We start from the raw sequence: 72,089 nt of genomic DNA, 5'->3' as shown, positions 1-72,089 counted from the left end.
TTGGTGAGGGTAGGATGATATTCAAGGTCATCAAGTTTGCATATACTACATGGTGGTAAATGCTGTTTAGCACTACCTTACATTGTTTAACACATGGCAATCATGCCTCAGGTGGTGCTGCAGGGCTGCCTATGTCAGATGCACATACTGCACTCCCTATACATGTTTGGAAACAGGTAGTGTCAAGTTAGGCATCCCTTTTACTATATGTGCGAGTCAGAGAGAGGTATCATTTCCAGGGTCCCTACTGAGCCAGTGTATGTGCTATGCGTTGCCTCTTTGCCAAGGCCAAGGCATACTGGGCATGCCTCCTTCTGCCTACTGGGGCAAGCTCAGGTTGTTCCTCCTCCGAGTCACGCTCTGCCTGTGATGGCCTTGGCACTGGTGGGGGGCTGTTTGGCCCAGGCCTATGCTGGTCCTGCTGCAGCTGTTTTCACAGAATCATATTATGTAGCATAGCACATACCATGACAATTTGGGTACATATAGTTGGTGAGTATTGCAAGGCTCCACCAGATGTGTCCAGGCACCAGAACCGTGACTTGAGCAACCCAAACACACGCTTGATTACATTTTGTGTTTGTGTGTGTGCCTCATTATGGCGTTCCTGTTCAGGTGTGTGTGCATTTCTGATGGGTGTCATCAGCCACGGCTCCAGTGCATAGCCAGCATCCCCCATTAAGTGACCATGTGGGATGTCCCCATTGGCAAATGTCTGGTACAGCTGCCTCAGATGCCAGATATGGGAATCATGGTAGCTTCCAGGGCAGCCAGCACACACATTCATTATTGTGCCCTGGGCATCACACACGACCTGGCAGTTGATGGAGGGGAAGCCCTTGCAGTTAATGTAGGCCCTACCCCGCTCACCGGCTGGTGCTTTGATGCGTATATGCATGCAGTCTATTGCACCCACTACCTCAGGGTATTCTGCTATTTGCTGGAAGAGATGCATATTGCTGGCCAATACCTCAAGGGAATTAGAGAAATATACATGATCACCGACATGTGCTGACGTGGCATCCAGGAACTGGTGCAGTACCCTGGATGCTGATGCCTGTGATATCCCCATCATATCACCAGTTGGTCTCTGAAAGGTACCTGTTGCTAGTATTCTTAGGCCAACACATACCTTGGTTTCCACTGGGATGGGTTCCCCTCTGTTGGTTCTGTGTGTGAGGCATGGCCTGCACAGCTCAACAATTTGCTGCAGGAGGTCTCTGTCCACTCTATAGTGCTCCACTATCTCCAGCTCATGTAATCCCTGGTAGGTGACCCTGGGCCTGTACACTCTTCTCTGTCTCCTCACTGTGGGTTGTCCGGCAGCATTTGCATTGTCACCACCCTCAGCATGTTGCATATGTCACCTTATAACAGCAATGGCAGCCCCTAGCATTTTTTGTCTGAGTGTAGCTTTTTCAGTTTTCACTTCTAGTAGCTTACTCCAGTGTTGCAGTGTCTCTTGAGAGAAACAAACTGCACTGTTGTTTGCAGAGTTTTAAGTGCTGGGCTGGGCTAGTGTTCTGCCTGTGTAATTGCCTGATTCTGATTGTTTGCACCTGCTAGCTCTACTAGTATTCCCTGGTAGCTTCCTACTATTTGTTGTGCTTCCTTTTTCCGTTCTGTTTCCTCGGGGGAGCGACGCGCATACAAGCGAAAACACACTCACAGCAGCTCACACGCGCGCACACATGCTTAGATGGACTAAAACTTTTATTTGGGTTAAAACGCACGCACACCAGTGCAAACACGCTTACAGGTCTTCCAACAGCCTTATACATGCTTACTCCAGCTTAAACGCGTGCACTCACGCTTCCAATCTCGCACTCTGTATTACTCGAGTTTACAGGCGCTCACACACGCGTATACCCGCTCAGAAAGAAACTTTGGTGTTATCCACAGTATACACCTTCCATTTCTTGGCTTTCCCTGGCTTGCCTGTTGACACACCTCTTTCCATGATGTCTAACTGACAGCTAACACATGCCACTGTGCTCCAATGAGCTTCACTACTTTTATACATACCCCCCTTGTGATGTCACCTATCTCCTACTCTGTTCCTCCCCATATCCTACTCCTACACTCCACTGACTGTGCTCATTTGCTATGTAGAAGTGCGATTCAGTATCCTAACACTCATTTACATAGGATTGCCTACTAATGCTTGGTTACATGTCTTAGACTGGGCTTCTCCCCTTAGCAACCCCTACTCGGTGGCCATGTTGTCTTCAGCCTGCTATTCCCTTACATTGTCATTTAACAATTTTCATAAATTCCATGTTTGTGGCTTTTATTGTCTTATTTTATGATTTTTATAGTGCACCCCATTTGTGCAGCACTGCGCTATGCTTAAACATCGGAAATCGCAGAAAAAAAAAATTTTTATTTTAATTTTGCATCTGGGAAACTTTCCAATGGCCGTATATTTGGCCATTGGCATGCTTCCTCAACCATATGCAACCTTTATTTGGAGCTGACAAGGCTCCATTGTGCTATTTGCAGAACGGTACTCAGTTGACAACTGAGTACATTTCTGCAGCTAACACGTCTCCTACTCGGACAGGTTTGTGCTTCCTGGATCACAAATTTACCTCATTTGCATGCCTTTTGGCCGATGCCGATGAATCCACACTTATATGTTCTGCTAACTCCACATCTGAACTACTCTATCTAACTCAAAAAGTATTTAACTTAGTAGAAGACTGGTTCCTAAAACGCTGCCTTCTTTTGAACGCCAAAAAAACCAAGCTTCTACTCTTTGCACCCACCAGTAGGTCCTCTCCTATTGATTTCTCTATTATATCTAACAATGGTACCCTTATCTCTCCCGAACAAACTACCAAACTATTAGGAGTCACAATTGATAACAACCTTAACTTTGATATGCATATAAATAACACCATTCAAGCAGTGAACAGAAAAATTGGCTCCTTATACAGAATCAAACCCTTCCTAACTCCTCTAGCTAGAACCACCATTGCCCTCTCTCACTTAATCTCAACTCTTCTCTATGCTTCTCCTATTTATACTAATCTAAAAAAAATAATCTTCTCAAACTATCAAACTCCTATAACAATATTACCAGGTTTGCCACTGGCAATGCATTTCAAACACACCACTGTCTGAATCTTAAGCAGCTTGACTGGCTTGAACTCCCTAACATGCTAACTTTTTCCCAACTCACCATTGCTCACAAAATCGTTTACCAACCTAATAATACTCCAATTCTCGCTAACCTCATTACCCCTTATAACAATCTGATTTCTCTACGCTCTTCAAGTAAATTACTTGCTAGTATAAGTAAGTCCAATAACTTGTCAGGCGACAGCATTTTCTCCAATACTGTTGGGAAACACTGGAACCTTCTACCTACTAATCTAACTCTACTTCCATCACTGTCACTCTTTAAGCAAAAACTCAAAATTCACCTAAAATCACACTGGTTATGTCCCTGCACTAACCCTGATTAATTGATTAATTAATTAATTAATTAATTAATTAATTAATTAATTAACCACCTTTCCTTTTTTCTTTTTACTGCCTATGGTTCTACATCTCACTCTGTATACCCCTCTGTATGCTAATATCTGGTCTCCGAAAACTTATAACCACAAGTGTTTATGTTAACCAACAATGAACTATAGTGTATCTCGCTTATCAAACAATCTCACAACTGTTATATTATTGACCTGCTTGTATATTTACTTTGAGTATGCCTTCTTTTGATTGTATATACCTCTTATTTTTTTTGTACTTGTTTTTGTACTTGTTTTTGTTATATAATTGCATAATACTGTTTATACTATGTTGGAGCTTTTCTCCCCGGGCCTCTACTGAAAATGGAAATATATCCAGTTAGACTAGCCCGGTCAACAAATGTAAAATAAATAAATAAAAAATAAAAATTTGCATATCCCAGCCCTGTCCGTATAGGAGACATTTTAGGAGCTCTTTTACACGCCCCTACAGGCTGTTCCTGGATCGCTCGTCGGACATGATGGCTGCATGGAGTCTTACTCTACTCGTAGACTCCGTGCAAGCCATCGTGAATCCGGCCCATAGTTTTATCATATAATTACCTGAATTTCAACAATAGAATTTACCTACAGAAAATTGGTGTGGCCATGGGCTCCCCCTGTGGGGGGAGCTTTGCAAACTTAGTCATGGCCTATTGGGAACAGGAAGTGATAGGGAAGAATGACCAAGTGATGAACAATGTTAAATTTTATACACATTTCCTTGATGATATTTTTATTTTAATAGAAGGAGACAAGAGAGCAGCTACTGATTTGGTTTCATTCTTCCATTCTATTTCCAGCTTCCTGTCTTTCACTTACACATATAGCAGTAATAGAATTGCATATTTAGATGTGGATCTATGGAAAGATTATGGGAATAAATCATTTTGTGCAAAAATTCACAGGAAAGAAACATATTCCAACAGTTTTCTACACTACAGTAGCAACCACCCTGGTATCAAAAGAGATCGGTAGTAAAGGGGCAGTTGGTCAGAGCTGCACGTATGGTATCAAGAGACATTGATTTCTTGGAGGAGTGCCAATTGCTGAAGGGTATGTTTATGAGACGTGGATTCCTTAGACAGCTTATTGACAACTTAGTCAAGGAGGTTAGAGCAAAAAGAGAGTCAGGTATATATCAAGCTATCCTTGGAAGTACAACACATGTAGTAGTCACGACCCAACATAGTGACACTACACTATTAAGGTTGGCATTTATTACACCTTTCCGTATTGATAGTGAGGTTATCTCACTAATTATTCATAACAATTGGCCCCTGATAAATAGCGACAAGGAATTAAGAGGTAAATTGCCAGAAAAAAACAAAAATAGTCTGGAAAAAAGGTAGGAATTTAAAACAGATTATGGAGAGTAATACATGAGGACTACCATGGAGGAAGGGTATGTTCCAATGTAACATGTGCAATTTTTGTTCTTATATGGCCACAGGAGAAACCTTTTGTATTAGAATTTCCACATACCAAGTGAAATACAAATTTAATTGTCAGTCAAAAGGTGTTGTTTACCTGGCTCAGTGTCAGCAGTGTGTAGCATTTTATTTTGGAAAAACAGACAGGAAGCTTTGTGAACGTGTATACGAACACCTGTACTCCATTAAGAAAGGTAAATTAGAAAATGCACTAGCAAAACACATATTGGAACATCCAAACCACAGATTTCTTTTTAGAGCTGTAGACTGTGTTCAGTCAGATGGTAGGGGGGGCCCAAACTGTACACAGTTAGAGGTCTTAGAACTATGCTGGCAGATACGTAGTAATGCATGTACTTTTCCAGGACTTAATGAAACATGCTCCCTGTACCCTATTTTGAAACTAAAAAGTCTAATTAGGTAGGTAAATACTGTAATACACATACTGTCTAATGTATTTTATATATTTTTAATTTTTTACTGATCATGATAAATTAACATTGTGGAATATTTGATGGAGTGTATGGGCATTAAAAATTGATTTGAGTTTGGTTAACATATTAGTAAATTTTAGTTAAATGTGTATATCTATATATATATATATATATATATATTCATATATATTTACATATATATATATATATATATATATATATATATATATATATATATATATATATATATATATATATATATATATATATTATTCAGATTTATTGAATGGTTTGCAGGTTTTTGAAGTGTACAATAACCATTTGCATAAACCAGTTAGTTTAAAAATGTATTCTTTTGTGTTCATGATTGAGAGCACAGATATACTTAGGACAGTTGGAGTTTTATTTTACATGACTTAAAGATTTTAAATTGTTTTTTAATGTTTTTAATGGTCTAAACTGCTTTTAAATGACCCAGTGGTATACATGTTGTTTATCAGCTGAGGTGTCTATAATCTCGTCACCACGGCTCCAGGATATTTATTGCAGTTGTTGTGAGTATGTTTTTTTGTCTGAAGAAGTCCCACAACTAGGTGGGAGGAAAATCACTTAACCTGTACTCAAATCTGTATTAAAAACTGTTTTTTATTTAAATTTACTTGTATCATTTTGTGCTTTCAGTAGGTGGTACATTGCAAGCCTCAGCTGTTCGTTCGAGTGGCTTTCTTTTGGAAACTGACTGAGATTTAATTTTGACAAGTTTTGCTGACTATGATGGTTACTACATTTGTTCTGCAAGATTCTTGTCCACAGTGGAAAATCTGATGATTATTTTAAATTTATCAATTTCAGTCCATTTTAGTTCACTGATTGCCAAGGAGTAAATTATAATTTTTGTCATGTAATCTTTAAACATATCAAGTTTACCTTGATTCACAGTTCTTACATTCCAGCATAGTTTTTTACAGCACCAAACTTTCCCTTCATCTCCAAGCACGACAGAAGAGATTAATCCATTCATGCTATTATCTCTGGCTCTTCTAATGCTTGTCATCTCTACTTCCTCAGTATATACTGGGTAAATTGTGTCCTTAAAAATGTCTTATTTTCCATTTTGTTCTGCATATCTGTGATTGTTTTTCCCCATAGATTTTTTTTTTTTGTAATTAATACAGATACTGCTATTACTTTCCACAATGGACTATTTTAAGCTTGAGTTTTCTGCCATGATCTGCTTCTGTTGAAATAAACAAGACCCTTTCTCACAAAAAGACAATGGTGCAGATAGAATGCTTAAAGGATAAAGCCAAAAATCAGAGATAAATGTCCCCAAACCAGATGCTATTTTAAAATATTAACTCTGTTTATAAAGAAAGTTGTTAGACTAAAAAGGTTTAGCACTAAAATGCGTTGTTAATCATTTAAATTAATAACATTCTGGCAAACACGCATTTTATTCTGTAAAAAGCAAACTTTTGAGATAAACAACTTGGTGGCCATGATGGTGCAGCAGTAAGTGTGGTGACCTCACAGCAAAAGGTTCTCTGGTTTGATACTTGGCTGTGGTGCCTTCTGTGTGGAGTCTGCATGTCCTCCCTGTGGTCACGTGGCTTTCCTCTGGGTACTCTGGTTTTCTCCCACATTCTATACAGCCACAGCTATAGTCCCTCAGAATTAAACTGGAAGGTCTAAACTGTAATTGCATCAGTCTTTTTAAGCTTTATTAAGTGATGAGGAAGAATAGCTGACAAGGTTGCACTTTCCATCTTCATAACTTTATATTAATTTATAGAGGAACTAAGACTGTGTATATTCTTCAAATAATTTTGATTGACCCAGTAAGTATTTCTTCCTCAGTACTCTTCTTCATGCATTAAGATGATGCCTGAATAATGTCCAGTCCTATTCACCCAGGTAATACACCACAATTAGCATGTGCCAAGATTTAAGAGTGTGGAGACTGATGTTATAGCAGAGAAGGTGCACAGGAAAAAACTTACCCCAAAACACACTACACCTGACCACTCCTGCACTGCAGCACAGGTGGTGAAATATAACTATCAAAATGAGAAACAAACAAAGAAGCTAAAAGAAATAATAGTTCACAAAACAAACTTCCTGGAACTGTCGATGATGAACCCCAGCAATTATTTTATATCCTTTATTTATTTAACATTTGTTAACCAGGAAAGTCTGACTTGGAACGGAGCCAATTTTCAGCAGAGGCCCAGGGAGAAACACTCGAGATGCATGTCTTTGTAATGTGGGAGGAAACCCACATGAATGCAGGGAGGACATGCAGACTCCTTACAGAAGGCACCTCAGCCAAGAATCAAACGAGAGAACTTCTTGCTGTGAGGTGACAATGCTACTGCCGCACCACTGCGCCATCCTTTGCAATATTCAATTGCTAAATTATAGTTGGTTTAGGTTTTAATTTCCATTTTCTAGTATGTGTTTTTTTGGTAGCCTGTAGCACTAAACTTGGTAATAACTTACATTGTTTAGGCAATTCAGAACCTGTGTTCCAGTCAAAAGAATAATTTCCTTAGTTATATGATTTGCTCCCCCAACATTTCTGACAATACACTCAGTAGAGAAATTTTTAAATCTGACAACTTATTACATTCTCAAAATACATTTTCCAGATTACCTCTCTCTTTCCCATCACATTTCTAGCATTTTCTAGCTGCCTAAGGAAAAATTCTCAAAAGCCAGCTTGAGGTATATACAAACATCTATATAAACACATGAAAATACTAGACCTTCTGGACTTTGTTATATATTTGGGAACCATACAGAAGTCTCTGCATTGTTCCTTTGTAAATTATCTTTTCAGTGTCACTTCCCCAAGCTGGCAGCTATCTAAGTAAGCTGCCTAGGGCCCCAAGCTGACAGGGGGCCTAACCACAACATTAAATTAAAAAAAAAAAAGAAAGTTTTTCTTACTTTACTTAGTGACTACATACTGCCACTTTAGGAATTAAAAAAAAAGCAAGAAAGTTTCCTGCTTTTCTCGCATCCTACATCCTTCTGCTTCCTGCTCTCAGTGAATGAAACAGGAGCAACTGTGAGCAGAAATGGTTCAAAAACTCAAAGAAACAGCAGGTGTTTGGAGTTACAAAATAAGAGTGCAGCAAAACTAATGGCAGCTGTTCACTGTTATATGCTCACCACTGGAAGAAAATCCATTTGGCATCAGGCACTCTGTGAAAGTCCTCTTTGTGTGTGTGTGTGTGTGTGTGTGTGTGTGTGTGTGTGTGTGTGTGTGTGTGTGTGTGTGTGTGTGTAAAATGCACCATTTAGTTATGGGGCTTGTAAGTTACAGGGGATAGATGCAATTGCAAAGCCTGCTGTTCTGTTATCTTTTTAAGTGATTTATAGTAGTCTGACAGAAAAGGCATAGGGAGGTCAAAAATGAGACCTAGATGTCCTGCAAGCATGTACCACCCCCCTGAAAAATAAACTAGTATGCTGTATGCAGTAATATTTCTCATTTGCGAGTGACTTGTGATTTGTTGAACAACAACTACTGCTACAGCATTTATATAGACTGTAATCATTTTGCTTTATTCATTGCACTAAAGAATGAATTAATTCATTAATAGGTGCGGATTGTGAAATATAGTCTAAACATGTTGCATTTTAATAACATATTTTTCAGTATGTATCTTCTTTAGAGCATCCAGCAAAAGCAAAGGGTTCTGCCTTTATCAGTTCATATAGTCAGCATTGTTTATGATGTGATGATCAGAACCATCTGTCTTCTCTACAAGATTGGTTTGGAAAGGATTTCAGAATTTAGTTAAACACTATGACACTGGTTGTTAGCGCAGAGGTTTAAAGCTATTACTTGTTAATGGGCTGTGTCCTATGGAAAGGGTGCATGGTTTGAATCTTTCCACCTTCATTTACCTCCAGTGTGATAATGAGCAAGTCATTTAACCAAAAAATGGTTTGGAACAATTGGGAATTTTTTACTTGGTTCCTTAGTGATATCCAGGATTGCATGCCTCATAACTTTTTATTTATTTTTATTTATTTTATTTTACATTTGTTGGCTGGGCTAGTCTAGCTGGATACATGTCCATTTTCAGTAGAGGCCCAGGGAGATAAGCTCCAAGCGTTAGTAAATTACAAAAAAAGATTACAATCGTTAAAAAATGACTAAATTCAAGTACAAAGAAATCAAAAAAGATTTAAGAGAATCAAAAGTTGTTTCTGTGAATAATAGCTCGCAGGCTGTGCAAGGTTTAAAATACAGTTGAGTACAAGGACATTCAGTATTCTGAAAATAATGATTAGCAGGTCTGAGAAAGAGAAAGAGAGAGAGCAGAAGAAGGCAAGAATCACAAGGGCTAGAATAAGGTTAGATTCTATTGATTAAAGCTGTAGAGGGGACAAAGGTTGGAAGGTAGGGGTATAGAAAAAAGAGCATTAAGGGGGAAAAGGTAGGGTTTAGTCTGGTTTAGAACAGGGACAAAGCCAATGAAATTTCAGATGTTCTATAAACTGTTGTCATTGTTTGCCAGACATTTCATATTGCATAGTTGATCTACCTCAGGAAATGTTATGGCAATATCACCAGCATATGCAACACAAGCAATTTATTCTTCTAGGGCAACAGGTACCTCATTTGTAGACAAAGCACTTAAAAGCAAAGGTATTCACCAGCAGTAACTGCTGCATTAGTAATAGTTCTTCATGTGGAATTTTTCTTATAACTTACTTCTGCAGGGATTTTACATATTGATATAGCATACATTATCAGGTGATTAATATTTCTTATGTTCTTCTAAATGCTCTTCTATTTAAACTGTGTTGCACTTGGCTGGGTCTTATGATTTGATGCTAGTGATTTATTTTTACAGTTTGATGACATTTATCCAAAGCTACCAATAAAGTACATGTAATTTTTTTCTTCATAACAATAACAGGTGAACACAAACATGAAAGTGTTTATAACCTGTAGTTATAATGCTGGTGGGAGTGGGGGAGTCTCTGTGGATGAAAGTACCTTATGCTCTTATCATCAGGTTATTTTTAAACAGTCAATAACCTGGCCTTGCAGAACTAGTGCAGTGTGTGTGTGTGTGTGTGTGTGTGTGTGTGTGTGTGTGTGTGTGTGTGTGTGTGTGTGTGTGTGTGTGTGTGTGTGTGTGTGTGTGCGTGTGTGTGTGTGTATGCATGTGTGTGAAATTTAAGCTGGAATACTTTGGCAACTGTGTGTTTGTGTGAAATATGTGACTTTGTTCATTACTACTGTTATTAATTTTTTGACACCAACATCTGAGAAGGATATAGTCAGCAATGTAGGGCCTCAGGGATGTCTGTGGATATAAATGTGCATATTATCTGCCACTGACCAGATACATTTTCAGTGACTGTCAGTTTCAAGGAAAGAGAAGTTTACTGTTGTTTATGCTGTCTGTTTTTAGTGGGAGACTATTTTGTTTTGTTTTCTTTAGCTAACAGCAATCAGTGTTTGTGCTATAAAATTTGAAATAAATGCTTTAAATCAAATCTTTTTAAGCATTGTAAAAGTAAAATAGAAAATAGTATTCAGACTGACAAATATGAACAGCATTTATGTCACTCAGAAAAACACAGTTAAGTAAAGGGACACTGGAATGATTGGGGGGGGGTTGTCCATCACGCTGCCTAGGATCCTATTTGACCATGATTGGCCCTCTGCTCTCTTCCCAGTCTTATACTGAGAATATTTAATCAAATTATTCCCTTAATATTAACCAATTTCTTGAGCTAATTATCAACAGCAAAGAGATGAAAGTCAAAAGTATGAGAAACAATACCATATCTATGAGATGGCCCACATTTCTATTGTATAATTTTTATATTTGTAGAGCCAGTCATTACTCAGTGGAAGCTTTTAATATCCAGCCCAATTATTAAACATTCTGTATGAGCTTGGAAACTGGATAGATGCATTAGCCTGTCCCTACAAAAATATCAGTGCATTGGACTCAGATACCTGAAGAGCTAAATAGGAGAAGAATGAAACATTTATTTATATCCCTATAATAATAGGTTCATAGGTAGGTACTAGGCTATTGGCCCTAGGGCCTACGTAAGCCTAGCCAACAAGGTTCCCTGGCTTACGCCACCCAAGAAAGTTATTTTCCTGTGCCACTGTCAAGCAGAGAAACAGAAATGATTCCCGGGGTGTATTTCCTATTTCCCATCCACTCATCAAGATTTTTCTTGAAGAGTGCTAATGAAGAACTTTGCTTGATATAGATGGGTAGCCTGTTCCAGAGTATGGGAAGTCTCTGGGACAGGAATCTATCCCTCCAGCATGTCCTGTTTATTGTGGTGACAAGGTTTAGTTCCCTAGAGCGTGTAGCTTGGAGGGATTGGGATTTCTTTAGGTGTAGCATGTCCAACAGCTCTGGGTTTGACATAGCTTTATATGTTAGGCAGAGATCACCTCGGAGAAGGCGATATGCTATGGAGTAAAGCTGGAGTTTTTTGAGGCGGTTAGTGTAGGGCATTTGTATGAGGCCTGTAATCCTCTTTGTGAGGTACTTCTGTGGCCTTTCCAGCTGCTGCAGATGTCTTGTGAGGTACATTCCAAAAGGGGCATTGTACTCTGTAATGGGTCTAATGAGTGTCGAGTAGAGGGGAACAATGACCTCTTTTTTCCTGGATGAGAACCCTTTTATGATGAGGTGTGCCATGTAGAAGGACTTCCTGATTACTGTGGCGATGTGACTATCAAAGGAAAGACTACTGTCCACCTGGGTCCCAAGGTCTCTTATAACGCATTTGATGTTAAGTAGATTGCTGCCTATGTGGTAGTTCATGGGTACAGAGTTTTTACCAAAGGGGACGACACTGCACTTTTTTGCATTGAGCTTGAGACCATGGCTCTGACACCAGGCATCTGCGTCAGCAAGGCCCTTCTGTAGGATGTCCACATCATTTGGGGACTTGATTATGGCTCCTAGTTTGCAGTCATCTGCGAACTTCATTAGCCAGAGGTCTTCTGTGTTAGCCTCTACTTCAGAGAAGTAGATACCAAACAGGAGAGGTCCCAGGACAGAACCCTGTGGTACTCCACTTGTCACTGCTTTGAGGTCAGATTTGGAGTCTGCAACTTTTACAGTGTGGGTTCTGTCAGTGAGCCAGTTGGCAACCCATCCTGTGACGTAGGGATTTATACCTAGTTTAGTGAATTTAGCTATAATTCCAGAATGGGGGATGGTGTCGAAAGCCTTGGCGAGGTCAAGATAGGCTGTGTGAACCACCTTACCCTCATCTGCGGCTTTGGTGACTGCCTCAAAGAAGTCAATCAGATTCAGGAGGCATGATCTGCCTTTCATGAACCAGAACTGGGTGGGATCCAGAGTTTGGAGGTTATCAATGTCTTTGTTTATGAGTTCCATGATAATACGTTCCATGGCCTTGCAGACCAGGCTCATCCGGCTAATAGGTCGATAGTTCCCGGGATCAGTGATGGCTCCCCCTTTGTGGAGTGGGATAGCTGTTGCTGTGCGTCATTCAGTGGGCACAAAGCCTGATGTGAGGCTATTATTGAACATGGTGCTTAAGTGGGGAGCCAGTTCGTTCTGAAGTTCGTGTAAAATGCAGCCTGGGATGTTGTCCAGTCCCATGGATGCTGTGTTTTTGGCTTTAGAGAATGCAGCTTTTACCTGCGTAGTTGTGATTACATGGACTCTGCATTCTTCCTGTATAGATATGGGCCCTTTAAGGGGTGAGAGGGGGTAAAGTTAGCACTGAACATATCTGCCAGGATGTTAGCAATATCAGTTGGTTCTGTAATTTTCTTGCCTTTGTGCTGTAACGCAGAGCAAATCTGGGTATTGCCATCTAGATTCTTGACATAGCTATAGAATGCTTTGTGGTTGTCCTTGGAATAATGCACTCAATCATCAAAAGGTAGCGCCACTGAACCAACAGGAACCTTTAGTCTCATTTGTGATGCCATATAATAATGGCAGGAGTGATGTAATGATGCAAGCCATATAATAATGACAGGAGTGATGTAATGATGCAAGCCATATAATAATGGCAGGAGTGATGTATGATGCAAGCCATATAATAAAAGCAGGAGTGATGTAATGATGCAAGCCATATAATAATGGCAGGAGTGATGTAATGATGCAAGCCATATAATAATAGCAGGAGTGATGTAATGATGCAAGCCATATAATAATAGCAGGAGTGATGTAATGATGCAAGCCATATAATAATAGCAGGAGTGATGTAATGATGCAAGACTGAGAATGAAAAGAAGCCACTAGTGATATCTAGAATTCATAATTGTAACCAATCCTATACTATATTGGAGCAAATATTCCATTGTTGTCCCTGAGGTTGAAAATAATTAGTCATGGCCACCGGTCAAAGGCATAAAACTGCAAATCTGTCTGCCTGAATGAGTCCTTTACCTGATGTAGAGTATGATACAGTCACACAGACATTAAAATAAGTAAGTATTTATGTTAGGATACCAACTTCATAACCCTCAGCAATTGCTGATTAATTCCAAACCAAATCCAACATTTAATCATAGTATGACAGACTGTTTAATCCCAGGATGCACAGTAGTGGTGTCAGTTACCCCAACAACAGCACCAGTTAATATTTGGATTACTATGGTCAAGGAAATGACTCTGGTCAATAGAGAGATGCCCACAGAATCACCATGGCACTGAGCCAATTAACATTTCAGGCTGTCTCCAAAGGTAAGCCCAGCATAGTACTGGTGGATGCATTTTACCAGAATCAACAAACCTAAATGTCAGAAAGCCACTGAACCCTGTTGTAAGGGGTTGGTGTGGGGTGAATTCACATCTTTTGTTTAGGTTATTACGCAAAGGCATCTATGGGTTTAGGAATACAAAGAGAAGATTTCCCTTAAGAAAAACAGTGCCTATTTATATTACAAAGAAATTCCTACTGATGATTCGGTGATAGGAACTGCATTCTTATGCGCTGCTAGTGCTTGGTATCATCTCCTGAAAATAGAGAATGCCCAAATGACCTACAGGGAAAATTAACTTTGCACAAGGGGTAGTGATTTCTGAAGCCAGACTCACTGTGTTAACTCATATGCATAAGCACTATCAAACACAAGGCTGAATAGAAATATGCAGTTGTCATGTTCCACTAATATGCCTTTTACTACTCTGAGCAAGTACCAAACTCAGGGTGCTGAGAGCTTTTTCTGTAAAGGAGCTGTCCAGAGGTTCTGTTAAAATTTACACTTCCACTAGGGCTTTCTCCTCCAAAACCTCATAACTGGAATCCACTACTGTTGGGAAAGTTAGCTGAGAAAGGTTCACTGGCTCATGTTTTAGAAGAAAGCTTTCTCTGACTTTTATTTAGTGGTAAGTTTCTGGAGTCATTCTGCTGTACCTAATCTTCCTATTGGTGTTTCCAACTTCTTAAGATTCATGTCTGCTAATGGTAGAACATGAAGCTTGTTCTGAGTCTTGTTACAGGCAGCTCAAGGCTGCAGCCATCTGGGCCTGAGCAAGCAGTCTATTAGTGTGCATAAAAATCAAAGTCTGAAATACCATGTGACTGAAGCTGGAAGTCAGTACAGGATGCACTGAATGGATGACTTGATTCATTCTGCACTTGTGTGTGTGTGTGTGTGTGTGTGTGTGTGTGTGTGTGTGTGTGTGAGAGAGACACACACAAATACACATGTGCATGTGTGCTCATACTCATGAGCAAAACTATAGGTTTTGTTTTGAAGTTATTTCAGAGTGATTGGTAACACACAAAGCTCTAGTACAGAACTTGTATCTCCATCTCATATGTCCTTCTTAAAGAGTGGATTGCGTTTGATTTCAATTTCTGTGTCCTCTTGAGCAAGTAGTTTTAGTGAATATAACCATCCAAGAATCAAGTCCAAGGTAGTGTATTTTTTGTTTTTTACCAATTTGCCTCTTTAGACTTGGCTTGAATATTTCAGACATATATCTTTTTACTTATTGTTTTGTTGAGTTGGTAGGCTAAAATCAAGTTAGAGGTGAGCCATCCAAATTGATAGATGCCATGTACCACGCCAAGAGTCATCAAGATCAGTTTTGTTTGACATATTTTTGATCTGCAAGCTAAAATGTACAGTACAAATTCTGAAAAGGCAACTACTGTAGTCAGTTTCTTTTTCATTTCTTTACTCACTGTCTGTTCAAGAGTAAAGTATTACCATGGCAATAAATAATGGTAAAAATGACAAAAAAGACAATTATGGTTTACAGCATGTCAAAAAAGACATATATTTTTACTTTTGTACTACAGCCCTGAGTTGGGAAGGAGTAATTTACACATGCTTTCTTCCTTGGATTTGACTGCCATTCCTCAGGATCCCTTTCTGGAATTCTATTCTAGCTCACCAGAAACATGTATTCACCACTGTCAACACAGAAACACCTATGGAGAACTTGGCAGGTAGACACTGGAAGGAAATGTTGCAGCCATGAGGGCATACAATTGATAAGTATTTATCTAGAGTCACAAGACTCTTTTTGATGTCCTGTAAACTCTAATTGTTTTATAAATAAAGCATTATGCTGGGTTTTTGGCCTGTGTACGCTGCTGATTTTTTTCAGAAACAATGACCATTAAAATACCATATGTTAATAGCACAGAAATATTAATGGACTTAATGAAAATGCAGCGGTGTAAATACTGTGAGGTTAATACAAATATTCTCTCTTTGCAGGCACTAACTCCTGGTCGCACTATAGCACTGGGCAAACATGCTTGCATGTGAATATAAACTACGATCCTGATACAACACAGTGTAAGCACTGAATTAGGGGAAGGTCCTACATCAGAGACAGTAAAGAATGGGTCTATATTAGAACACTGAACTTTCAAAGTTTTGAGTGTTCTAATATCGACCCGTTTTCAGCGAATGCTGAAAATATCGAAGAAAGAGAAAACCAAATGTTTTCTTCGGGAAAGAATTTGGTTGTCCGTTTCTGTTGCTTCGGTATTTTCAGCGCTGTGGTGGAAAGTTATGATTTGGGTTCAGGTAAGTGTACGATTGTGTGGACATGAGGGTTAGGGCAGGTTAGGTGAGTTGGGGTTAGGGCACGGGTCAGGTAAGTGTGTGACTGTGTGGACATGAGGGTTAGGGCAGGGTAGGTGAGTTAGGGTTAAGGCGCGGGTGAGGTGACTGTGCTATAGTGATGGACCTTAGGGTTAGGGTTTGGGTTAAGGTAAGTAGATAGTTAGTGGTGTATGTATAGTTTAGTGTAGGGTTAGGTGTAAGAGTTTAGGTGTATGTGTGTGGATTGCTGTTTGTTTGGTGTGCTTATGTTGTGTGTATGTGTTTTGGAACAGAAAATGTTTTCCCTAGGAAAAAATTCGCTGTTCTGTATGTTTGATGTTTTAAATTTTTGATTAATAGGGTTCAATATTAGAACACTCAAAATTCTGAATGTTCGGTATTCTAATATAGACACGAATGAATCACCAAATGCAGATGCTGTATGAGATGAACTGTGACAAAATTTATAAATGGTAATATAAATAATAATGTAAATAGTGCCTTGTTAGCATCAAAGAAAAAAAGCATCATGGTAGAGCCCTGATTATTTGTAGAATAATAATACTGATTTTACATTTTTCCAGAGACTCAAGCATCTTTCACCATTTCATGATCTACTGTGAAAAAAGATAGTGTCCTGAATTCGGGTTTGCAACCACATTGTGTTGATCATTCTTAATATAAAGGCATTGTACAAAACCTATTTCAAACTAAGGACTAATGCTCAAGCTGCCTGCACAGAAACATTGGCAGGCGTCTTATCAAAAGGTTTTGAAGGTCAACAAACATTGTATGCTGCTTTAATATTAACAGTTGCTTAAAGGTTATCCATCATATAATTCAAGACATCCTTAAGATAAAGAAACAGAAAATTACTGGTCAGTACTGCAGTACAGATATATAAATAGGATACAATTTCCGTGTTTTTCAGACAGTCACAATGATCAGCCTGCTTTTAACAAGTCTTCTGGTAGCTAGCGGTGAGTATGACTAACCGCATTTTAAGAAATAAAGCCTTTTAAGGATTTTGTTAGTTTCATCTAGTTAATTATCATTTTTCTTCAGCCTACAGCTGTGGCGTACCTTCAAACAAACCAAATTTGTCTGGTAAAGTCGTTGGAGGTGTTGAAGCAATTCCAAACAGCTGGCCATGGCAGGTAGGATTTTAAGTTTCTGTGGATCATAATTTTCCAAGTGAGCAGAGCTTATATGGTTTTACCTAGTGAGTATGAAAGTGATGCAAGATAAAGGCTGAAATGGGTAGACTGTCGAACAGAAACATGCTACCTAACCCTGTCCTCAGTGGTGAATTTCAATATTTAAATGTTAACATGGTTTTCAATTCATAAAATGTCATTAACAGGGATTAAATTTGAGAAGGTTATTAAAATAGTAAAATCAATGAATACAGCACATAGAGTATCTGTCTGAGGTATATTTTACTCATGTAAACTACCTGCTAAATGCCTGATTTGCGAGGAGTCTTTGTAATTTATCATGTGGATATCAAATTACATTAAGCTGAATCAGCTTTTATTTCTATCTCACAGCAAACCAAAACTAATGTTGTTGCATTTTTAAACACTAATAACTGTAACCCAGTATTTAATTATTTATGTATTCTTTGTTGATAGGTTAGACTCATTAGGCCAGTGTCTTGTTTTCAGGAGATCCAAGTTGACACTTATACTGATGAGGAAAAATTTGGCCAGGGCACTTCCCCTGCTCCTTTTTCAATGATTGCCATACGATCTTTTATATCCACCTGAACTACCACCAGTTCAGTCAGATGGGAAAAGACAGATGCAAGAAAACTGGATATAGCTGTCCATGAAAATAAGACAGAAGTAGCATCGATCATTGAAATCACCACACCTAGTGACTACAGTGTCTTGTGTACAGAGAGACACAAAGTCATAAAATATCAGGATTTGCCAGCAGAAATGAGAGCAATGTGGAAGAAAGATACCCCGACATTTCCAATAGGTCTTATAAAAAAGAATCTATAATCATATTTAGATATGTTACCAATACTTGTACCCCATACAAATTGCAGAAGGAGGCATTACTGGGCACATTGCGGGTGTTGAGAAGAGCACTTCTGGCTGACATCAAAGAGTAAATTAATGCTAATTTCATGAACTTTAATTGTACTTTGACTTAGGAATGGGGTCCATTCCTGTAATCATATTAGAAACCCAAAAGATCTGGAGAAATTAAAAAAGAGAAGACCTTAGTTTAATATCTCATCTGATGGAAGGCATATTCAGGAGTGTACTAACTCCCTTCTGCTACTACTGTGCCAGTATTGGGAAAGAATCCAAACAACTGGTTTGAGAAGAGAAACCACAGCCTTTGGGCCTATTAGGCATCAAAGGTGAGTATGCTGTTGAGCCACTGACACTTGCAAGTTGCACTGCATTAAAACTGCATTGGTCTTACTGTTGTGATATGTTGAAATGTAAGCTAAAAACCTTTCATCCAACAATCATACATTGTTAAAATCTTAATGGTGTTCTTTTTCTTTGTTTTGCATTAGGCTACAATATCAGTCTATTCTTAAATGATAAAAATTCACTTTTTGTCCATTGCTCTAGAAGGTAACTTGCACTATTAGTCCACATAATTGTCAATACTTCAGTTTTATTCTTATTTCACTAGTTTGGAAGTTAGTGGATTGGGTTACATGAACCATTTTCAGCCACACCATCTTAAAAAAGAAATCACAATATTTATTTTATTCTGGTATAACATATGTGCAATCTGTATATATAAAGGATGTTGTGTTTTATCTTATTAATGCTTCCAAAAAGATTAGTACAGTGTAACTTAGAGTTATAGCACATTGTTTACACACTAGATTTTTGCAGACTGGGTACAGTTAAAGTACTTTTTTCTTTGGTATATGTGAATTGCACAATTTCTAACCTTGAAAGGTCCACAGATGCTAGTTTAGTTAATCAAGATTTATTCATGAAAAACATCCATAGGCATTAAAAGTATATTTTTAAATGTATTACTGGTGTATTAACAGAAAGGGCTGTTGTCGAAAGACATATATACATACATACATACTGGTGTATTAACAGGAATGAAGTTGCTTCAAAATAATCATAATCAATGGATCCACTGTGGAGAATCATGAGCAAATTATATGGCACATGATTACTAAAAAATAAAAAGGTCTAAAAGCTTGAGAGGTTAAAACTCAAAACAGTGATGCTCCCAATGTTGAAAAAAAGCACAAAAATCACCTTTTTACAGGGATGCAAGACCCCCTGCACTTCCAACATTGGAGCTAAGCCTTCACAGCTTCAAACATTTTTATAGAGTACCTCCAGGATTGCAGAACTTTAGTGAAAATGAAGAAAATAGGAAAAAACATCAAATTCACCTTCTCGTCCTGCTTTAAAAGCCGCAAACAAGGATGTCATTTGTGCCCTAGCCAGTGTTATGTTGAAATGTTAACAATAGGAAGCAGTTGGTTTTCCTGCTTTGACGTTTCAACACCTAACAAATAGAATGTGACTAAATGTAAGATCTCCATAATTAATAGTGGCATGGTGGTTACTGGCACAGGTAGAGATAATGTTAATCTTGTAGGAACAGATGAGTTGTGTGGTTGTGACAAATGTTAAGGTACACACTGCAGTGTGATTCAATAATAAAGAACACGCAAACATAGATACAAACATCAGCACACATACCATGTGTGGTTCCAGTCTGCCAAAATTACTGCTAGTCATGTTACCTTTCTACCGTGTTCCATCTGCTTAAAGCATAATATACTACCAGTGTGAGAGATGCCTAACCCACTGTTTACCCCATTTCTTTAATAGGTTGCCCGTACCTATCAAGCCAAGTACTTTCCTAGCAACCTTTAAAGCCAAACTGTATGAGAGGATGGATGACTACAAATTGTCACTGGGGATATATAGAGAAATGGGGGACATTGTCAGTTTCCCACAGTATTAGGTAATGTGGCTGAGCTTTTTGATGGTCTCCTTTGGCCAGAATCTTAGTAAAAACCTAGGACCCAGTGAGCCTAAAATTAATGCTGTCTTTAATATTGTTATTTTTACATGGGAATGCATTTGTTTATATTGAGTTGGTCTGGGTTATGGTACTTCTTGGAGCTGGAATATGAGAACATTTTTATGCAGTCCAATTTCTTACAATTCCACAGAATATAGGATCCTGGTGGTTACAGCACACATATTATACGAAGAGGGTGTGCAATAAACTTAAACCATTTTAAAAGACAGAATAAGGAAGAACACAGCATTAGTACAGAAGAAGTTGTACGATATGAATGCATTTTTATATTTTTTTAACATAAATTAACCTTGTTTCAGGAAGTCATGGCATAATATGCAGTGCAATAAAGCAAAAAAGTAATTTAGCGGTTAAAAAAGTATACCATTGCACAGACATAGTAAATTGTGTTGTGGTTGTTATTGGAATGTCGAAATAAAAAGAAATATAAAAATAGTATTACATAGAATGAAAAGAATAAGTAAATGATTCCTATTGTGCAGACAGCTAGATCCTAGTAGCCCTATGACTCCTATGTTTATTATAACTGTTATCTCACTGTAGGCCTCCCTTTATTTTCATACAAGTAACATGAAATATATTGAGTTACTGTGCCTTCTCGATATACACCGATAAGGACAGCAGTGTATGTTGATGTCTCCTACAGGAAATAATTGGAAAAGATAAAAACAATGAGGTAACAGTGATAGTTTGCAATAACAAGAAGAAATACACAATGTCAGACATCTGTTTTTAGCCATTCTACAAACAGTCCTTAGACCAATGTCGTAAGCACATTGTTTGCATACTATAGTTACAGAGGCAGTACTAGCTTGCTGATTAAATGCATATTTTGTGAACAAGAAGTTGCAGGCTGTCTTCAGTTGTTGGAGACATTTTTAACATTTTGCAGACTGCTTTTAATAGTTTGAGAGTTTCATAATATATAGAATGAAGAAAACCCCTTTAGGTTTTAGAGTAGACAGGGCGAAATAAAAAGGAATCGATCAAAAAGAGCTTAGGCAGAATAAAAATAAATTACATCAAATAATTTAAGCTGTTGTAGCTAAAACATCTAATTTATCACAGAAATATGCATTTTTGCAAATGGAGTACATATAAATATTAATGCAACTTCTTAGGGCCATCCGGACACAAATCTTCAGTTAGGTTTTTAGGCAGTGCAGTGTAAAATAATGTCGGAATGTCAGCTAGAAAATTCATCCAACTCATTATAATAATAGCTGTCTTATAAGTACTTGCATGCATGTGCGTGTCAACAAGTGTGTACTTTTGTCTTCAACAAGTGCTGGCACTGCAATGGACAGGAGCGCCCTTCTCCTTCAAGGATGGGTCAGCTAGTGTTTGCTGCTCACCCCTGCCCTCTCTCACCAGTTGATGCAATGCCTGAGTCATGGTCAGAGCGTTAACCCTTTGTACGACACAGCTAATATGTCTTACTGTATTGAAGTATTCAAAAAGTATGACTTATGGTGTTAAGCCTGGATTTGTCTTAGTCAACATTTTAATGGAATTTAGTTTAATATACCTGAACAAATATAAAAACAGCAAAGCAAATCAGTGTTGTAGATATCCACTAATCACATTGCAACAACTTTCTGTTAGCTGCACAAGTGAAGCTGTCTTACTGACATATAAGAATTGTCAGTGATGGATTTACTGACAGGTCTTACAGGATAGCTGGGTAGATATAGCAGTCCCTGCTTCTCAGTGAAGGTGTTATACCTCACATAATCAAAAACAAACCGTGCTCACTGGAATTCATTATGGGCTAAAAGGTTACATTCAAGGAGTAGATTAATGGCTCTGTTTTGTATATTGTAGATAGTTATGTTTATTGACTATGACAATTCATGTTTTTAAAATCTATGAAGCAATCTTCAAGATGATAATGTTTAGCATCTAGGGCAACAAGATGAATTTATTTTATTCTATAATACTGATTGGTTAGATGCCTGCATATGTCAGGAGTAGAAGCTGTGACTATAAATGCTGATAAAGGTAATAGATTTGATACATACACACACACACACACACACACACACACACACACACACACACACACACACACACACACACACACACACACACACACTCATACTATATCTATATATAGTTCCCCTTTATAATCTCAAAATACTGAAATCTTGAATTTCAGTATCTCGAAACCATAAAAGTGAATCCACAAAACACTGACAGCCCAAAACTGCAAAATTTGAAATCCTGAACAAACAGCATACACCACACATACACAATACCCACAGTACAAAACATACAAAAACATAACACCACACATCCACAAACCTACACTACAAATAAGCACCCCACACCCCCCCTACTTATATATACTAACTCCAAGATCACACAAACAAAAAAAGAAAGTAAACTCACACCCAGACATTCTACAGTCACACACACACACACACACACACACACACACACACACACACACACACACACACACACACACACACACACACATCACACATATACAAACACCAACACATCCAGCACTTACACACTCATACTTTAACCTGCCTACCCTAACCCACACGTACAACTTACAAACGCACACACATACACTCAAACTCCCACCCAAAACCCTTACAAAACACTCACTTACCATAAATTGCACCTAAATACACACACGACACTGGACACCATTCACACAAAACATCGCACGTAATGTAGCGTAAAGCCATAATCATGAATTCAATTTATCTATATCTATGTCTATGTCTATGTCTATGTCTATGTCTATATCTATATCTATATCTATATCTATATCTATATCTATATCTATGTCTATATCTGTTTATGTGTGTGTATACTGTATTCTGAATTTCTTATTTTCACTGTGTAATGTCTTCTCATCTGCACATTGCCATTGTCATTGAAATGTTTTTCTTGTTGCTATTTTCAGATTTCTCTCCAGATTAACAAAGATGGTCAATGGTATCACACATGTGGGGGCTCTTTGATTGATCCCTGGTGGGTCCTTACAGCAGCGCACTGCATTAAGTAAGTAAATCCTAGATTATCATATTATCATCCTTTTCAGTATTTTAGGCTGCAGGATGGACATGTATTTTGTCTTAATTTTCCTTTTATTTTCAGAATGGAAAGGTGGTATGGAATCTAAAAATCTATTAATTCAGTTGTACACAGACAAGAAAAAAAAGAGTGTGCAAACATAAATGCTGTGAAGTATGTCCCAACAAGAGAATACACATGCATGTTCTGATTCCTGAGATACTAGCATCATGCATATAATGAACTTCCATGTGCTTTTATCAGGGGTTAGGGGCCGTTTTGAAAAAAATAAGATTCCAAGAAACTCATTTTGGGGAAACTGACATGCCAAAACCTTCTCAAAAGAGGACAGATTTCAATAAAACAGAAAAATAAAATATTGTTGGTTGGATGAAAAGTTACACAAACTCTTGTGAAGTGAGCTGCACTCCAATGTCTTTGTACCGTGAGAGAAATATGCTTCTCACTGACTGCAGCATTGCTGGAATGCTACCACATACAATATGCCTTAAACATGCACACACAACGCATTTGTGCTTACACACAATACAAACACACACAGACACACACACACACACACACACACACACACACACACACACACACACACACACACACACACACACACACACAGAAGCAGTCTTCATGCACAACAGTTGACCCCCTATTAGAAGTCAAAAGCCCATAATTGCAAGTCCAGTTACTTTTAAAGACAAATTCTGAATGCACAAATTGATTTCATGCTGTTAAAGTAGTTTTGAGGATGGCTTTAAAGTTGATGGAAGGGGCTGTGTCTCTGTGTTCATCCTACATATATATGTTAACTTTAAGGGCACTGTAGCTTAGATTAGGTGTAATACTCAAAGGGACTGCAGCGTCAGGTTCAGTCCTTATTCCATTAATCCCACATAGCTTCATATTTATAGTACTCAGAATTTCCAGAGAAACTCTTTACCATCATTAAGTTATACTCAGTAAAGTGTGAGCTATTGAAAATGTACTTTGGCAAACAATCCTCCTACATTTGTTAGGACAAAACACACTCTATAGTGTGAACTGAGATGCACTTATACATAGAGTAAAATGACAGTTTTCCTGGGTCTAATATATCTGAACATCTTTAATTAAGCTATAATAAAGTAATATAGTAGATGTCTGTATATTCTGCAGGAGTCATTTTCAGCATACAAATGTAGACTGACAATTATCATGGACTTTGTGAAATATTCTTAAGAACTTTTTCTCCACTGAGAGAAAAGACACGTTTCTGCTTAGTTGTTAGTGATGTTAGGGGTTACAATAGTGAAAGACTAGATAAAATAATTTATGAAGTTAATGTTAAGTCGAATAGATAGATTAGATTTTAGCCTATTCTCATTAATAGGCATGAAGTTAAAGATAAATCTCACACTGAACACAAGAAGCACAGCCTGACTTTTGCTGTTCCAGCTGTACTGATATGGTGGACATAAAAAAGATTATCACAGATAATTGGAAAAGTATTATAGATAATAATAAACTTAAATTATTGGATACACATCTACATTTTGTTACAAAACATTATGTAACAGTAACGGTTTATTGTAAACAACTCAGTTTTAGATATGTTGGTCCTTTTGATAGATGTTCATGTTATGGCTGAAAACAGTGCAGGTATATTAGTGCAGGACACACTGCTTTTTAAAACATTCTAACATTACAGCAACAGCTAGGTCTAGATTTAGTTGTAACTCCATAGGTGTAGTTTATTTGGTGACCTGTGAGGAAGCTCTTGCAGAACATTTATGAACACACGTTGGAAATTAAAAATAAAGATTTTACTAACGCCTTAGCCAAATATGCTCCTTCATGTATTGGTTTCTGGAAATTTCTGGAAACTTATTCTTTTGTATTGGACAATGTTTATGATAAATCAGTCTGTGGTGATTTTCATAACATGCTTGAATGCAAACAGATACACTGGTGTGGACAGAGCACCAGGAATAAATGACATGATTAATATTAAATAAATTTTAAAATCCATCAGTACTTAATTGTTTTAGGAATTGTGTACCTTTATGTAGTTTTAACTTTCATGAATATATCTATTTTGCATAAAAAAAAAATAGGTTTAGTCACATAACCTGGGGGTATTTCATGTCATATTATTTTGTTCTGATGAAATTGTGTCTAATGATAATGAATGAAAGCAATCAACCTTAATTGTATTACTGCTTGGTGCTTTGTCTCGTTTGTTTGGTGGTATAGTTGGATTTTAAGATGAAAGAGTCTTCATTCATGTAGCGCTGATTGAAGGGGTGACAAAACAGTGATGTTTTAGATATGGGGCAGAAGTGAGTACCTTACAAGTGCAGATGTTTTTGAAAAAATGAAGTAGTGTAAAGTATGAAAACAGGTCACAGAGTATGGGCCTTCACCCTGTGAGCAGGGGAATAATAATCATTTTTAACTCTAGATTATGTGCTAGATGAGAGAAATAATTAGAATGTAGAAATGTAATGATGTTGGAGGGTGTATGGTACCGTACATGTGGGGAGAGGGGTCTTTGATTGATCCCTTGCGGGTTCTTACAGCAGGACACTAAGTAAGAAAATCAACATATTTTTTTCCAGTATTTTAGGCCTGTTATTTGCTATTGCAACTGCTGTCTCAGCCTCTTTATGAACCAACCAACAAGTATTCGTTCTTAACCTGGTCTGTCTTTTCGATTTCCCACTTTTTTCTGCAGTCCTTCTTTCCTTTGATAGCTTTCCTGACATCTACATTCTAGCATTAGCTTTTTTTATGTATCTTATTTCCATATATGACACTAAATTAAAGGTAATCTTAAATAATCCATTTCTCCAAATGATGTGTCACAATCATATCTTCAAAATGTTTCTCTTATGCTGTTTTATTTATTTATTAGTTGTTACATAGAAACATAAATCTGATGGAAGATAAAGTCCACTTGACCCACCATAATCTGACACACTTCTGTCTTCTAACTAAACTGCAGATCATATTTAAGAGAGTGATTACTTCTGTCTTCTAGGTAAACTGCAGATCATACTTAAGAGAGTGATTACTTCTGTCTTCTAGATAAACTGCAGATCATACTTAAGAGAATGATTACTTCTGTCTTCTAGGTAAACTGCAGATCATACTTAAGAGAGTGATTACTTCTGTCTTCTAGATAAACTGCAGATCATACTTAAGAGAATGATTACTTCTGTCTTCTAGGTAAACTGCAGATCATACTTAAGTGAGTGTTTACTTGTTATTGTCATTCCTCGTGTATTAAGAATTATCTTATATCTGGTTTGTTTTACTCTTGAATTGTGTCATGGCGTTGATGCTACTATCTCTGTAGATGCTGTTTCAGCCATCAATCTTCCTTCCCATTAAAAAGTCCTTCTATCTCCTTCAGACTTCCTCCCTGTATCTACTGACTGAATTCGCTTGTTTTCATAAATCTTCTCTTCAGAACAAATGCACCCACTAGGACACTATGGATTCCTATGAGGTGTTTAAATGCTTCTGTCACGTCCCCTCTGCCTTCTTGTGTTCAATACTGCACATATGACAGAAGTGTCTCCTTAAATGGATTCTGATGAAGGTCATTTACCATTTCTCTTCCCTCCCCCCTCGGTGCTGCTTCTTTTCTGTCTATGTCTTGGTAAAATGAAGTCCCTTGAACTGAATACAGTGTCCCACACAGGAGCTTACCATCTTTCTACACTGGGAAATAATAGCCTGTTTTCAACTGGTGATGCCTTTTCCTATGCATACAAAAACTCTATCTTCCTTTTTGTCACTTTGTCACACAGCTTGCTTACTAATAAATCATGTAATAAGAGTATCCCCAATTGCTAACTCCTTTCCAGTCAAGAACTCTTTTTCCACATTATTATATTTTTAGACCCTTGCTGCCTGACAACCATCACTTTGTGATCCATCTTATCCCAATCATTCCTCACTGGGTTAGAAATGTTCTCAGTCTGTTTGTTCACTGTGAGGTGAGAGATGATTGCAGAGGTTATCACTCAGGCAGCCATCAGGGCTTGCCATAAGGGCTTTCCTTATTTATGCTATAACTCCCTGAGCATGTCCAGTCAACATTCTCACAGGAGAGCATGCAATGGTCATAGTTTGAGAATGTAACTTACTTTCACAAATGGCAGAAGCCTGCAGAAGAGCCCACCTCATGGAAAAAAACCATTATGCACATTTTTCTAGTCTTCTCTGGATAAATTAGTGCACTTTGCATACACCACAGGTGTGCATCCACCCTTCATCCTTGATAGAGGCATGCAGGCTGACCCCTTTCCCCCTCTCTTTCATGAGCTAGTTCCAGCTGGTGCCTGAGATGCAAACCAAACTCTGAACACCTAAGTCTTAGTGAGAGCTCTATCCCTCCACATCATTGGAACCCATCTGCAGATTATTGCTTCCAAAATACACTGTTCTGTATTTTGTACTGAATCTAAACTGTTATGTTTTAGATATTGCAATATCCTGTCAGCTCTCTTTTTTTCATTCTTCACCTCATATATCTTTTGTATAGTTTTAGGTCATCAGGAGAAAGGCATACATTTCTTTCCAGACCTTCTGCAATGTCACTTATGTTGACACTGAAAAGAACAGTATCTAAGTACTTTAGTAGTCCACTGGTAACCATCTTTTCACTTGAGGGGATTCCATTTACTATTAACCTCTCTGTTCGTTGAACTAGCTAATGTTTTACTCACGGTACCATTATTTGACCTATGCTAGGCCTAAAAGGAAACTTTCAGGGAGGAAAATAAAATAAAAAGATATATTATAAAAAGAGACAGCAAGAATTGTATTATGTTAATTATATATTTAGTCAAAATTATAAACTGGACTTATAAAATAAAGAATATATTTTGTTGAAGTATATCATGTGACCATGTCCTTAGCTCTACAAAAAGGCACCATCACCTGACCCTAAATCATATCACATATGGAGAACAATCCACTTTCAGCCTGAAGGTTACACTGTGTATCACTGAGTGATGAATAAACACCTGGACACTTACAACTGGGTGTAGTTTCATTTAAATGTGAAACATAATAAAAAGGGTTTTAATAGGGGTTGAAGCCCCACTGCATCTCTCACGTGAGAGACTTTGCCCTCACCCCTCTACTTATATTCACTAACTGCATGGTTGCCCAAAACAAAGAAATATAAAAACTAAAAAAAAATGTGAATCATTGTCTGCACTGTCATAAAAAAAGGATCAACAATTACTTTTTTTGGGGGAAAAAAAGAGCATGACTGATGAGGTGAAAGTCTCCCACTTTGTAGTCGACCGCTAGTAGTAGGTCATCCTTAACACAGACAGCATTTTGCTAACAGCCGAACCCTGAAATTAAAATCTAACCATGACTAAAACAAAGTGATTATTTATTGTGTTTGTGATTATTAGACTCTACATGTATATATAAATGCATTGGTAAGCATAACTACTCTTTTTAGTTATTATTATAAATTGTGCCTTTGTTAACTATATTAGAGTATCCTTATGCATTTACCTTCTAAATCAAGCAGAACAGCTGTTCGTATGCTACTTATTCCAGTTCATTTTCTTGGTACTACAGTAATCTTTCTAGCAGTGTATGTCTTTCGGCTTTTCCAAGTTAGGGACGCCACAGCAGCACTCCGGTCCACTAATGATTGGTAGTAGATTTTTACATGCCAAGTTGCCGGCCCTGATGCACAACCTTCAATGAAGGTATCCCATTCATGCATGTCTTCACACAGAAGACACTCTAGCTGAGAATCGAACAGGACAACGTCTTACTGTGAGGTGACAAAGCTACCACAGCACCACCAGCTTTCTAGCAGTATGTTTATAAAATAAACATTTTTTAAATTGGTCAGTATTGATAAGTGCACTACCCTGGTAAACAAATATAAATAAATAAAATAAAATAAAATGTTGAAAGAACCCTTGAATCATAAGTCTGCAGTACTGAAGCTGTTTTGAAAGGCAAACAGTCCTCGATTACCAGGTTTTGTGCTCTGTGCAGAGGAAATATAAGGAGATTAGATGCATAAAATAAACATAACAGAAGCAGACTTAAAGAAAGTGCTAATATTTCTCACTCTTTACCAAAAAGACCAGAAAAATTAAAACATTTGAAAGCATTTCCATTAAATTATAGGGGGTATCCAGGAAAGCTTGACACTGATGTGAATCGGTAATTATTGTGAGCTGTTCTTTTTTTTTTTTGGCATATGTCACGGAATGTGGCCAGAGCTGCATGTCAGATACATGTTTTTACATGCTTATCTACTTTAGCCGCACTGGCCAAAAGTAGGTTAAAAAGGCTCACAGTAATTACCACTTTAAATAAATGTTAAGCTTTGCTGAATACCTCCAATGATGCCTCTACTGATTTCAACTGCAATTTGCAGATTTTAAAAGTACTACCAAAATGAAAGCTGCTTTTTATACAGTTAGCATAATACATCAATTGCAATAATGTGATAAAAATAATAATGATTTTGTATTTTTATTTTGTTAATTTTTAGAAATTCTTGGAGGTTATCAATTATTTAACCATTATATAACAACTGAATTTGTGGGCAGCCATTGTGGTGCAGTGGTTAGCATTGCTGCCTCACAGCAAGAGGTTCTCCAGTTTGATCCTCAGCTGGGGTGCCTTCTGTAGTCACGTGGGTTTTCTCCGGGTATTACGGTTTCATCTCAAAGACATGCTGCAGGTGGATTGGACACACTAAACTGGCCCTAGGTGTGAGTGTGTGTGTTCCTTCTGTGGAAGGTTGGGCACTGGGCTGGCAACTCAGCACTGTAAAACTCCACTGCCAATCATGATCAGACAGTGATTTGCTGTGGTGACCCCTAACTGGGAAAAAGCCAGAAGAAGATAACTGAATTTGCATTCATAGTATTTCAATATCCTTGCTGTTCCTATAGATAATTAAAACAGATATTTAGGATGTTGCTGCAACATAGAATGTGCCACAACGCTCATTTATTTTGTACTGATTGGTGAACATGAATATTTTCCAGTTTCTTTATAAATTACAGAAGTATCACTTTTTGAGGCATACAAAATTAACAACACATAGGTCACTGTAATTCCTGCCACATAGTACTTGCTGATTGACAAAACCTCCTCACCCCTGGCTGACTTACACCTGCCCTCCCTTAATATAATACAGTAGCCATATCAGCATTCACAGCACGTTCTAGCCTTCTGTCTGGCAAGTGGTTTTATGGTGGCCAACACATGGAATCCATGTGTTAGGCACTATCAAGCCATTTGCCAGACAGAAGGCTAGAATGGTTTCTCCTCTTTATTCTTGTTGCCCCAAATATATAATCCCAGGATGTCCTCATATTCTGTTCTGTCTATCTCAATATGAGCATTCATATCCACATTATAAAAGAAACTTATGTTGTCTTGCTTTATCTGCTAGGTCCTGCATTTCCTGAATTAATGCACTTTTTTTCTTGGCAAAACAATCCTGCTGTGTTGCATAGGCTGAGATTCGGAGTCTGATTGCCATGAATGTGTCACTAATTCTGATGACATGCACCATTGTCTTCCGAAGCCCCTCTCTCTCTCTCTCACCCCAAATTCCCACACAATTTCTAGTCTGCTCTGTCCCTGACTAGTAGAATCTAGATCCCAAGCAAAGTGCCTTTGCAACACTACTCTTTTATCTTGTCTCCTGGATACAGAGGATGTCCAGCCTCCTCCTTACCATCACGTCATCCCACTTCCAAGTGGTGTTCTGTCAGTGAACCTATAATGACTGCAGAAGGCCTTTCATATAGTTCATGTTTGGCAGGTTATTAGTTTTACATCTAGCTTTTGCTATTAAGCTTATTGATCCAGGGGTTTTGGGCTATATGGCAGGGACAAACTCGCCAACAGACACACATAGGCACCTCTCTCCATTATCATGAGCCCCTGGTGTAGGTGAGAAAAGGCTGTGTCTTCAGCCCACTTATCAGTGGCAATTACTTACACCCATTTTTGGTTAACATCAGTCAGTGTAACCAAATCATTCATAGACAGACTTTACACTACCAAGTAGATAGCCCTGATGCTGCCATAAGGCAAAATTTGCTATTAATTAAAAAACACTACATAACTATTGAATCTAGGTGAAGCTTGTCAATGTGTGCTTATTTCCATATACTTTAAACTAGTTGAAAAAATTCTCCTGGTTGTAGCCAGTGATAATATTATTCACCTTGAAGGTGATATTGCTTTGAAAAATATGATATCAAAGTTGTGGTCGAGGAGACTGTTATAATTCTCTGTATCCTAAATGACCCAGTAATGAATCACTCTTCAGAACTTTATCATGGTTATGTAATAATGTTGCATTTATAAATAAATTGCTGCAGAATACTTCCAAACAATTGGAAAATGAATTGAAGTGAAGCTTGCTTAGGCTTACATTCTGTTGTTTGCAACACCTGAGCTTCTATTACACTATTACATATCCTCAGGAGTTAGAGATCAAATCTTACTTTCTCATTGTACTTTTCCATTGGATACATCCCAGCATCATCTGATTGTTTGTGTATGTTTTCTTGCTAGGTGTCTGATTCTCACAGACTCCCACAGAAACAGCTAGACTGTCAGGATCACTCTTTTCTCGGAGGTGCAGGTGCCTTAGGACGAGAATAATAAAGGCTTGCGGTATAAGGGTTTGACCCCATATGAGGGATCAGGAGGCTTATCTCTCTAAAAAAAAACACATTTTAAAATTGTTGCATTAAGTACCTGAGTTTCTGCTTTATGAACTAATATTGGAAGTTTTAATTCTACTGACTGGGATGTTTTGAGGAGATTTAGCGGAGCTGCTTATCTATGTTCTCTGTATCCAATTAGTCTCTTCTTGATGCGTTATCTAACAATTTATACCACAAACTAAGCACGATACTTCGAATTGTTATATTATGCTGCCTGAAGTTCCCCTGAAGGTTTGAAATAAACCTGCTTTTGACTGCAGTGGGAACAGCATGTAATGGAGGAACTGCATGTTCCAAACCAGAATCTTCGAGTTTCCTGGCTTTATTAGCTACTGATTTATCATAAAAAGTTCACACTATTTCCTTCACTGAAATGTTGTAAACATACAATCATAGTTTATTTGGACTATATTTTTACATCCAGATAAGTATATTTTAAGTAGATTTATAATTGCACTTATCTTACCATTTAAATTGATTTAATTTGCTTTTTCCACTTTAACTGACATTAAAGCTATTAATTTAAGATATTTTTATGATGTACATTGCTTTTTGTTTTTTTCTGTTTGGACTAGGTGTTTTTCTGAGTTTGTTGTAGGTAACTTTAACTAGAGCATGTGGTAATTAACCTGGTCCTCCCTGCTACTCAGTGTTTTACTTTACATGAGCAGTCAGCAACCTCAGTCTTGAAACTGCAGCTACCTAGATAACAAAAGCATTTAGACTACATTTTTGCATTTAGGGAAGTACCTATTAAGTACATTTATATTTGCACTTATCTGACCATTTAAATCTGTTTTGTGTGTTTTTGCTCTTTATCTAGACTTTATTTTATTAATTTAAGGCATTGCTTTTTCCTTTTTCTGCTGGGCCTAGGTGTTTCTCTAAGTTAGTCCCCCCCTCATTATTCCTGTTTTGCTTTTTTATACTTTGAGGCTCTTGAGCTGCCTGTCCCTACTGTATATCTGGCCTTGGAATCTCCTCCCATTCCTATTCCCTCTGCTCGTCTTACTGGTTACTGGCAGAAGAAACTGGGAAGGCCTTCCCTTTAGACTGTTAGTGTACTTTGAAATTGCTTTAAAGAGTGTTTGTGTTCTTCAGTGCTGGATTGTATGCTTTTGACTCACCTTGCAATTACTTGTAGGTAGTTGTTAAGACTTGTTTCTGATACCTTTTCAGTTATGGCTAACCAAAGTGTGCTTTTACATTAAGATGACTGGGAATGCAATCCTAGTGGGAGGAGAAAGGTAGCCTGGTCTGTCCGAGTTGGGAAACACACAAGGAAGCTTAAAGTGACAATTACTTGTTGTAGCTAGTTGGTACCTTTTCACTTTTGGCTAATAAAAATGTCTTTTTACATTAAGAAGACTGGGACTGCTATTCGAGTGGCCATTGAAAAGTAGGCTGTTCAGTCTGAGTTGGAAAACGCAAAGGGAGGCTTAAAGTGAAATTGTTACATCAGCCAGAGGGCTTTTAAGGAACTTAGTTGAATGTTAATCTGCACTTAAAAGTCATTTTGCTGTGCTTTTATACTAGGGCTAGAGTTGCCACCTTCGTTCATGGCTAAAACCAGAGCCACGCCACGCCCCTCGCGTCACCAGTAACCCCGCCTGCCCCACCCCCTCTCCCGCCAACATACCGCCTATTTAGTGATGTCACGACAGCATCACTCAACGGGAACACCCTCTTTTTTCATTTCCCGCCGCCTCCTTTTGGCTGATTTGCTATGCTTTTCTGTAAAAAAAGCATAGTAAATCAGCCGATCAACGTGAACGCCCTATTTTTTCGTTCCCGCCGCCTGCTTTTGGCTGATTTGCTATGCTTTTCTGTAAAAAAAGCATAGTAAATCAGCCGATTTACAAACTCCGATAGTCTGTTTCCTTTTTGAAACAGAATACCGGAGTTTGTACAGTGTTTTCCGGACTACCGGAGAATCGATTTGATTTCCTGATAGTCCGGAAAAAAAAACGGAGGGGTGGCAAGCCTAACTAGGGCTACCACATTTTGTTGTGGCTAAAAACGGAGTCAGGCCACACCCATCACATCACCTGTAACCCCACCCATTCCCACCCTCTCTCCCACCCACATTCCGCCCATTTTGTGGTGTCACTATGATATCACCTGTCGGGAATGCTCTCTTTTTTCCATTCCCGATGCCTGCTTTCAAATGATTTACTATACTTTTCTGTAAAAAAAGCATAGTTAATCAGCCATTTTAACAAACTCTGATAGTCTGGTTCCTTTTTAAAACTGAATACCAGAATTTTTACAGTGTTTTCTGGATTACCAGAGAATCGATTTGATTTCCGGATAGGCTGGAAAAAAACAGAGCAAGCCTATTTTATACTGAGAAGTTCCAGGATCAACCATCTTGTATTTGAGGGTGTTTAGGTACTTAGCTGGTCTTTCTGAGTTGGGAAGCTTAAAGTGTAGTTGTTTATTGGTCAGAGGGCACAGGAGTTAGTTTTCAGCTTTTCCTTTCTGCTATAAATTAGGCATGTTTTTGCAGCGCTGTCCATTGCTCATTGGTGGTTAACAGTTCCCTGTATATTAGCAGACCTATAAAGCTTGTTCCTAGGAGTTTAATTCATAACACAGAAAGGCTTTGCATGGAATTAAGCATAGGGCAGCTAGATAGTGTCATACAGCTCTAAGATTGCAGCACTATCTAACATCTAGCCTTTACCCTAGAAACCACTCAAGTGACCTCTGTAAAACCAGGACTCTAAGCCATAACCGTAATACAGGTCCTGACAACATGGATTTGCAATTTCCTAATGTCTCTCTGGTCAGCTTGGTAGATATGGGCATCTTGAGACAATGTAGCAATTGTCTCATGTAATCAAACAATCTCTTAATCCTTAAAGAAACTAGCACACCACACACACACACACACACACACACACACACACACACACACACACACACACACACACACACACACACACACACACACACACAAATCCTCTTATGCTGATTCACTTAAAACCTCTACAAACCTCAAAGACTCCCTAAGCCATCAAACTGGAACACCTACCCTCAGCAATTACTGAAGCATGTAACAAAAGCAACACCTAATACTGCATATAAGCCAACACCCAATGATCTCTGAAGAACAAAGCCCATAAGGCAAGCAAACACTTTACCTAGTACTCTTGTCATAGGGTCATCTATTGTATGACACACAGATACCCCTCTCAGTAAGATGGACAAGGAGAAGATAATGGTTATTTGCCTATCTGAACCCTCATCTACAATGTCATACATGTTCTCAGGTCACTGCACCACAGGTACCCATATGATTCTATCATACTCCATGTGTGTGTAAATGACCCGAGGCGTACCTCACTGCACTATATAAGAAGAAATAGTATGGATCTCTCAGAGTATGTGACACAGACAGGTAAGTGCCTTGCACTGAGCTTTATTCTACCTTCCTCAAGGATGATGATGCCACAATATGAACAGAAAATGATTGGTTTTAATAATTGCCTTAGTTTCTAGTGTCACTCCAGGGGAATCCAATATCTATCAGCATGGAAGGACATGGTTAACAGACCACTTTGCTTTGCTGGGAAATGTCAAAATGACAAAACTACCAACATAGCAAAAAACCTCAAAGCAACCTTAAGGTGCTACTGCTCAGTGTTAGGAGCCCAAAACAAGAAACTCCACACCATACAAGCCCACCTCCCACTGAAGGACTGTTACCATGACTTGGTTTAAAGCTGCAGGAAATACACCGACAGTGGAAGACTACAGTGCCTTCCAACTGTTTAGACCAACAGCAGCACAAGCAGAAGCTAAAGGTGAAGGTGTGTCAATCTATGTTAGCAGCAAATACAACTCTAGGTTGGTAAACAGAATAATGCCCTGGAGTTCATCCGTGTCCAAGTCTCCATAGACAAGGTTCCCTACCATGCACTGGCCAGCTATAGGTCACCCACTATGACCCATGAAGATCATAACTCTTACCTAGACCTACTTGAGGTGCTAACCATCCAACCAAATATCCTATTCATGGTAGACTGGGAAACATATACTACTTTTAACTCACAGGCACAAAGTTTCCTGCAATTCCAAAATCGTCTATGCTGATGAGGCTCATAAATTATGTATGCAAATAGTACTTAATAGCTGTTTGTGCTGAGATACCTTCAATGTTAGGTATACCTGCCTAACATCCTTTTAAGCAGCAGTTTGTCAAATTTCTCAGCTCTCCCAAACCCCAAGCTACAGCTACCTATGATGAATTATTTATAGAATCCCTGTACAAACATGTAAGTGGCTGCATTGAGGCTGCCAAACCTACCAGAAGTAAGCCCAGATCTAACACCAAAAACAAACTACATTGGTGGAATCTTTACCTTAATAGGCTATATGACAAAGGAAAAACAATCATGGCTAAATCAGAAACAGCAACTCTCATAGACAATAGCTCTCTGATTCAACTAAACAAGGAACTAAGAGGTGTAATAAAGCCCAATAAGGCCAGATATGAGGTCAGGATAACTGTCCAGGCTAAAGACAATCACAAGTCCTTCTTAAAGGAATCTTGAAGGTAATGCTCAGCAGTGTGCAGAACTGGTGGTAGGTGGCACAGCTTTCATTGATTAATATGACATAGCAAACAGACTGGCTGATAAATTCAGCTCTAACTTCACCCTCCACTACCCCCCATGAAATCTCTTCTACCCCTGCCCCTCAACTATCAACAGGGAGCAGATCCTGGAAGTTCTTGCTAAGGCCACTGCTTAACACTGCTTCAGTGGTCCACAACAATAACCCTGCTTGCCTCCTAAGCAGCCTAAAACATGAATTAACAGGACCACTTGAGGCACTGTTCAACTACAGACTCAAAACAGGTTACTTACCATGCGAATGGAGCGCCATGGTGGGCATCCCTCTTCATAAGGGTGGACCATCAACTGACCTGGGTAATTACAGACCCATCAGTATGACAAGTCTAATATATAAACCCATGGAATGAATTATTATGGAAATGATCAGCAAGGACATTGGCAACCTACAGACATTGGACCCATCACAGTTTGGCTTTATTGAGAGAAGGTCTTGCCTACTTAACCTGGTAAACTTTTATGAGATGGTCACCATGGCTTTGGAAGAGGGGAAATGGTGCATACCCCTACCTTGACCTGGCTAAGGCATTCGTTACAATACCCCCTCAGGTATCATTGATAAACTCACAGAACTAAGGATAAATCCCTACATAACTCACTGGATTGCCAGCCGGCTCACAAATGTTCCAAACCTGACTAACAACTTCACTAAAACATGTCTTGCTACCCAACCTGCTGTTTAGCCAAGTATCTATGCCTCGTAGCATTTGAATGTCTCAGCATTGTGAATTATGAGATCTGATTGTATTCTATGTTCACATTTTCTGATACGTCTCTGCCAATCAGATGTAAGTCTGCACATTGTGTATATTGATATCTGCCTGTATTCTTTGTCTATATTTTTCTAAACATGTCTGCCTGCGTTTATCACTCAGTGATGTATGTATGTACTGTCTCTTTTTTGGTATGTGGAGCTTTTCTCCCTGGGCCTCTGCTGAAAATGGATATGTATCCAGTCGGACTATCCCAGTCAAGAAATGTAAATTAAAATAAATAAATAAATACATTTTCTATGGACTGAAACTTATGGTGATGGGGAGACAAGGCTCATGAAGCTTGTGGCTGTTTTCCCTTGTCCTCTGAGCTGTGATTGTGCAAACTGATAAGTTTTGTGGAGGAGTCAATGTATAGACTGCAGCCACACAGCTATACTTCTAGCAACTAATGCTCAAACACTTTGCTCACTAAATGAGCCTGATCATTGATGACATAGTCTTTGAAACTTTCGCCAGAGTGGCAGATCTACACCACTTCACTTCATGCAGCTGTTTGATAAGCACTGTACTTTGATTAACAGATCCAATAAAAAACATATACGCATTGTTATGAGCTATGCCAACAATTAAAGTGATCTTTAATTGCTTTTATCAGTACTACAAATAACACTTGTAACTATTTTCATTTACAGCCAGAAAAATCAATACCGAGTTGCCCTGGGTAAGCATAATCTACTCCTGGAAGAACAGGGCTCCCTAGCAATTGCTGCAGACAAGTTATTCCCTCACAATAAATTTAGCATGATCTTTGCAGCCAATGGGTAAGTGCATCACTTTACTTTACTGGCAATGTTGTCAGGTCGGTGAGAGATGCTGTTGTTTTGTCATTTTAATCTTCTCAGGATCTGTGTTTTATGACACAATATGTATAAAATGGCTACTATGGTGTGTATACATTTAAAAAGGAAGTTAGAAACTAACTTGAAAAATAGCCAGTAGCTGGAAGTATTAAGTTTCCATCTCTGTTTCACAGGAAATAAAGTGTGGCTTTTAAAGGTCTGATTTTTTAGTTTTGTTTACATTTAACATACATCAAAATGCTGAAATTTAGTAATGATAAATGCAGAATTAACTTTAATCTTCATATATGATTTTATTTGGGGCATCTCAATATTTTCTCTATAATTTATTACATTTTGAATCTTAATATGCAACGTCTTGTCTGATGTTGCACTGATTAAAATTTTGTTCAGAAATGTTTGCAAAACTGTTTATTGTCTACAGTTGTGAAGTACAAACATTAAAATTCATGTTAAGATTCACAGGAGAAGCAACAAAATTGTGGCAGAGACACGGTTAACTGGATAACGATTTGTTGTCAGAGGAACAACAATTTGTTGTTAATGTTTTCAAAAAATATGTGACATTATAAAGACACTAATGTATATATACATTTATTAGGTGCCCAAAATGTAGAGCATTTTCAGATTTTTTGCAGATTATTTCTAACATTCTAAGTCAACTGTCAGATTGCAGTCTTCAAAATTTCTTTGTAGAAAGTGTGATAAATTTTTGGCCAAGGCCTGTACAATAGGTTGTGTGGTGGCATTTACATAAGATGATTTTAAGACTATATTCCAGGTCAGCCATATAAGAACAATCGCAAAGTTCTGTAGAGTGAGTGATTATTTATCACATATAAAAGCAAGACACCAGCAATTAGAAATTCATGTTAATTGATCAAAACATGTAGAAAAGTTCCAGGTTTTGAATAAAGTGCGTCTGTTTCCCTTTTTGGATAATATTAGGAAGACATGAAGTGATATAGTATTAGATGTCTCAGTGGTTGTAGCTCCTAATAAATTATTGAAAAGCTTGTGGCTTCGTGAAAGCTAATGAGCCGAAAAAAAGTCTAAAATCTAGAAGGGGAAAAATATCATTTTTGGTTGTTTATTACAGGAGGCGAATCCTCCATACCCTCCGAACTTAAATATACCAACTCCATGGATGCAACAAGCTGAAGAAGGAAACAATCTCCCAAACCAAGTGAATTATTACTGGTGCACACTTAGAAATTGCTCTGGCAAAGATTTCCTGTGGGAAACAGCATTTGGCATCATGCCATTCATCTTTTCTGTTTTCAAAGTGCTACTGAAGCTCATGCAATTTTACCTCGAGCAAGTGTAGGGAAGCCAAATGGGACACATACTTGTTCAGTATTCTAAGATTGCACCATATAACACGCTTTGAGCTGACTTTTGTGGGTTGAGTTAATTAACTGCTGTTTTATACAGCTACCCTCCTGGGTTTTTCTTTCCATAAGGAACCATGAAGTAAAAGATAACACTTGCCCTTTGGCACTGAACCTGTTAAAATATAAAACAGCACAAAGGCTCTGACAGTTTAGCCTGTCCACAAGCAATGTGAGAAATGTGCTAGTTAGAGCATATTCATCATCACACAGAAGAAAAGTTGCTGATTTGTGAATTGACTTGGTGTTCATGGTTTACACACATATGCTATGTGATTTTTGTACTCCAGTCAGACTTTGTTTCATTCCTTACTTTTATATTTGAATTATGCTTTTTATACTTGTATGAGGGAAAATCATACCAAAATAATATTATGAAACAGTACATATGCAACAGCATAGTGGAAAATTAGCTTACAGGGAACGTGAAGCCAGAAATAAAACAGGCAGATTTATATACTGATTTAAAAAATCTGAGCGTCAAGCACATAACTTTAAAAACCCAGCACTTCTACAGTTCACTGAAAATGTTGGTGCCTGGTTTCACTTAAAAATGTTAATCTTCCTTATGTGCATCTATGTGTGGTTGTGGGAGCAAAGCCTACATATTTTAATTCCAACATCACCACATCACCATATTTTGGGGTAACTTACATTTCATGAACACTTTTTTTTTTGTTATTTACAAACGTTTAGCTTCAGCTTACAGCAGTAGTACAGGATATGACAATTGGTCTTAACACATTTTATATGATAGCACGGCTTATGTAAAATATGTTCAAACAGCACTTTCTGTTGGCTAATGCACTGTTCTAGCAGGAGGTTATCCTATGATAAAGCCCACTCAAGTCATTATAATTTCTTCTGGAGAGCTGTTTAAAAATAGAGAATTATTTTCACACATCCAGTCATAACCAAGTTAGGTGTTAAAGACGGATGTAAAGAAATACACCTTGATAGAGGAGTGAAACAAAGCTTGACAGATAAAGTTTTGACATCCATATTGAGAACACATAACAAGTGAGTTACAATCATAGAGATCCAATCATAATTCTTTTTAGTACATGGAGCTTTAGCTACTCAAATGTACCACTAGTGGCAGAAAAAGGTGTAGCATATGAAGTGCTTTACAGCTATGAAAAGTGTCACCCACTCACCATCATCTCACGGATGGCATCCAGAAGCAAAGTGCATCTATGAACACCCTTTGTGCTGTCATATATAATAAAACAAGTAGGGCAGTCCAAAGTTCTTTACAGCTTTTAAATATGTTTTAACTCCCTACTGTTGTTCTGTGGGTGCTGCTGTAACCTAACTCAAGAGAAGAGCGTATAAGTAGTGAAAGGTGCTTAACAAAACACTGCTAAGTTCCTTTCTTACATCAGAAAACTCTTGATTAATACTAGGCTAACTGCCCTTGTGGGACATTTTAAGCCTAGCCAGTTATTCCATGTGAGAATCAACCCTGCATCTTGTGTCTGTAAGGTAAACACCTTAACCATTATGCCAACATATAAAATAGCCTTTCACCAAATTTGCAGTAATTGCAGAGTTACACACACATTAGCTATGCCTTTAGAAATAAGTTATTATACATCCAGCTCACAATATTTCATTGCATTCCTTAATCTTCTTTTACTAAAATTACTCTTACAATGTGATGTCTTTAACTTTTGCCATTTGATTAACGCAGCATATAAATTATGTTTCATAATGAAGAAGATACTGCACTGCACATTTTCTGTGTGGATTCCTTCATCTTAGAAGCAAAGCACTACATATATTATGGTAGAAAAGCTGTGAAAGAAATGAACTGGAAGTCTAAGCAATATTTAATACCCACAACTGATTGTAAAACATAGACCATTATTATCTGGTCTCCAGTCATAACTAATTATCTGTTCTTAACTTGAATGTCAAGAAATTTACCTCAAGAGTGGCAAGAAGTGAAGCTCAAGAGGTGAATCTTGATATCAATCTAAAGGAAACATAAAAAGCAGTATGAACACAGAAATCTAATCATAATTCTTTGTAGTTCACAGAGCTCTGTCTTTTCCTTGTACTACAGAAAAAACTGGTAGGAAAATAAAGAATTTTAAGGTTTTGAAAGCCATAAAAACTTAGCATTGCCCCTCAGAAAGTGGGCAGAAATGAAGTGTCCTTCTGTGGAAATATTAACTTAAAACTTGTTAGAGGCTTCATTATGCCCTACTTTCATTCAAAAATATGGCAGAGCTAAGTCTGTTCACAATTTTGTCTTTTTCTTGATTTGGGGACATAATCATTTTGCTCCATGCCCAAGAACATGCATATCTTTAGCAAATGGTAATGTGTTCCCTGTCTGTCTACACTTTGAGCTTATATTACAAATGCCATGTGTAAATACTGTTATCCAGGAAGTTCACTGCGCTGACTATGAGATGATATATTACAATAATCCATGGCATACATGTGTGCACCATAAAAGGATTTCTTCCCCCTGGCCTGAGTGATCCTTCATGTTTTGTCCTCATCATCACACCTTTCCACCTTGGAGCAAATTACACTAAAATTCACACCTCTACCATAAATTATTGATTAAAGTGAACCACTGAGGTGTCTTAGAAAGCCAAACCAATCAGGGTCATCAAGTTTACTACAGGTAAAGGAATGTAGTGACAGCACTGACCATATTTTCATCTAAATATATAGCACTTTACCTGTACTAACCTGAGGTATTTTATCCAACAACAGAATTAGAAAGGTAATTTCAAGTATCAGCAATTGGGTCTTCAAAAACTTGTTTATCTTTTCCTCAAGAATTGCTCTGTTTTATTACATTTTGTTTCTTTGGACATATACATTTTCTTTTTAAAAAAATGTATCCCTCTCAAGGTGCTTTTACTATCTTGAAAGTTTCCATCTTGGCTTACTTTTCTGCTTTTTAATTAATACTCTGTTATCAACTTTGTTGCTCGAGACATGTTCTGCTGCAGAACCTACACCGTTTTATGTATCCTTCTGTAAACTGCCTCTGTGCTGTCTACATCCTTATATAATTGTCACTCATGAACTGATACAAGGCAATATGGAGGACTCCTCAAGTTGCCTAACTTCCCTTCTTCCACTGAATCCTTGCATTTCCATAATCTGATTTTGACAAAAGAGTTGCATTATAATTAGCAGTAATGGAGGTATTTTTTTCCACAGAAAAAGCTTAAAATATTTAGTTGATGACAAAGCATGTTGCTGGCTGTGAATTAATGCAGCTGGTTGTTTACAGGGACACTGCAGAATTAAAGTGCTGTTGTATTTAAGGTGATTTATCCTTCTGAACTACAAGTCAGTATATGTTAACAGCTGACTTCAGATTACATGCAGCTTTTCAAAGTAGGATGGCTTAGTACACTATTTACTACATGGATCACTAGGACAGGACTTTTACATTGATTCAATGACAAACCAGCACCTACTCAGCACATTTCCAATGAATGCCAATGATAGAAGCTTTCCATCAGTGCAGAATTAATTAATCCAAGCATCTTCTTACATTAAAGCCTCAAAAAAAGATCAGATAATTCTCTTGAGAAAGCAGAGTATGTTACCAAGAACTAAAAATCATGGTCAATAAAAAGTATAGGTCTTACTAAAAATAACATAAACATGTGACTCAAAGCTGAAAAGGTAAGTAGTCCAGCCAGCAGCTCTTAAAAGTTACTCTGGTAAAGTTAATTGTGACAAGAAATAAGGGAATAAACAGCCAAAAGTAAAATAATATGTCAGCTTGCTAGCAGTTCAGTAAAGATTCAGTAGCAAGCAATTTACTAGAGTCTGAAAAGTGTATTTTGATGACCTTGTTGAGCAGATCAAGAATTTGGGCAGATAGTGCATTTCAGCAGTCTCTGATATAGTTGCATGTCTTTGCCCATAAAATATATTAATTCATATTGTAAAATTCCAATGATATTTATACTATGCATATCAAATTATTTGCTTTTATTTTAACTGCTTTAATGGAATGGAAATTTATATCCAGTTATTTTTTATGCATTTTAACAGATCAACAGATCATCAAACATGCAAACTAGTCTGAAAGTTAATTAATGACGTAAATTGCTTATGTAGTATTCCATTAATTAAATAACTATAAATGACAAGTTTAAGATACATGCATATATATATATATATATATATATATATATATATGGGTACCTATTACTTGATCGACAAGTCAAAACAGCGACACTCACATGTTACTCACATCATCGACACTTCATAACATCGACGTTTCAGGTAAGCGATCTTCCCCCTCACAGGACCCATGGTAGCACTCGTTTCACTATTAAGAAGGTAAGGACAATGCTGTCAGAGTACATTTTGAAGACTGACGTAAACCTTGTGCGTTAAAAGACAGAAACGAGTGCTACCATGGGTCCTGTGAGGGGGAAGATCGCTTACCTGAAACGTCGATGTTATGAAGTGTCGATGATGTGGAGTCGAACATGTGAGTGTCGCTGTTTTGACTTGTCGATCAAGTAATAGGTACCCATATATATATATATATATATATATATATATATATATATATATATATATATATATATTTATTATGTAAAAATCTGTTGACTTGTTCTAATAACAGGAAAAGTATGGCAAAAATACTTCCTTTTTTCAAAACAATTAAAAATTGCAAAGATAAAAATCCCAGCAATCATTTCACTTTCTATGAAAACACAGAAATATGAACTTCAATATTTAATACCCCTTACTCAACCAAGTTGTGTAACTCCAGCTTTTTATGTGAGAAGAAGGTTAAAGTGTGATGTCACATTTGAATAAAAGGTCAATGATATTATAAAAAATCTTTTGGGAATAAGTCTTTATTATTTTACCTAAGTTTGTGACGTCCTTTACCTTTCCTGCAGTCTAATGATTCTCTTCCCTTGCAGTTATGACATCGCTCTTGTTAAGCTTGCTGAGCCAGTGACAACCACAGATGAAATTGAATTTGGATGTATCCCACAGGAAGAAGTCATCCTTCCTCACAACTATCCCTGTTACGTCACTGGCTGGGGCCTTCTGCAAGGTGACTGCTATTTCAGTGTCTTGTTTTCACATAATGTCCAGTCACTATACATCATGTTAACATCTGTTGTTAATTTGTTGTTACAATATACACCATGTTAACCTCTCTTGGTAATTTGTTGTTACACTATACACCATGTTAACCTCTCTTGGTAATTTGTTGTTACACTATACACCATGTTAACCTCTCTTGGTAATTTGTTGTTACACTATACACCATGTTAACCTCTCTTGTTAATTTGTTGTTACACTATACACCATGTTAAGTTGTTACACTATACACCATGTTAACATCTCTTGTTAATTTGTTGTTACACTATACACCATGTTAACATCTCTTGGTAATTTGTTGTTACACTATACACCATGTTAACATCTGTTGTTAATTTGTTGTTATTTGTCACTGTGTTTCAGCCGGTGGCACTGTATCAGAAACCCTACAACAGGCTCAACTACCTGTGGTCAACTATGAAACATGTTCTAAGCTGGGTTGGTGGGCAACCAATGTCAAGAAAACCATGGTCTGTGCAGGGGGAGATGGAGTTGTATCAGGGTGCAATGTAAGTATTAAACCAGGAATTAAATATTTAATATTCCTTTCATTCATTGAATTTAACAGTAATCTTCATAAACTGAAAAGCTATGCATTGAGAATTAAGAGTCCTTTGCTTCAGTGGATGTCTTAGTACATGGCACATGGATAGCAAATGAACAATATATTGTCAGCTAAACATATAACACATACCTGTATCGATTTACATTGATAGCAAATATACAACAAATCGTCACATAAAAATGGAGCACATACCTGTAAAAGTTACATGGATAGCAAATGTGCAATAGATTGTCACCTAAACATATAGCATATACCTGTAAAAGGCACATGGATAGCAAATGAACAAGGTATTGTCACCTAAACATATAACACATACTTGTATCAATTTACATTGATAGCAAATATACAACAAATTTTCAAATAAACATAAAGCATATACCTGTAAAAAGTACATGGAAAGCAAATGTGTTATAGATTGTCATCTAGCAATCATATATGGCAAAACATATTGATAGAGCAAATGGGATTTTGTTTCCTTGTAACCGAATTAGTAAACACAGTTCTTTTGGTTCTACACAATACTCCTAGAAAACCTACAATGCCAACAAATCAGAATATTCATTAGATCAGCTCTTTCTGGAACTGTTTAATGCCACTGCCTTATTGCCTCCTGTTAAGATCTTAATTAACTAGTTTACTTTAAGCAAGCATTAATGCCTAACAGGATGTGTGTTATTGGGGAAATAACTTGCCCAGCAGCACCAGACCACTACTCTTCTGGAAGGACATTATTTCCCCAACAACAACCACCTCTTGTCAGGCATTATTCTGTTTAGACAATGGGATATCTGCTTTTTATAAGTATGTACTTTCCTAATATTTTGATATAAAATAATTCCTACACCTAATGTTTTAAAGTTGCTGTATCATATTTAATTGTGGTTGCAGGAAGTATTTTGCATACAAAATATTTATTTAGTTATTTATATTTGTTTACTGGGGTAGTAAACTGATCAATACTGATCGATTTCAGGCCCAGCACTGGCAAAATACATAGCATTTCACAAACAAAAATACAGAAATGAAAGCAATAACAGAATAGCTCAGATTAATTACAAAGAAAAAACAGTTAGTGTATATATTCCACTGAATAAACACAATGACAATGTACAGTCAACCAAAGTGTCATGTGCAATATGTATGTTAGCTTCTAAGGTGGGCCAATCTTCAGTGACTCTTGAGAGAGGAGAAAAGAATCAGAAAAGAGGTTAGGTGATATAACCTTTCTTGAAGCAGGAACATTTGGCTTGGATGAAGAAGTGCTTTTTGAGTTGTATTCTGAATTTAGAATGTGTTGATTTCCATAACATTGATAGGGAGAGCTTGCCAAAGAGAAGGTGCCTGAGAGAAGAAATCAATTGCAGTGCTGTGGAGTTTTCTTCTATGGTTAATGATTATTGGTGTGGCTTGTTAGTAGTGTCTCCAGTTGCATGGGGAGATTTTTTTTTTTTTTGTGAAGTCTACCTGCAAGGGAAGTAAATGTGTGGAGATGGAGTAGTTTGTAGAGTTGGGATCCTAAAATTAGGTTAGATCTTTGTTTCATGGGTAGCCATTTGACTTTTTTTAGGGTGATACAGTGATGCTCACAGAAAAGTGAGTTTGTAATGAATCAGCATTGTAATAAATGTCAACATACACACACACACACACACACACACACACACACACACACACACACACACACACACACACACACACACACACACACATACAAATGTACCCATCAATTACAGCCATTGTCTTGCCTAAATACGCCTCAGCTGTCATTGTCATCAAATGAATAAAAAACACACTTGTTTACTATCCTAATACAATTGTAAGGGGATTGTCTTTCTTTTAAAACATAAAAGATTTTGTTTACTATTCTAATGCCATTTTAGCTTGATCAACACTTGAATAGATGCAGGCTTTTTTTCAAAACATAAAGGATATTAAAGTAATCAAAATTATGTTACTGTAGGCACTGGCTCATCTGCAGGTTTTGAAAATACTGGACTTTCACTCAACAGTCATGAAATAACATTGTATAATATCATGTCAAATACCATTAGAAATTCCATGAAGTACAGAAGGAAATGATCAAAAAATATTGCTACAATTAAATAATTTGTGCTGCTGAAGTGTGCCAGTTATGAATCTCTTCTATCATTATTGCAAAGAGGGTTATGAAAAGCAATAGTGATAAAAGTGAAACTTATTTTACTAAATTAGTCAATTCTGAGTCTGGGCGGCCACGGTGGTGCAGTGGTTAGCATTGCCGCCTCACAGCAAGAGGTTCTCCAGTTCGAGCCTCGGCTGGGGTGCCTTCTGTGCGGAGTCTGCATGTCCTCCCTGTGGTCGCATGGGTTTTCTCCGGGTGCTCCGGTTTCCTCCCACATCCCAAAGACATGCTGCAGGTGGATTGGACACTCTAAATTGGCCCTAGGTGTGCATGTGAGTGTGCCTTCTGTGGAAGGTTGGGCGCCGGGCTGGCAACTCGACACTGTAAAACTCCACTGCCATTCAATGTGCGGACAAGGTGATCCACTGTGGCAACCCCTAACCGGGAAAAGCCGAAAGAAGAAGAAGAAGAAGAAGTCAATTCTGAGTCTGATTAATAAAAGCCTATTAACTGAATATATTATTTGAAAGGAGAAGCTACACTGAATTAAAAAGGGAGGAGGTTCTTTCAGTGCCATGCTGCAATATGCTGCTATATGGTGATTTGCCTGTGGACTGTACTTTTATTATTTCTAGGTGAAAAAAGATCATCCTGCAATCAGTGTTGTACTAGAATTTTAATTATTTTCAGAAAGGGTTGAGGTGAGAAGCTCTAAATGATAAAACATTATTACTATATGTACAATACAGTTAGGAAAATCTGTAGGGCACAATGCAATACATTTTGTTCAGGCATGTACCGTATTACTTTGCTAGAAATTATAGTGCATTGCATAAACACATACACACGCACACACATATGTGTGTGTGTGTGTGTGTGTGTGTGTGTGTGTGTATATATATATATATATATATATATATATATATATATATATATATATATATGATATGTGTATGGGTCTACATTTGTTCACCAAAACTACACCTCCTCGAATCTAAAAAAAGCCAAACTTACTTAAGTGAAAGTGCAGTTTAATAAAAACACATTTTCGAGAAATCCTCATTATCGAATAATGGCTGACGGTTCTGGGATCATGTAGCAGAACAAGTGCAGTGTTTTTTAGTTCTTAATTACATTTGTAAGAGGAGTGGAAGGTGTACAGCAGTTGGGGTTTGTTGATATAGATCACAGTACAGTGAGGATGTAGTATGATCTCGGAGTTAGTATATATAAGTAGTGGGGGTGCAGGGAGGCTTGCCTCTATGCAAACATTTGTTTTTAGTGTATATTTTCGATGTTTTGTTCATCGATGATGTGTGTGTGTCATGAAAGTGCATTTTCGTTAAACTGCACTGAACTCGGCTTTTTCATACTCAGAGAGGTGTACTTTCAGTGAATGAAAGTAGACCCATACCTACACATTTTATAACATAGCAGCTGTTGTAACTGTAAGTTCTATCAGAACTGTATATTACATTACAACTGACATAGATGGTTAGAATACAATACTAAACATTAAGTTTAAAGCACCAAATTAAGGTAGAAACACAGAGGAATTTTGTTACTGTCATATGAGTCTAGAATCCAGGAAGTTTTATATAATTAATGACATCTGACTATAGGTTTCAAATAAAAAGAGCAGCTAATCACATTTCAAATCAAGCTTCTGAGTAGAACTAGTGTAAGTGCAGTATTATAACATTTTCTACACCAAAAAAGTAATAACCTGTTTACCTGAACTGTCAAAACAAGACACAATTTAGAGGCATGTTAAGCATAAATGCCTGCTGCCAGCTGACCAAGTTGATGAGGTTCAGGAAATAGGCCAAGGTACTACAACCTAATGCCTGATTTATTTATGTTCTTGGTTCATAGGTAGTTAATAAGCATGCAGTCAAGGAATCCATTGAGGAGCCTAGCCCTTTTCCCAATTTCTCTAATATAATCTCTGGTTAAATGATTTATTCAGAGTCACGCAGCTGCTAAATGGTGGCTAAAGGAATCAAACCCTGGACTACCTGAAGCAGCTGATTAACAACTCATAGCTTCAATCCTCTGCTCTAGCTGCCAAGACAGTTATAATTCTCTTGAGCATTATGGGAAGAAAGTAGAAAGTTATTTATAAAGAGAAGAATCCTTTTATACAGACAATGTCATTTCTCAAAGCAAACTAGCATACTTTGTTTATGGTTGTATATGGAAATGGAACAAATTCATAAATATGTTGTGATGAGGAGATTTAAAAAAGTCACTTTATTTATTTACTTAAATGTGTTATCCTGGGTAGAGCATTGATCATTATGGATCTAATTCAAGTTCAGTTTAATAAAGGAAGAGAGATAGTTATCCAAGACATACATTGTATAAGCCACTAATCTGAGAATACAAGCACATAGAAAATCATTTTAACATTTTGCTGTAGAATACAGTAAACTGCAATAAACAAATGTGCATTATATATTTACATGTGATCAGGGTATGCTCCATCTCTATGTTTAGAACAAAGACAGTTGTTGGTTAAAGCACCTCAGATGGTAGGGGTATAGACAGGATCTAAGACCAAGATGCAGGGCTATTAGAGAAATGAGAGGAGAGTATGAATTTGGCAGAAGACTGGGGAGGGGATAAAAGAGAGACGAAGATGTTTACAGAGGTCTTAATTGATGCTATCATTTATATTAGGATGGCTGTGAGAATAGCTGACCATTAAGCAGGCATACTAAGCATTTTTCTGTGGGTATGTTTTAACTTTGGATTGGAATTTGGGGTTCCCTTTTAGGTTTCTGCTGCTGACAGTGATGTATTCCAAAGCTGCTGTGTCTGGTATCAATCAGAAGTGGTTAGTGCATTGTCTTTTGTGCAGGTAGTAAGAAGTGGTGGTGCATGTCTGGGGTGTGAGTAGAGGTTATAAATTATTTATGCTATTATGAGTCTCCCACATAGTAAGGAAATAAGAGTTTCCTAAGAAGCTCAAAGTTTACTTGTCATGTTCTGAACCATATATGTTTTACAATTAATTTAATTCCCGTTTATATCCCTCAATAAAGTTGCAAGTGATTTTGCTAGAGTGCTGTTTAATTTTTTAGTTTCACTATGTATTCAACTTCTCACAATAACCAAACACATGACATGGTGTCATAATAGCTATTGGAAAATGATTTACATGTGACTGCAAGGCATTTTGGGTAATCAGCACCACCTTGTTTTTTTGGAGAAGCAGCTTCTTGCTTACATTGTGATTTCACTGCTACATCATCATATGTGTTAATTCACAGTGTGATGTGTTCCACCTGCAAGACCCAGTAGGAGCAGCCACCTGGGCACAGTGCATTACTAGCATTTGTATGTTATTACTACACTTGTTAGCAAAACGTACTGCTCTGTTTGTTGCATAAACGCAGCAACTGCTAGCTACATTTAAAAAGATCTGAAGTACTTCAACAGTTCTTGCTTGGCAATAACTGTTTGCTACAAATGCAGAAAGCAATTTGCTACTGTTTAAAGGAAAGAAGATATTTGTTTCATTGGACTGAAGCACTTAGTGCTCTATGTGACACATAAACTGCAGCAAATGCAAGCAGTATGCTATGTTTAAAGGAAAGGAAAAGCTTTTTTTCAGTTCAAATTCAAATGCTTAATAAAGCACTTTGTGACCTTCTTATGGCTTCTCAAGTTAAAGTTGAGGGGGGGGGGTGCCAGTTGGGGGGTTTCACTGGGTGCAGAATGGTTTCCTATAATCTCTGGCAAGTCCTACTGGACAACTTGTCTTTTTGGAGGTAAGAAACTCTTATTAATGAATTTAACATGGAAACTGAGTAGCCTACACATTAATTTAAACATTGAAGCATTGTGGATTCAGTCTTCCTCTATGTCATGGTAGGGATTTTCAACTCTGAGCAAAAAAAAAAAAGTCAGGGGCCATCATTATCAGCAAAACAAAATGTAAAACCAACACCCTTTCTGCATCATAAATATATACTTTGATATTGCATATGGTTTATATGGTAAGGTTATGTCTAATTCCAAAGGTTTGTTACACTTGCTTAAGAATGTGCCCAATACACTCTAAAGATGAGTGAACCTAGTAGGGGGATGACTCTTTGTGGGATTGAAAGCCACTTTGCTTTATTAAGGAGTGAACAGTTGTGTTTAAATCTGTTGTCCAGGACTATGATATGGCAAATTATACATGTGGTGGTTTATAGGGAATGTATTTATTTTTTTCTGAGATGGATACAATTACTGGCAGTCTTTATTCTAATGGTGCATGAAGAATTAATTTGCCTATCACTTCTCTACTGTATGGTGGAAGGAAGCAAAAAATTTGTCTTGCTGAGAGCAGTAGTTTTTACATTTTATAATTTAGTATATTTGAAATGAAGTTGAAAGTTGAGGTTCTGGTCTAGGCAAAAGCACAGGTACTTAATAGCTACATTATTCCCAAAATATTATTATTGTGGTCCATAGCATACCAGACTGAGGGCACTATAAAACACGTTTTTGCTTGATTAAAAAATAGCATTGCTTCAAATTTTGAGGAGCTAAGGTTTCATTTTCTGCTGATAAACAAATCTGTAATACACTTCATATCTTGTTGAAGGTGAGGTCTTATGGTTGCAGGAGTGCTTTAGATAACCATATCACCAGTGTACAAGTAAATTAAGATAGGAATATGGGGTTGGTCTGCAGGTAGAGTATTTATGTATACAAAGAAGGGGGGGGTAAGACTGATCCCTGAGGTATGCCTTTGATTGAGGTGACTGCGTTTGATGTCTCAAGTCCTATTCCTACTGTGGATCTGTAGTTTAAAAGAACAGTAAGAAAGTGTTGGAGCAATAGGGTTGCAGTGGAGCTCAGTCTACTTGTTAACAGAGAAATGTGCAGTAGCTGGTAGCACAGTAAATCAAAGGCTTTAATGAGGTACAGAAATACCGTACTTGGCAGTTGGCCTTTGTCAATATTTGTTAAGCTGTTACTTGTTAAGATGCAGAGTGCTATAAATGTGATGCAGCTAGTGCAGAAGCCGTGCTGCTTAATCAACAATAGTGCAGATGTTTTAATGCATTTAGCAGGTTTTCACAAAGGCTAACCTTTCTATTATCATTTGGAGTGTTAGTAGAAAAGAAATTTCTGTGACACTGGGTGTGGACATTTTTGGCTTGGGTTTTATGATATTTTTCCAGGTGCCATTGGGGACTTGATGCATAAGGAAAGGTACTGAACATGTTTTTCTCCATTCTCCTTGAGACATAATTTTATCAACCCAGCCCCCAATGTCCCCATCTACACTGGGTTTACCAGCTTAGTTCCTACCCTTGGACTTACTTCTGTATTGATGGGGCTGGTTTTGGATCCTAAGGGCATCTTTGGGGTTTGTCTTCCTCCAGTTCCATCTTGGGTGTTCTTTATATGCCTAACCCACTCCCTGCTCCACCTCCCACACTTATTGTTTACATTCAAGTACAACTACCCCCTTTGAACCATGCCTCCCCTAAGGGAGCCTTATCGACAAGTGCCCTCCCACTCACAATTGGAATTCCTATCCCACCCTTCCACTCCATCAGTCTCTGAGCTGCTAATTGATCCCAGGTCAACTGGACTGTAGTCAATGTCTTATCCCTGTGCACCACTTGAGTGGCTGCAGCTACTGAACATATTTGCCCAGGACAGTGATATAATCTGACCAGGCCTTAATGAACCATGGCTGCAGGTTGTTTGCTAACACTGAGTATCTGTTATTATTTTATTAAGATGTTTTTCTATGTCACTCGACCTGATGTTCTTGAAATAAAATGTTGGAGTTAATTCTTGGTTGGGGGTAGAGAGCTGGGGCTTGGGCATATAGTGGGGTAAAGGGTATTTTAATGAAATTCTTTCAAGAAGTCTTCAGAGGCTTTGGAAGAATAAGGACTTTTGATTGTGGATTGGTTGTTATTTTTATTTCTGTCTGTGAACTGATTTGTTTCCAGTATTGTTTAACATTACTGATGTAACAGGTTTGCTGATTCTGATGGAAGACAGATTTATTCATTTATTTTTTGTCTTCCAATGCATTTTTGACTAAGTTGTGGGTGACTGTATAACTCTGTATATTGTGGACATATTTGTTTGTTTTCCAGTTTGACCAGGCTTAACTTCTGAGGTTTAGAAGTTGTGTCAATTCTCGAGTCTTCCAACAGTTTGTTTAACTTAACAAAGTGAAGTTGTAAATGGGAAGATATTTTGAAGTGAAAGTAAAATGGAGGCAGGATTGTTGGTTAAAATATTGGCATCTTCAAAGGTCTGAATTGAATAAAGATTGTTGTGTATGTAGCTTTTGGGATGCTTTTGTCAGATTTAGGTCTGATAAATTTTCTTATGCTCTTTGCCCCTGCTGCCTGACAACCATCAGTCCCCTTCTGGCCATTCAGCCCACTCCTTTCCTACCACTGGGGTGAAGATGACCAGGCAAGTCCATCATTTAGACAACAATTAGATGTACCTTTAACGTAAGCATACAATCCCCATGGACGCCTGATTTGTGGGGCCAAAAGGAGATGTGCTTTGGATTGTCTGTGATGGTCATCCCTCAATTCTGCAATGGATATTGAAAGCAAGCAGCCCCACCTTCTCCCCTCAAGCATTTGAAGTGGTTTTGTTAGTCTCTACGTGAGAAGTCACACTTTCCTGTGTGCTCTTCAAGTGCCTGCTACACTCTCCCCACCTCTCTAGGAGAGATGAGAGGACCACACTCCCTCATTCCTCTCCCTGCCTGCCTGGTCCCACCAGGACTGGGGCCACTAACTGAACCCTGGTCACCTGGGACACAGTGTGCCACAGAGACAGGCACAGGTCTGAAAGAAATTTTTGTCTGCTTCATGATTCTAGAATTTTAACTTGGAATATAATGGTCACTATGGGGGATAGCACAGAAATGTATTTGATTTTGCTTGGTGTTATTAGTTGTGATTAAAATCTAGCTATAAATGGTTTCTGTTTTTTTTTTTAGATTTGATCTAGTGAGTTCAGATATCACTGAGGTTGTGTTGCTCTGGTTAAACAGGTTTATGATAAAATTACATAGGATCTGGTTGTTCGGGATGAATACTTTTATTATAGATATGAAGCTATTCACTTTTGGTTGGGAAAAGAGAGATGGAAAGTATGCTACAGCAATGAGCAGAGTCCTAACATTTATAATGGGTTTCTTGCTACCAGCCAAATAGGGTCATGGTCTGCATCAAAGGTAACTTAAGAGGTTATACTCAAATGCAAGGTTTCCCTGTAAAGAGTATCTGTGCCCCCAAAGTTTTTTTTTTTTGTGGCATACTGTTGAAAGGCAATTATAATCAGAGAAATGGTCTTGACGTGGAAACGTGTCACTCTTAATCTGGGATCCAGCTACTACACTAATACCAAGGGAGTAGACTTGCCTAAAGCCTTCTTACTTTTTAAAGTTTCCAGCATTAAATGATCAGCATTTTAAGGTTGAATAGAATGCGAATAGTAGGTTTGATGAATGTTTTTAAGCTAGGATTACCTTCAAAGCTGCCTTGAAGAAGTGGACATCTATTTAGTAAGTGAAGTAGAAATTTTGGTAATTTGGTTTGTGGCGATAAAAGTTTCATAGAATGAAAAGTGGTTGAATAACCTCATGGTAGAGTGTGTACTCTTTAACAGAGGTTAGATACAGTAAGATTATCTTTGGAGAAGGGGATGTTGTCATGGAATGTATTAAAATGTATGATGCCTAAAGGAGAAAGGTAACTGAAGTTGAGGTTATTACATTTGTAAATCTTTTCTGATGGAATAAGAAATATTATTTTTCCTATGAGTAGGAAGACTGGAGACAACATAATGCATGGTAGGCATATGTGAGAATGCTAGAGAGATGAAAGGTGATGGCTGGAAAATTAAATAGCTTTCCTGTCTGCATGTGCATTTTGAGCAGGTTGTATATTTATGGTAGGTATTTTTCAATATAAATTTCGTTCATCATAACCCTAACTGTTATAGATAAACTGTTTTAATGGTGTTTTGGTATGTAGATTTAATTGCTTAATTGACTGATGTCAGGCTACCAGGTATTCCATGCCTGGGCATATATTGTTGCCAATAATCCTATGGGTTAACTTGAGCTGATCATGCTGGATCATGTTTTTAAACTTTCATCTACTTAAGGCTTGTTTCAATTATAGGAAACAAGCTACAGACCATACAGTTCTGAGATATGTGTTGTCTAGTTTGTCAGATGTGCTTTTCTCAAGGTTTCTTATGGTTCTTGTACCAACAAAGTAATTCTGGTATAATCACAGACTGAGCCACTATCTTTTTCTAGTTTGTAATATCAGGTTATGCCTTATTCTATATAGCGCAAAAGCTTTACAGATGGCCTGTTTGATAACAATGGTGATATGTTCCTTGAGTGAGAGCTTGTGGTGTATAATATTACTGAGGCATTTCTACCATTCAGCTTTCTCAGAAATTTTAATCACAAGGTTCTTCTGTTAATCCCAACTACTGGAGCCAAACTACTTTGGTTATTCTGATTGACTTACTGTGACAACTAACCTGGGACACACCTCCTCACCCTTCTCACTTAATCCCAAGAGGTGCACAAAGTCTTTTACTGATCTCCCTCACTACCCCTGAAAGTGGAGTTTTTCCTGCCCTTTAACTTTATTTAATGGATCTAGACAAAGCAACAAATACTTCCTTACCCCTTAACCCTTGGGGGAAACTACAAGGAGAACAAGAACATTATTTCCTGATTTACCCCTGTGACTCCCCTTGGTGGACCTTTTCAAAGGTTCTACATTTTGTGAACTAACTAAGAAGAAACAAATCCCCACTAATACCTTTGACCCTTGAACTGTCCTCTGTTAAAAAGAACAAAGGGATAACCTTCAACCCTTTCCCCCGCTCTACTGGAAAAGTAACCTACTCACCTGTTATACCAAGAAAACCATACAAAAAGTTACCCCTTCCACTCAACTGGGTCCCACCTTTTTAAGCCTCTCTAACTCCAAATAAAGAACTTAAAGGCCCTGCCGTGAACCCTAACCCCTTGGACACCTTTTTCATTTTTATGGTAATCCAAAAGGAACCACTCCTAGGACACCTTTGGCCTGTGAACCATTTACCCCCTTCTGAACATTAACTACTGAGACACTTAACTTTTTTCTTTTGGCCCCACATTTTACCCCTTCTTCTCCCCTTCCCAAATTTCATTATACCCTCTTTTAATCCCAACTACTATACTTCAAATTGGACAATTTTAATAAGGTTCCTCTGTTTCTGACAACTGGAGAGATTAGACCCCTTGGGAAATTTTAAACTTTTGGACCTTTTACCACTCACTGAGGTTGAACATTATACCAAAAGAGACTTACTGAAAACCCCTGGGTGGGAAACTCCCTTTCACCTCTGTGGATCCCTACTACTTGAGCAGTTAACTTTTTCAAAAGAACATTATACCCCTGATTTACCAACCAACACTCCAAAAAAGAAGATCATACCTAAGAATTCACCCTTGAAACTGACTAAAGGATGTAAGAACACTGCCTCCTGATTTAATTTGGAAAGTGACCGCCTAAAACCAACAATGAACCCTTAACTCCTGTTAATCCCCCTTGAACCAGTGAAAGTAACCTTTCTGCCTCTCACCCCCCTGGCCCACTGTCCCATCCCCCCAAATTAAGCCCAAACTTGACTGCCAGATTTCTAACCATACAACCTGCCTTCTGCTTTCAGCCCAAATTGTCCTGCCCTTTCTCTGTGGAATTCTGTAGGCATCCCTCTTCAGCTTATCTGTTCTTTCCCTCCTTAGACTCCTTCTTCTCATTCCCCTATCTTTTGCTCTTCACTCCTCTATCATCCTTGCGCATTCTATCTTTATCCTCTACTCTACTCCCTCTCTCACAAGAATCTTATATTTTCTTCCCTGCTTTGCATCTCTCTATATCAACTGTCTTCTTGCCACTCTATCTCCTCTATATTCCCTTCCCTCCTACTGCTCCACTTCTCTCATCATCAACTTGATTGTCTCTTGAGCCTCTCTCCATACTCCGCTTCAGCCCCACCCCACCACTCCCACATACTCACCACTCCCCCTTCCCAGCTATTCCTCCTGTCTCCTCCTTCCCTCTCATCCCTCTTCCCCCTTCCGCTTTTTCACCCTCCTCACTCCACAACCCCCCTCTTTCTTTCCTCAAACTCACCTCCCACCTCTCCCACCACTCCCTACACAACCTATACTCCACTCCACTTACATTCTCTCTACCACAAAAATAACCTTCACTACTAATACTACATACCTACTCCACCAATATCTTTCTTTCTCTCCAAATATCACTATCACTAATACTACTTACTCACCCATTATCTACTACTTAACTTCCTCTTTCTCCTTCTTTTCTACTTCTATCCTTAATTCCATCTCATCTTCACTTTCTCCTTTCCATATTCCCTCTACACTTCACCTTAAATCTCAACCCCATTCCACCCTTCCACTCCCTTCATACAGTTACAACTTCTCCTTATTCTATTCCCATAGATACTTACTTATCTCCTATCCTTTACCTTCAAATCCCACCACAACTTATAACCACCCCAACTATAACCATACCACAATATCCATTCAATTAACTACCAATAAAACCCTCCCCAATTACCTCACCACCATCTCATAACTTACACCCCTATCCACTATCCACATTCCCTCCCCCACCTGCCACACTCTCATTCTCTCCTTCACAGGTATCATCCATCAACCCCTGCATATATATCCACCACTACTAAATCCTTATTATTCTTCTCAACCCCTCCCCAACACTATAACAACCCTCCCCCAAACCTTATATCCACCTACACTAAATCCCCTGACATCTTGACCTTAACTTAAACCTGGCTAAAGCCTCATATTAAGGACTCTGAATTGAAAACCTAACTACTCCATCATCATAAAAGGAGTCTCTCTCTTAAAAAAGGCGGAGTGAGTAGCTCTCATATATTCCTCCTTCCTAGTAGTTACATACACCACAATAAACCTTCTCCACAAACACCTCCTTCCTCTCTCCCTACTACAACAAGTAGGATAATCCCACACATATATGGTCCACCTCCTAATATTATCACATTACAGATATCTCACATACCTCTAATGCCTTCCACTGTATATTAGCTAATCCTATATCCCTATAAAGATTAACTTCAATACCTTGTGTCCTATACAATGTTGGCCAGGCAGTCAACTTGCTAACGAAACCACCATCAACAACCCCAAACATTACTCTCTCAACTATAGTCAACTTGCTCCATCACCCTGCCAAAACAAATGGGAGCATATTGCACTATGACCCCTCCAAAACCCCCTCAAATACCCTTTCATGGAGCATTCCCCACCTCTAGGTGACCACCTACCCCACCTTTACCACCTTACTTCACACTATCCTTCAACGGACTCCCACCACCTTTTACTATCCGTAAAGCAAAAAATTGAAACTCAACAAACTCACTAAATCAGAAAAATGTAAATAATTAAAAACTCAACCAAAAACCAAATCAAAGACCTTAAATTAACTAAATTGAAACATTGCTTTTCCTACCTGATGACTTCTCAAGCTCCTATGCTAACTAAATAAATAAAAAAAAAACCTGACACTCACCCTAAGCTAAACTTAAAAGCAAAAAGACAAAACACAAAAGCAGCTACCAAAACACAAAACATTACCACAACACAAAGTCCTTGGACAAATACAAATGAAAATAAAAAAAAAAAACCACACCCTCTCTGACCAAACAAAACTATTACTCAAACAAAACCAAAACAAAAACACACTCAAAAAATCAAAAAAGGAATCTCCACTCTCAACCCCCAAAACAACCCAACTCTCCATCCACTCTCCTCCACCCCAGTACTCCTACCCTCCACAACCAGATTCAAATTCTCCTTTTTTTGATGCTCCAGAACCAAATTAACTTTCTCTTTCTCCCCCTTCATCTAACACCCCTACACCCACCCCCCCTCCCTCTCTATCTCTACACCCTACTACCCCCACTTCACTACATCCCCCCTAGTTACTCTTCATCCATCTTCACACTCTACACACCCCAGCACTCACTTCACCCCTTACCACACCCATTCCTCCTACCATAACCCACCCTAACATCTACAACCCCAGAAACTACTTAAACCAAAACCAAAATGTTCCTCTGTTACCATTTCTTAATTTGCTCTTATGCAAGTCTTGCCTTCTCTCTCTCTTGGCATCCCTAATTACGGCTAAACATCGCTTATTTGAAGTGCCCCCAAATCCTCAAGTATCTATAAGCAGTAACAATAATGGAATACAAAACAGCATTACTTAACTTCAACATTATCAACCATTCTAACCCCCCATGCAAAAAAAATTGCAAAAAAATATAAAAATTCCCATCCTCATCAACTCCCCACTTCAATCTCATCTGACAACAACACAACACCATCATCTCCAGAGCACCCTAATGAACAACCTTTGACCCCCTCCACAACAACCTTTCAGACCTAATCAATAATCAATAAAGAGCCCTTCTCCTTCCCATCAATAAAGCACCTTGATCTTTCTAAAGCTCACTAACTCACTTCCACCATAACCTTGATCCTCCTCCTCAAACTCTCCTCTTCTATCCTCCTCACCCTCTCCCTTCTCTCTTTATCAAATCAAGCTAAATATCAAGTCTCAAAGTGGACTCTAGCTATCTCTAAAGCCGATCTACTGAGTTCCACACAACTCAACTCTATGGTCCTAAACTCTCTACTGGGTCCTCATATCTTCCTATACCTTATTCAAGATCTTCACAATAAGCTATCTTTTATACATCCAATCCTATCTGCTCTCCATTATGCTCCATCTCTCCCCACTCTACAAAATCTTCACTAACAGAGCAATGGATGCTTAGCTACAGCCTCTTACTCAGATCCTAATAAAGCAAGAGCAATGGTCTTTTACCCACTCAAACCAAAACCCCCCCAAACCACCCTCCCAAAACTCACTCCCCAAACTGAACTCATTTGAAATACTATCAGACACCAAACTACTTCAAAATAGGATTCAGAACCCTAACTAACTAATTCCCACCTCGAAAAACAATAAAAAACATCAAAAAAAACAAAAAAATCAAAAAAAACAAAGGAACATAGGCTACATAACATACCACACTCACACAACCACCATACCACCTTCCCACCTTCTTCCCTTCTCCTCTATTGCCCCACTACTTACTAATCTTCAGTCCTCATTAAAAACAGCTAACTTTCAGCTATTGCTATATTCATAATAAGCCAAAGCAATAGGTCTTCCACTCACCCACCAACTCTCCTCTCTCCCAAAATAATTCAAACTCCCTCTAACTCTTACACTTACTTACCCAACTCCCTCTAGCTCCATAAGCTGATCCTAAACCCTCAAGTGTCCCTCCCTCCCTTCTGCTGCCCTAAAAATGCCCTGTACAAATAGAGTGCTAAGGTCTAATATAATCAAATTTACTAGAAGTGCACAAACCCACTCATCCCCCCCCTTCAGAAACCTCTTTCCTTCAGCCTCGCTTCTGCCTCTGGAACTTCTACCACCCCCCTAACCACATTACCTTCAACCAGTCCTACCTTCAAGAAGTTTTCTTTTCATCATCTTTCTTGGGAATAGTTGCTCTCCCACCTCATAACCAACAACCCCTCCTAACCAATTAACTAATAATACTTAAACTTCACCTCTATGTGTGTTCATTAATCTGCATTTATGTTTTTGTATTTGTTTTCTTTTCCTTCAATTGCTTGTAATGCTTTTTACTGTCTATCTATGATGTATGTCATTTTGTTTTGCTACCAATGTATCTAGAAAACTATCAAATGTATGTATATCTATTTTTTTTGTTTTTTTGAGTTTTTCCCCAGGATCCATTGGAAAACGGTTCTTCAAGGCCCAATGGACTATCCTGGTAAACCAACTGCAATAAATAAATAAATAAATAAATAAATAAATAACACGAATGCCTTTAGTGGAATTTTTAGCAAGTGTTCCTAAGATAATCTTCCAAAATAAGTGATGTTTTTTTCATTGAGGATTACTTTATTAGTAATGATTCATGGTGTAAAACAGTAGCCAACACATGGTTCAGAAAAAGAGTCACTACATCACATTCAAGATTGGCCAACACACAACTCTGGTAGACTTCCTCCTAGTAAGGAAATGGCACTGGGTTAGAATCAGTGAAGTCATCCCCAGTGAAACAGTGACCAACAGCAAAAAACACCGGTTGCCATAATCAGCTGCAAGCAATGGTCAGAGAAGGCTCTAAGGTCAACAGAGACCAGGCTAAATACCTGGAAGTTGGTTGGAGAAAAAGCACAACAGTTCAAGGAATTACTGGCAGCTTTTCAAATTAGCATGTGCAAGGACTGCAGAACTGATATGCGGCTGATACAGTTGTGGAAATAAGGTACATATGGAAAGCTGGTGGTAGACTGCAGAAGTCCAGGAAGTCATTAAAAGAAAGAAGGAGTGCAGAAAAAAGTGGGAGATAGAAAAGACTGGCCAGGCTAGGAAGGAATACTGATTGGCTTACAAAGAAGCTAAGAAAGGAGTTGCAATAGCAAAGAACAGGGCATCAGAGGCACTCTACCAGCTTCCTGAAAGTGGCTCAGTAGATGGCACAAAGAAATTATATTAGGATGCAAGGCAAAGACAGAAAAATACAGAAGATAGTCCGACACCCTTCATAAGAGATGCTAGCAACAACCTGCTCACCACTCAACAGGACATCAAAGGCAGATGGATGGAGTATTTCTAGCAGCTTCTGAATGAAGAAAAGCCCACAAAAGCTGTGCTGCCCCAGACACATCCTACAATGAGAGAAGAACAGGAGCCCACCTTAGAAGAAGTAAGACTACATTAAGGAAAATGAAGTCAGGGAAAGCAGCAGGATCAGATGAGGTCACAGCAGATATGGTAAAGATGCTGGGTGAGACAAGGCAGAAGTGCCTCCTAAGAGTACTGATAACAGTGTGGAGAGAAATACATATCCCAGATGACTGGAGAATTACCATACTCATGCCAGTGTACAAGAACAAAGAGACATCCAGAACCATGGGCAGTACAGAGGCATCAAACTCCTGTCACACTGCATGAAAGTTTTGGAGAGGGTGATTGATAAGTGGATATGCAGAGTAGTAGAATCTGAGATGGGAGATGAGCAGTTTGGATCCAGAGCAGGATGCATCACAACTGACCTGATGTTTGCAGTGAGACATATAATTGAAAATAAGCTAGAGATGAGGAAAGAGTCCAACTGTGCATTCCTAAACTTGGGGAAAGCATATGACAAGGTCCCAAGAAAGCTGATTTGGGCAGTACTGCAGTGGATCAAAGTACCAGAAACATTCGTAGAATTAGTGCAGGCTATGTACAAGGACCCAATGATTCAAGTACGAACAGTGTTCGTCTCACAGAGGGGTTCCTGTGGGAGTGCGTGTTCCCCAGGGTTCAGCTCTGAGCCCACTGCTGTTCATACTGGTGATGGACTACATTAGCAAACAGGTCAGTGGGGACAGATCAATAATGCTGCTGTATGCAGATGATGTGGCATTACAGGCAGACTCTGAGCAAGAACTTCAGAAAGGATAGGGGAATGTAATGCAAAACTGAAGGTAGATTGGATGAAACTAAGCACAGAAATCTAAAAAAGCTGAGACTTGAGATAGAAGGGAAGATAATGGAAAGGTTAATAGCTTTAAGTATCTGGGAGGGAAGGTTGAAGAGAAAATAAGTCTAAATGAAGAGGTCAAAGCTAGAATCCAAGGGGATACAGCTAAATGACATAGAGTCTCAGGTATAGTCTATGACAGAAGAATGCCAAAGAAGCTGAAAAGTAAGGCATACAAGACAGTGGTGCAACTTGTACTACTGTATGGTACAGAAACCTAGGCAGCAAAGGCAGAGCAGATGAGGAAGCTGCAGCTGATGGAAATGAAGTGCTTGAGACCGGTGGTTGGATGCACACTGTGGAACAGACGAAGAAATGAGGACATAAGAGAAGAAGCTAAAGTAGCTCAAATTGCAGAAAAGATCATAGACAACAGATTATAGTGGTTCGGGCACATGTCCAGAAAAGCTGAAGATAATGTGGTGAAGAAGATTTGGGACAGATACGAAAAAGGTAAGAGGAATTGAGGACATCCAGCAAAGAGGTGGATGATTGTGCAAGAAAAGGTCTGTGACAGTCAGGCATGAGTGTCAAGAAAGGCAGGAGTGTGACATTGAATTGAGAGAGATGGCAACAGTTAACACAACACCCCGGCCCATATAGAAAATGGGAATAAGGGGGCTGATGATGATGATGATGATGATGATAAACTTAGCACCATGAATAACAGCAGATTCATTGACATACTGTCCAAGTTGCAAAGCTCTGGCATGCACAAACATATACTTTGCAAAGATTTATGATAGAAGTCAGAGAACAGACCTTGGCGAAATGCCATGATTTGATGATAGCAGCCAGATAAAGTGTTTCTTTATGACACTGCTTGCATAAATACTGATAGAAATTGTTAGAATGAATCTATGGCTTGCCAGTTATAATCTTTTTCCTGTGAGTACTGTTGCAGTTGCCTCTGGAATATGAGATTAGAAACACTGTAAACATTTGAAAGGTCCAGGAAGTCAGCAGCTATATAATGTCCTTTGTTGCAGCTTGTGGATAAATTGAGAGCCAACATTGTAATGGTAGTAACAGTGCTATGGCTTGTTTTACATTCATGTGATGTTTGGGCGAGTTTATTTTGCAAATTTAAGTAATGACTGTATTGCTTCTGAACTATATTGTTAAGTATTTTTGACAAGGAAATAAGGATGCATATGATAAGTTAGTTTTTTAACCTTGTGAGCATCTACTTGTTTAAAAAGTTCGATAATCCATCCCTAATTCTGCCAAACTGACACTGATCTTTCTTTCAGATTCCTGTTGTTTAGACAAGTAAATGGCAGTGCTATGAATCTCACAATAGGACTGAAAGTTTATGCGAGTGGACGGTTGCTCATGAGCATGGATCTTTGGTTCTTTATTTCTGTGAAAGGCCTTACAAGCAGAACTGATGGTTGCAAGGGTGAAAATAAACTGTTCTGATTGTCAGGTGTTGCTAAGTATTGAAACAAAGCTTTTGATAAAACTACCAGTGATTGATGAAAAAGAGTCTTTAAATTTAGTGGGATCTTTTACCACTGAAATTGGTTATTCATATCCAAAAGCCAAATGTGTTGCTCATATTATAATGCTAAAGGGATTAAGAAGAAAATAAAAACAGTAAAACCTGACCAGAACCATCTTGGCTAGTTTACATGTGCCTGTTTAAAAGTACCATAATATACTATATTTCAAATAGACTCAGATGTTACACACTCAAGACGTTTGTCATTTTATATTAACAGGGTGACTCAGGCGGACCTCTGAACTGTCAAAATGAAGAAGGCACCTGGGAGGTACATGGCATTGTCAGCTTTGGATCTCCATTGTGCAGTCAGAAAAATAAGCCAACAGTTTTCACACGTGTATCTGCATACAACAGCTGGATCAATGAGGTGAGTAACACAGCAGTCATTTTAACTAGCAACCTTTGCATAAGTTAATATTTTTATATCATATTATACTCCTGCCTTAGATAACAGCCACTGAATTTGTTAACAGCACTTTGTTTTCTGTGTAGTTAATTTGTTTCTTTTTTTTATTTTGCAGATCATGACAAACAACTGAAAACCTCATCTGAATGAACCTAAGGGTTTTTGTACTTTCAATAAACTACCTTAACAGATTCGTTATTAGAGTTTCTTTATTTCATGCTGATAATCCAAGTAGATAGTATTTTTGTATGTCAATGTTAGTTGTGGGTATGTGTAATGATATAAAAATAATTTATTCACCCACAACATTAATTTTGCTGAACCATGCATAATCCTGCGTACAAAGCCTTAGATGTGCGAAGAAACTGTCCAGTGTGTAATGTATATTATTAGATAAGTATGAAGGTTATTTCTCTCATATCCAAACTTGAATCAACTCTTTGACTGCTCTTATTTTGAAGATTACTGAGCAAGTGTCTCATCTTGTAAGTGAGGTGCACTTTATTTATTTATTTATTTATTTTACATTTGTTGACCGGGATAGTCTAACTGGATTTATGTCCATTTTCAGTAGAGTCCCTGGGAGGTAAGCTCCAAGAGATTACTAGACTACTAACATACAGGTACTACTTGTTATACAGTTAAATACTACAAATTTTAAACAGTTCAGGAATCTTCACAGTTTATACATATAACATGTTACAAGCATTAGATAAGATGTTTTAGACTTTATGTACAAGACTTCATTAGTAACTAGAAAGTAATTGTTAAACAAATGCATACTTCAAGTTTCAACAGTTCAGCAATGCTCACAGTTTAAACAATACTTGTTGCCTGCCTGAGGTAGGATGCTTTAGAATTATATGCAGAAGAATTTAACTAGGTATTTTAAATTATCTCTATTAGGATAAGTTATGTTTTTGCCAAGGATAGGCCTTGATCTAAAAAGACACAGATAGAGCAGAAATTAGGTCTTAAGAGAGGGTATTTGGGATATAGTATGAGATTAGTCTGGATTTGTACAGGGACACAACCAATGGGTTTTAATATAGAGTTTCAGATTGTGTTTAAAAAGTGTAAATGAAGACAGTGATGTAAGTTCATGGGGGAGTTGGTTCCAATACTTTCCAACCTCATTTGAGAACAGAGCATCTCCTGCCATGTTGTTAGATTTACATGTTGATACAAGTAGTTTATTAGATGAGCGTAAAGTTGAAAGGTTCTTATATTGGGTAATGAGACTAGCAAGTATTGGGGTATTGGTAGGTTGGAAAAGGGTTTTGTGCATAATGGTGAGTTGTTTAAAGTGAATCTGATTCAGAAGCTCTAACCAGTCTAATTGTTTCAGATTATGGCAGTGATGGGTCCTAAAGGAGGAAGCAGTAGCAAATCTGGCAATGCTATTGTAAGCATTGGATAGCTTGTTAAGGTTATTTTTTGACAAGTTAGTATATATGGAAGAAGCATAAAGAAGTGTGGAGATAAGGTGGGGATAGGCAATAGTGGTTCTGGCTAGTAGGGAGAGAAAGGGTTTTATCCTATAGAGGGAGCCTAGTTTCCTGTTGACAGTTTTTATGGTATTGTTGATATGGGTTTCAAAGTTCAGGTTGTTATCAATGGTCATCTCTAGAAGTTTAATTGTTGGATCGGGAGATATGAGTGTACCATTACTGGATAAGACTGAAAAGTTCATTGGGAGTGATTTACGGGTAGGAGTGAAGAGGAGTTTGGTTTTTTTGGGTTTCAGGAGGAGGCAGCATTGTAGAAACCAATTTTCTGTTTTATTGAACATTGTCTGAGTTAGATTGAGATTTAGATGAGCAGATTATATTCGAATCATCTGCATATTGTACACAGTTAGTTAAAGGAATAGCTAGATTGAGGTCATTGATAAATATTGAGAAAAGGAGGGGGCCCAATATAGAGCCCTGAGGAACACCTAGGGTAACTGGGAGATGGAATGAGAGGTTGTTGTTATTTATGTATAACACGTGTGTGTGTGTGTGTGTGTGTGTGTGTGTGTGTGTGTGTGTGTGTGTGTGTGTGTGTGTGCGCTTGCCTGTGGGTATGTGTATGTGTGCGTGTATGTGAGAGACACTGTATATAACTGTATTACTGCCAGATACCTGAAAGTGTGCAAATACTGTATAAATTATGGCATTGATATCATAAATGATGGACTCACTAATCTTATGGTTATACTTTTTTTCTTCTTGACTTGATTCTCCTGTCTTTTTTAGTGCAAAAATTTCCACTGAAAACCTTATTTTCCTGACTGTCCTGAAGCCCTTTATCACCGGTGTTTGTACCAGTATTTTCCTCTCTTCAGTTCCTCTAGAAGTGCCTCACTTTTTATTCTAGCCCTTCCTGATATCAGTTCCACTTCTCCATCTGCTGGAATATTCACGTGATCCTACATCTACTATCCCCTCCTCACATCCACTTTTCTTAGTCCTTCTACATGCAGATCAGTATTGGCACTCGATCATCTTATACTGTGACCCCCCCCCATCTATCTTTAACTCCTCTGGGTACTGGGTGATGTAAGTTCCTACAAACATTGATTCACTTAACTACATGGAGGGAAGGCTTTTTCTCTCTCTCTCTCTCTCTCTCTCTCTCTCTCTCTCTCACTCTCTCTGTCTCTGCATTTCTGCCTTACTTGTCCTCATTAGCATGAAAATGCTAACTATTGAAGACTTAATATTTCCTATTATTTACCAGTTTCTTACTTTTATACTTAGAGGTGACATTTAAACTATCATCTCAGGTTTCAGAAAACACTTCTAAAATGTTTAATAGAGGTCCAGACACTACTTAACTTTTATCTACAACTGAAGAAATGTTGAAAACTGCTAAGCTAAACAGGAATAGATATAGGAAAAGAATGCAACCCTTGAAGCATGGATCACAGAACCCTATTCTTTCATGACTAACATCTCAGAAGAAGTCTGTCTGAAGGACTTACCTAGCACACATGACACTCTGCTAATTGATTTTGTTTGTAATATGATCTGATAAACCAGACAAAAAGACAGGTGGGGCTATTTCGCTCAGTTCTGTATATGTTAGCATCTTTTGCTGTTGAGTAGAAACATACAAAATCTGACCAAAATGTATTCTAGACGGAGTGTATTCACAACAAAATCATACTGCATCAGACTGCATCTGTTCTTTTCTGTAAGTAGTGATCAGGTACAAAAATGCTACCAGTCCTATAGTATTTATTTATTTGTTGGAGAATGTGACAGAAATATGCATAGGCTAGAACTGCAGCCTCATAGTGCTTGGTTTCATGGTTTGTTTCCCAGCAGTGATGCCTGTTGCTAGCCGTGTGTATTCAAATAAGACGATGAGGCTGGGTGTTCATTTAAGTCATTTATTATATGCAAACACATCAGGACTGAGAATGGAAATAAAAAACTTGAACTAACTGACTGACTGCTACACACATGCATACTTACACATTGGCTACTCACTCAAAATGGCACTCTTGCTTGCATATGCTCAGTACTTATATGCACATGTCCATGGACTGGAATGGCTCTTAAAGGTACACACACAGTCTGCTCTACATCCTCCCTCTTTGACTACTCTGTCATGCAAATGCAAAACAATTAGATGAGCATGCACATTATACAGATATATGCAAACAATAACAATCATGTCCAGGTTGCTGTGTATTTGGGATTAGATCTTGAGATATGACCTGACCCCTCAATGTAATAATTAAAATTGGGATTTGCAACAGGGACTGTCACTGGGGAATGTTCTTCTTGAGGACTTTTCAGGGATATTTTTGGTAGCAGGAGCAGATGATGAAATGTTCTCTGGAGCAGGAAAATTAGACAACTAACTCTGAGAATTAGAGTCTCTATTACACGCAAGATGCGGTAACACTGGCTCAGACACTGGTAGTAAATGCTTCCGATTTCACCTGAATTCCTTCCCTTGTGACTCAGTGATGTATGATTTTGGTTCCTCACATGAATGTTTCACAAATCCAGTTCAGTGAAATCTTTTTGCTGTCTGCATCCTCACTATTTCTCCTTTTTTTAATAGATTCGGAGGCTTTCTGGTTTTATCATAGTAAGACTTTTGGGATAAATGCTTCTTTAGGAGTTGAGCTTTTACTGCTTTGTTGTTTTTAGCACTTGGAATCAACAGATTCTTACTGATTGGTGGTGTAGTTCTGGTTTGTTTCGGCATTAATCTCTGGGCAGGTGAACTGAGTTGATTGTTGCGAGGAATGTTTCTGTGATTAGGAAGAGTTAAAAAAACATTGGTATTGTCTCCTTTTAGACTTCTCCAACAGCTGTTTTACACTGTGTACTGCTCTTTTGGCTAAGCCGTTAGACTGTTGGTACTCAGGAGTACTCATAATATGAATAAAGTCCCACATTTCAGCAAATCGTTTGAACTGCTGACTTGGTAAACTGTGCGCCATTGTCAGAAATGTGTTTGTGCATACTACCATGGACAGAAACATGCCTCTTCAACTTCATAATGACAGTAGTGGACATGAGATTAGGAAGTAGGTCAATCTTGAACCAATTTGAATAAGAGTCTACTTATACCAAGTAATGTTGACTATTCCACTCAAAAATGTCTGTAGTTACTGTCAACCAACGTAGTTCAGGAATCTGGCTTAGCCGAAGTGGTTCCTTTTGTTGATGCAGTTTAGTATTATTACAAACAGAACAAGTTGAAAGTTCTCTCTCAATGTCTTTTGACATGGAAGGCCAAAATACTAGTCCTCTCACCCTTCTTTTGGTAGGATCAGTTCCTGGGTGGCCACGATGCAAGATTTTAATATACTCTTGTTGCAAGGATTCTGCAACAATCACTTTTGGACCTTTCATGATGATACCCTCTTCCATCAAAATCTCATCTCTGTAAGGAAAATAGTGCTGCACTTTTAGTGGTAAACAAGATTGCTTTCATGGCCATCCTCAGCTGATAAAGTGGTTGAGGTTCTGAAGAACTGTATCTAAAGCTGTGTGAGTTCTAAACTCATCAAGATGTGTAGAAGAAAATCATTTTCACTTCCATGACCTCCAAATCAGGTTTTTCATTTTCATGCTATTCAGTGTTTTTTGTGGGTGGTCTGGATAAAGTATCAGCAAGATAAAGACAATTGCATTTTGTGTAAACCAAGTGAAAATTGTACTTTTGAAATTTAACATCATGCATTGCAATCTCACAGCAGCTGCGTGCATTTTCAAAATAGTGACCAAAGGTTGGTGGTCAGTCTCAGTTGGAATAGGTTGGCCATAAATATAATTATGGAACTAAGAAAATGCATGCACAATTGCCAAGAGCTCTTTCTCTATCTGAGCATACTGCATTCCAGTTTGGGTTAAAGCTCTAGATGCATAGGCTACTGGTCTATCCTCTTGAAGAATGACTGCACCAAGACCACACTTTGAGGCAGCACAGGAAAGAGTTACAGGTTTGTGAACATCACATTATCTTAAGGTGAGTGAACTGGCAATTTTCTTTTTCAGGATATCAAATGCTCTACGGTGTTGTTCCAACCAGGATCAGGTAGATCTTTGCACATCAGCTTTCTTAGCAGTGCTGAAAGTTGACGCAGATCTGGAATGAACTTACCCAAATAGTTGACCATGCCAAGCAAATGTTGTAAGGAAGAGATATCGTCTGGAGTTGGCATCTCAAGAATTGCAATTTGCTTGGATGGATCTGATTGTAAGCTTGAACTGGTAAACAAATGACCCACATAAGTAACTTTATGTAGCCTGAGTTTGTACTTCTGAAGATTTAGCTTAAGATTCCCCTCACATGCATGCTCTAGAACCTTCCTGAGGTTTCTATCATGTTTGACTCCACCATTGCCTCCTACGAGAATATCATCTACTATAATAGCACATAGATAGCCAGAAAAAAAATTGTTACATTGCACGTTGAAAGACTTCACTGGCAGAATGTATCCCAAATGTCATTCTCAAAAACCTGTACATTGAAAGTGGTTAGCAATGAAGAATTTTGGTCAAGCAAAATTTGTTGCATCTAAAGCAGAAAAAATAGTGGCATTTGGCATAAGAGCAGCAGCTTCTTTGGCAGTATGCATTGGATGATGAGATTGTTTTAGTGCTTTGCTCAAATCTCTTAGATCAATACATATTCTAATATCATCTGAGCTTTTCTTATGAGCTACTACAGTGGAGGATACCCATTCAGTAGGTTCTTCCACTGGACAAATTACTCCTAGCTGCACCATTCTGTCTAGTTTGGCTTTGACTCTGTTCTGCATAGCTACTGGAACTTTCCATGCTGGTTTGGCAACTGAGCTGACCACTGGGTCTAACTTCATAGAGTACGCAACTGGTAGTTTGCCTAACTTGTCTGCAAAAATATCAGCATACTCAGAAAAAATGGTGTGGGCAAAATTTGAGCTGTTTTCATGCAGGCTTACATGGTGGACCCCTTTATTAAGTGCAAGCAGTCCCATTTCCAGACTGTCTTGGAGGCCTAATAATGACTGTATGTGTCTCTTGACTATGTAAAATTGCAAGTCATAGCTGTTCCCATCAGAGTAACATAAAAGCACTACTGACCCCTTGGTCTGAATCTCTTTACCACCATAAGCAACAAGCTTTGCACACTTTGTCAAATCAAGATGTTCTACAGATTTTACTCTAGCAAATGTTTCCACTGACATAATATCACACTTTGAGCCACTATCTACTTTGAGCTCCACAGGACTCTAATTAATCCAAACAGTACAAAAGATTTTGTTCTTTGCCCACAAATCTATTGCATTGACTGTTTCACCAAGCACA

At 38.1% G+C, this 72,089-nt stretch overlaps 1 protein-coding gene across 1 annotated transcript; it reads left to right on the top strand.

Moving 5' to 3' along the window:
* The first annotated feature begins 17,041 nt into the window (after positions 1-17,041).
* Positions 17,042-65,477, top strand: LOC122793775 (chymotrypsin-like elastase family member 2A). The gene is made up of 8 exons (XM_044061965.1): positions 17,042-17,415; positions 17,501-17,592; positions 23,415-23,512; positions 38,317-38,445; positions 44,804-44,940; positions 45,354-45,499; positions 65,098-65,247; positions 65,402-65,477. The coding sequence occupies exons 1-8, from the start codon at positions 17,376-17,378 to the stop codon at positions 65,417-65,419; spliced, it is 810 nt and encodes a 269-aa protein (XP_043917900.1). The 5' UTR covers positions 17,042-17,375; the 3' UTR covers positions 65,420-65,477.
* Positions 65,478-72,089: the final 6,612 nt, after the last annotated feature.

Source organism: Protopterus annectens, chromosome 2.part0 (genome assembly GCF_019279795.1).
Source record: "Protopterus annectens isolate FY-2018-M chromosome 2.part0, PAN1.0, whole genome shotgun sequence".
NCBI lineage: Eukaryota > Metazoa > Chordata > Ceratodontiformes > Protopteridae > Protopterus > Protopterus annectens.
Note: the sequence above shows the minus strand (reverse complement) of the source record. Positions and strands in the feature narration are given on the sequence as shown.

Bases quoted from the DNA above. Each gene is read 5' to 3' on its own strand.
- LOC122793775 (XM_044061965.1), top strand. From the start codon at position 17,376: ATGATCAGCCTGCTTTTAACAAGTCTTCTGGTAGCTAGCG. The intron at 23,513-38,316 runs GTAAGTAAATCC...TTTCATTTACAG, and splicing joins ACAGCAGCGCACTGCATTAA to CCAGAAAAATCAATACCGAG. The intron at 38,446-44,803 runs GTAAGTGCATCA...CTTCCCTTGCAG, and splicing joins ATGATCTTTGCAGCCAATGG to TTATGACATCGCTCTTGTTA.